Source organism: Mauremys mutica, chromosome 7 (genome assembly GCF_020497125.1).
Source record: "Mauremys mutica isolate MM-2020 ecotype Southern chromosome 7, ASM2049712v1, whole genome shotgun sequence".
NCBI lineage: Eukaryota > Metazoa > Chordata > Testudines > Geoemydidae > Mauremys > Mauremys mutica.
In genome coordinates this window covers 85,761,828-85,833,916 of record NC_059078.1, presented here as the reverse complement: position 1 = coordinate 85,833,916, position 72,089 = coordinate 85,761,828, and the positions used below count along the sequence as shown (strand labels likewise).

General features: G+C 43.0%; 1 protein-coding gene across 1 annotated transcript; it reads right to left on the bottom strand.

Moving 5' to 3' along the window:
- Nucleotides 1–40,509: 40,509 nt before the first annotated feature.
- Nucleotides 40,510–61,780, bottom strand: LOC123374553 (kinesin family binding protein). The gene is made up of 7 exons (XM_045024623.1): nt 61,346–61,780; nt 58,196–58,294; nt 49,470–49,549; nt 49,191–49,374; nt 47,887–47,971; nt 44,025–44,134; nt 40,510–41,968 (listed from the first exon to the last, which is right to left on the bottom strand). Exons 1-7 carry the CDS (start codon nt 61,712–61,714, stop codon nt 41,090–41,092), a joined length of 1,806 nt encoding a protein of 601 aa, XP_044880558.1. The 5' UTR covers nt 61,715–61,780; the 3' UTR covers nt 40,510–41,089.
- Between the last annotated feature and the right edge of the window lie 10,309 nt (nt 61,781–72,089).

Here is a 72,089-nt window from a genome sequence, read left to right as displayed (position 1 = left end):
CAAATATTGTAGGGTGTGAAACTCTACAGGCACATTGTTCCGTACTATATCTTACACTAGCTCAGTGCCTTTCCCACCTTTGTGCTGAAAACTCCTCAAACGCCAAGCACCACCAAGATTCAGGAGAGTTGTTGTCTGAAACCACATAGTCACCCACAAAATGAATTCACTGCTCCTCCTCCTCTCATTCTCTTTAGACTTGTTTTGGTTTTCTGAGTAAGCCATGGGGAGAAGGGAATACGAACTAAATCATTTAGTGGTGGGGTGGAACCCCTGAAAAAATAATTCTAGAGAGGGATCAGCTAGGTGGAGATTAATAAGGATCCAGTCACCCATTCATTCCAGCAGCACAAATTAGCTGTATAGCTAGTCGTTCTGGCCACTTGGGAACATTTGAATGTTTTGCTTTTTTTCCCTATGTCAGCTGAGAACGAGAGGAACTGAGCATATGTGTTTAACAACTATTAACATAAAAGGGAATCACTTGCATTACATTTCCCACACCGTGGGCCAATTCGCCATTGTCTTGCACCTCCTGTAGTAATTTATGCCTGCATAAAGTAGGCCAGACTCTCTGGTGAGGTGTGGCATCCCTGCATCATGACAATCTACAACTGTGTTTTCTGCCTCTTGTAGCTAGAGAACCCCTCACCTAGCTCTCAGCACATGAGGAATCGCTTTTCACAGAGCTGCAGCAAAGTATGGGGACTGGAAAGCTGAATTTTAAGCCACTCTTGCACCATCCCTCTCCAACTTGTGCTCGGTGGAGTTGCACTGCACCCCAGGATCTAGCCTAGTAAATGCCAAGAGTAAAAAACTACCATTCTGATATGGTGGCAATTTACATTCACTTTGCCCAGGTGTAAATGATGAGACAGGGTATAAGGCAAATGTCCAGTGATGGCATAATAGCCCCTAACAGCCTTGTCTCTACCAGAGAAATTTGGCAAGCTAGTCACCATGTGGTCCTCTAAACATAGCTGTAACACACCTCACATCCACACACAAAATGCTCCCAACAGGCATGATAATCAGTGTTTGGATTAGACCCCCTCTGAGCATGGCTCACCACTATGATCTCCTCCACCTACACCAGTGGTGGCAGAGATTGCGGGCACAATAGCTAATAGTACAAATAGACCTCCAGGACCATCCCACCTCCACCAATCATTTCTTATTAGGTCACCTGTCCAGTCTACTTTCTGCACTCCACACACATGGGTCCAGTTGGCTGGAGGAAGGATTCCTGTGCAAACAGTGATTATTATATACAGTGAAGCTGAATTGCATACTATTTTCACAGCAATCAACTTCTTCTTTGACTTGTTCAACTTATTCTGACTCTGTCACTGGCTTGTCTCACAGGAGACCTTCATATGAAAGTGCTGCCAACTGGTCTGAAGCCAATGTGCCAGTGCTGGTAGCCATCAGGGGAGAAGAAGGGATCTAGGGCCAAATGAACTCTGTCATTCATGACAGAGATTCTATGACCAGGTGGTTGAGTGACTGGTCAAGATGGGGTGTAACTCAAAGCAGAACATAGTGCCCTGGAAAGATAATGGAAATGAAGGTCCTATATAATAAGACAAGGGACAGCAATAGTAGGTCTGGGTCTTGGTAAAAAATATGCCCCTTTTACAGTGAGCTGGACTGAATGCTTCCATTCAGGGATACTTCTGAACAGAACCATAGGACTGTGCAGTGCAGTGGTTAGGGTCAACTCTGTGAACCATGCAGACCATCAGAATGAGGAAGGAGACCAGGAATTGCTGGAGATATTGCCAGGATTTCAGGATCTGTTTAGGAAGACCAAAAATCCAGGGATGAGAGCAGAGATGGTTGAGGAGAAGGAAGCATCAGTTGACAAGGGGCAGAGTACAGCAGGTATACAGGTTTTTATTGTCAAATGTACCAAAAAAGCCTGATTTTGCAAGCAAAGGGCTGGGCAGTTTTCAAGGTTCCTACAAAGATTTTTGTTAAATGAAATGATATAAGATACCAATGACAGAGTTCTCACTAACCTTGAGATCTCTCTCATTTCAAACTTTCAGATAAAAAAAGTCTTATGTCAGATAAGAAAAAACAAAAACCCATGTGATTAAAATATTAAAACTGCTAATCAGCAAAAAGAAAGCCTGTTTCCTGTTTATGATATGAGCCATCACACAAAACCTACATGTAGGACATTTCAAACTCAACGCTATCTAATGAGGAAAGGTCCCATGCTACTGTGGGGGCATTTATTCCATCCTCTAAGCAAGGTATGGAAGCCCCATTGCTTGTAATTTTTTAAAACTACAGCGGCCAAAATATTGGAAAATGTGTTATAGGAAACAAAAAGTGTTATAGGAAACACTCGTGCATTTTCAGGAAGATAGAAACTGGGAGATGTAAAAGACCTATTAGATGTAAAAGACCTATTAGAATGGATGGTCTTTGTCTATGTTATAGTAATGACAGGAGTTGTACAACAGGTGGAAACCACTAGTTAAAAGAAACTAAACCATTTTATTATAATAAAATATCATCGCTTATTTAGAGCAAAGACTTAGAGTCAACTCCAGATGCACCAGTGACATCAGCAATGCATGACACAAGGGTTTGACAACTCTATGATTGCCCTGATATCATTTGTGAGAGAAAAATACTTGGGGGATGGGGGGAAGAGGGGAAGGGAGCCTTTCCTAATTACTAAATAATAAAAATCATTATCCACAAAATAAAAGATCTCAAAATCACTGAAGAAAATTAAACAAGCACAGCTAGTTTTGAAAACACACAGAGGACCTTGCTGTGGGTGGTTAGGTTACACATGATAGACATTTACTTAAGTTATCTTAAGAACAGAGAGTGGAATTTCTAAAAGTGCTCTGCGTTGGTCTAATGATCCCCATTGAACTCAGTGGTAAAACTCCCATTGACTTCAATGACCAGAGTTAAGAATGAGTGCTTTTGAAAGTCCCACTCAAAGTGTTTACACTTATTATAGTTCTGATATTACTCTTAGAACAGAAATAACATTTTCATAGTCTTTGTTATTTAACACATTACCTGAGCACAGGGACAGAAGAAATCTTAAAAGCTGAATGGAGTGTTGTTGCCATGTTGCTCCCAGGATATTAGAGAGACAAGATGAGTAACATCATTTATTGGGCCAACTTCTGCTAGTGAAAAGGACAAGTTTTCGAGCTACACAGAGCTCTTCCTCAGGTCCTGGGACTAACTCAGCTAGAACAATGCTGCATACGGGTATTTCGGGTGTTCTTTTCATATGTGGCTTTTTATATGTTGGAAACATCAAATCCTGCAACCTAAAAGATCTGAGGGAGGAAAAAATGCGGATCAGGAGTCGGTTATTTGAGAAAACAACCCTTTCAGGGCACTTTCAATGAGATAAACTTCAGAGAGGGCATTTCAAACCTTTTATCAAAGCTTTTAAAAAATCACCCTTTATTAATGTGTTGGATATTCTTTTGCAAAAGTATGTTTTTCCCACTAATTCATCATACTTCCCCATTACTACTTCTTACTGCTGCTGGACCCAAGAACTAACATTATTTTCAAATCGCATGTAAAGCAGATTAAGAGCTTTGCATTTTTCTGTGGCATTAGTTTAGACTGGGGGTGGGGGGTTGCTTTTCTTGTATATTTCTGACCCTTCAAGCAGATACATGAGGCTCATTTTTGCATGTCTGGGGTTATTACTGAAAATCCAGAAATAACTATTAAGTAGTGAATAAACATTTTGAATACTAAAATGATTAACTATGAAACACCAACCTGGTCCTAATACTCAAGTCTTTTTATCTCCCAATTCATTAAGAGACCATATAAATAATTTAGTATTATTCACACTGATCAGATTGTAAAAATGACTAATATAAATCTAGAGAGACAAGGTGGGTGAGGTAATATAGTTTATTGGTGAGAGAGATAAGCTTTTGAGCTTGCACAGAGCTCTTCTTCAGATCTGGGAAACATACTCAGCCCTGGTCTATACTACAAACTTTTGTCAGTTAACTGCATCACTCAGGGGTATGGAAAATCCACACCCCTGAGCAATGCAGTTATACTGACCTCAGAGGCGGTGCTGGCTCATTGGAGGTCCTAAGCAGGAATATTTTGGGGAGGGGGGGCCCACATACAACACATTCTAAAAAAATGAATAGGGTGGCCCCTTGAGATGCTTGGGACCCTAATTGTTTAGTCTGCTTATGCCTAGTGCCGGCTCTGACTGACCTATTTCCAGGTCTAGACAGCACTATGTCAATGGCAGACTTTCTCCTGTTGACATAGCTACCACCTCTCAGGGAAGTGGAATACCTACGCTGATGGCTCTCCTGTCGGAGTACGTACTGTCTTCACTACAGCCATGTCTACCCTAGCACTTATGTCAGCAAAACTTTTGTCACTCAGGGGTGTGGAAAAAAAACTCCCCCCGAGTGACCTAAGCTTTGCTGGCATAAGCACTTGTGTGCACAGTGCTATATCAGCAGGAGACACTTGATGATTACTTGTTCATTCCCTCTGGAGCACCTGGCATTGGCCACTATCAGAGGGCAGGATACTGGGCTAGATGGACCTTAGGTCTGTCCCAGTAGGGCTGTTCTTATGTTCTTCTGACTTTAAAGTTGATGAGTCTGTGTGTCTACTTTTGGGTGCAAATTACATTGGCAAATTTTGGCCCGCCTTCCAATATATATTGAGATGTTTAAACAGTTTCAGAAAATAGCTTCTGAAGTTATTCTGTGTATGTCACTGGTTGCACCAAACCCAAACCCCCTGTGGAGTTAAATTGTATTCCTGTTGAGTTTGGTATATCCCTTTTGCACACAACAGAACTGGTGTTTTTATTCTCTTTTCTCTTCCATCCCTACCTGTGTAAACACACAAATAGCTGAAGAAAATTCTTTTACAAGTGTGCACACACTTCTCAAATGACTATGTCGTTAGGATTTAGTTCCAAGGGGAGGATATTTGCCTACAAGTTGTTAGGTGCTTGCTTGCTGGTGGCCTGAAGGTCTTGTGCTATAAAACTGGCAGACATGCAGGACTTTGCTCCAGGTGTCATGCAACAATAGTAACTAAGGGTAGGTCTATACTTACCTGCCGGGTCGACACGTAGCGTTTGACTTCTCGGAGTTCGAACTATCGCGTCTAATCTAGACGCGATAGTTCGAACTCCGAACGCGCTCCCGTCGACTCCAGAACTCCACCACCGCGAACGGCGGTGGCGGAGTCGACGGGGGAGCCGCGGACTTCGATCCCGCGGCATCTGGACGGGTGAGTACTTCGAACTAAGGTAGTTCGACTTCAGCTACGCGAATACTTTAGTTCGACCCCCCACCCTAGTGTAGACCAGGCCTAAGTGGCAACCAGGATATTGAAGGGAGTAGGGACTAGAGAAGGGGAGAAGAGAGAGAGAATATGGAACAGGGATTGTTGGAAAAGGGAGAGAGCCTAAGAAGTTATTAGGAGTCTGGGAAAACCTGGGGTAGCCTCTACTTTTCTGGCCCTGTCTCCATTAGCATTGCCAATTCTGCCCACTTCCAGTTCTTAGCCTCCATTCTCTCTCCTTCTGTCCCTAGTCGGTGTCCTCTGTCCTTCCGCACCACCTATTCAATTCTCTTTGCCCCCATCCCTTTGCTCCCTACACTTCCCTACCAACAGTAACTGCCACCACCAGTGCTACCTCTTCCCTGCAAAGTCCATGCTGGTTTGGCATCAACAGGAGGAACAGAGACAAGAGTAATCAGAGGCCACCTGAAGCTGGGTGTCACAATAGCCCCCACTCCGACCACAAGCACGAATAGATAGCAGATGCTTAACTGCAGCTGAGCCAGATGTGTGACATAGCTGCTAGGGTGCAGGATGCGATATGTTTGAGTGCCACACATGATGCATGACATTTAGCAACCCCAATAAATGTACATGATCAGGAATATAGAGAAAATACCCTTTATCCATAGACCCAGGAGCTCTAGAAGTTTATGATAAAAGAGAATCTTCTCATTAGTAACCGTTAAGAAATAAGATAAACACTATTACTTCAGTACAGATATGTTATCAGAAGTCAGCATTTCCCTTTCATGAAGTGATGGCAGTTGGTCCTTTGCAATTGCAGTAAGTGACCTGGTTTCTGCTTCTCATTCTATTTGATTATCAGCAAAATTTTGCTTCCATCTAGGAAAATGTTCATACTAACACTTCTGAACTGATAGCTTGTTGAAATGTAATTTGTGTTTGTAGTTTAAGTAACATGGTTATTAAATTGTTAATGTATGTCCTGCTGTTAGTTTCATGGGAAGTTAATTATAATGTTGAGATTTTACACACACACACACACACACACACACACACACACACACACATTTTTTTGAAAGTGAAATCTGGGAAACCCTCAGTAATGTTACCAGCTTTTACACAGAACTGTAGTAATTATAATTTATTTTATAGATATACACCAAACGTCAGGTCAAAATTCTGATAATTGCAAAAGAGCTGTTGAAGATTCTTTAACATTGTATTTTGCCTACAGTGGAAAAAGTACAACTGAGTTTGTGGGTAAAACATATCTGAAGATACTTTATCTAAACATTTTAGAAAATATTACTAATGTTGTCATTCTACAGCCTAAACTCTGATATTATCTATGTTGGGATAATGGCAGCTCCTTTTATATTGGTGACTTATAAAACAGCAGTTGGACTTATCTTGTAACAGTGATTTAACCATCCTCTAGATTGCCAGACCAGAGGATTGTCTGTAGTATTTATACACCTGCATAATAATCCAAAAGCACTGTAATAGAAGAAAGCTGCTGATGTAACATAACACTAGATCTTCAGATAATGATACATTCATTGCCTGTGCCAGATTCATATAATAGTAGTAAATGCTCCATTTCCTATGAGCATGCTTCACTGAAATCCTGCATGATTTGGATTTATATTTAATAACAGCCTGCATACATTTCCTCTAGAAAAAATAATCTTGCTATAATAATTGGTTTAGTTTTGTTGTTCTGAGCTACCGCTGTAAATTGTAAGTGGTAATAATTGTTTCAATTGATGTATCTAGGTACTGGGAATGCAGGGGGGGTTGTTTGTTTACTTGTTCGTTTAAAGAAAGGGTAAAACTTTACATGTAAATGAAAAACATCTAAACATGGTTGCCCCTAAGTGAACCTGAAAGTTAGTATTTAATATACTACTACTACTAACTGAGTCTATTAGTACGCAGAGGCCCCCCATGAGCTAGGTGCGGTACAGACATAAAATATAAGATGACTCCTGCCCCAATGAGTTTACAATCTCCTTTTTACAAACTTAGGGCTTGGCTACACTTGCGAGTTAGAGAGCATTAAAGCAGCCCCGAGCGCCCTAGCTCACTCCCCATCCACACTGGCAAGGCATGTAGAGCACTCTGACTCCAGGGCTAGAGCACTGCTGGTACTCCACCTCGGCAAGAAGATTAACGCTTGTTGCGCCTTGGCTGAAACGCCCAGGCATCAGTGTGAATGAGGTGTTGCATTACTGCGCTCTAATCAGCCTCCAGAAACGTCCCATAATCCCCTTAAGTCAAGTGGCCACTCTTGTCATTGTTTTGGAATCACTGCAGGCATGCCGATATGCCCTTTGAAAGCTCCATTTCTGACAGCCGGCATGCTTATCTGCTCCGAGACAAAGCAACCATTACTGTGGAATGCTGTGTGTGAGAGAGAGAGGCGGGGGGGAGGGAGGGGTCTGCTACTGTCTGAATTTACAAGACAGCATGCTGACATGCTCTCAGCCCCCCAAAAACTCACTCTCTCTCCCCCCACATACACACAATACACTCCCTGTCACACTCCACCCCACCCCCATTTGAAAAGCACGTTGCAGCCACTTGCATGCTGGGATAGCTACCACAAAGCACTGCTCTCTGTGGCCGATGCAAGAGCTGCTAATGTGGCCATGCCAGTGTGTTTGCAGCTGTCAGTGTGGACAGACTGCAGTGCTTTCCCTACTGTGCTCTATGAAGGCTGATTTAACTCAAAGCGCTCTACATCTTCAAGTGTAGTCATGCTCTTACATGTGTCTCCAGCTCCAAGAACACACTGGTCTAATGTAGCATTAATGCTGACATAAATAACTGAATTACAGCTTCTCCCAAGCCTGTTCCATGAAGTTTCAAAGCAAACATTCTGATAAGAGCCTCCCCAAGGCTGATTTCCTAGACAGAGAAGGAATGGGAATATCTGTTTATCTAGGTATTTGTATTGCGTCCATCACTGTGAATGCAAAAAGCCATCGGAGCAAAGTTATTTGCAGCCATCTTAGGGTTTGCAGGATTGCAAAGTGACATGAAGTATGGCTGAAGAGCACGATTTTCAAATCCTGTTAATCAATCAGTAAAAAGCATCAGCTGTCACAGCAATGCTGTATTTTAATTGTAGTAATGTGTTTTCCAGCTAAAGAATCAGAGAGCTCAGGAAAGGGAAATGAAAGAGTGATAGGCAGTTCTAAAGCACAGAGAGAGCAGCAGGAAAGCAACTGATTTTAAATTATTCAAAGAAGCAGGGGGATTAGATAGACAACTGTAAATACATACAACTACACCTACCATCATCTGCAGAGCCAGCCTATGAGACTCATGAAGTCCAGTTACAGGTACTCCCACTTTCAGAACTCCATAAAGATTCAAGGTAATCTCAGCTTTCATATAAAAAATAAGTTTCTAGATGAATAGCAGAATGGATCTAGTAGAGGGTTAAACATTTGAGAGAGGCAGCAGCGCCTTTGTTCTAATTCCCAGCTCTGAGCACCAGTGAGCAAAGGGAAAGAGACAACATAGCACTGCAAAGAACGATGTGAATATGAAAGATTGTGAGCACAGGGGATGTTCCTTTTCAATAAAAACTGGGGAAAGAAAGAAAGAAAAGAGAGAAAGAATGAACATGCACAAAAAGACAATAAAAAGACAGAAATTAAAAAAGAACAGTATTGCATGCAGGTATATAGACTGGGGTGAACATGAAAGAAGAGGAAAGGGGAATAAAAAATTGGACAAAGAAATTAAGAAAGAAAAAAAATCACTATTTTTCAGTTAGTTGCATTTGTTTATGTCCCTATATTTCATTGCATTTGGCTGACAGAAGCCCCCTATCTCTAATGTGGGGACCAAGAGAGGGTGGTTGTTTTGAACAGTTATCTTATATTAATATTGTTGACTACTCTGGACTCCATAGATATATACATGGAGAGAAAAGGAAAAAAAATCTAAAATTCACAATAAAATCATCTGGCTGGTAGGAGCCTCATGGCTCTCTGGATCCTCCTTCTTTGGAAAATTTTCTATTGAAATTTCTTACAAAAGTCACCAAATACATAGAGATCCCAGCATAAGGAGCTAGGTACCATTTCTCCAACAGGAGAGAAGGCCAGTGGTGATCTGAAGACCCACTCCCATTTATATAACATGAATCAGTTAGGTTGAGGTGAGTCCAAAAGTCTCATATTGCTAACCTCTCCTATAAACCTGTAGCTGGCCCTTTGTATAGCAGAGAGATAATAATAGACAGGGCATTTTCATTTTCTTGGGAGCAAGGAGTCCAGCAATAGTTTCACCAGCCTACCACAACATTTTAAGATGGCCTTACTTTTCTGGTTACATTTTGCTTTGGGAAGATGTAGCAGACTTCTTTCTCTGGCAGGCAACTAGTGTCCCAGCCCTGGGACGCAAAGGGGGCACCAGCTAAAGGGGTCACATGGCCAGCCCTCCCCACATGATCCCTCCATGTGACTCGGTCCCACCCGCCATGTGACCCCCTCACGTGACTCCTCCCCACCTGCTCCCCACATGACCCCCCCACGGGACTCATCCCCACCCCACCCCCAGCCTGGTGGCCCCACGTTCTCCCATCTCCTCCCCATCCACATTACCTGGCAGGGGGGGCCTCTGCTTCAGTCCCCCTGGCATGTGGAGCCACTAATGCATGTCCCAAGCAGCCTCCAGCCACACTGCTTGCCTGGGATGCTGCCTATGGTGTGGTATGCAGCGGGGTGGCTGCACTCTCCCAGCAGTGGCACTGTGGCCATGCTGCTTGCCCATCCCCCAGGGCCGGCTCTAGGTTTTTTGCCGCCCCAAGCAAAAAAAATTTTGGCCGCCCCCCACCCCAGCCCTGGGCTCTCCTCCGCACTCCCCTGCTGCCCCAGCCCTGGGCTCCCCCCCTCACCCGCACCCCCTGCCACCCCAGCACTGGGCTCCCTCCTTTCCCCCCCACCAGTATCCTCCCCCCACCCGCACTCCCCTGCTGCCCCAGCCCTGGGCTGTCCCCGCAACCTGCACCCTCCTGCTGTTCCAGCCCTGGGTCACTGGTAACTCGTGCCCAAGGTGAGTCATTCAGCAGGAATTTTGGATGTGCACAGAACACAGACAGGATTGGTTCCCATATAGTTACAGAACTACAGTAAAGTGGAACAATTTTCAGCTTGTGTGATCGGAGGATATCTGGATGCATGTTATAAGACTGTCCTACATAAATGAGGAAAGGTTGAGATGCCTTTATTATTCTTTTGTTCCACCCTTTGTTTCTATGGGGAATTTGCCACTGCAATATCACTGTCTCCCTTTTAAACAAATAAAACTTTTTTTAAAAAAGGGGGGGGGCAATAGCTGTTGAAAAAAGCAAATCCAGTCCTAAAAACCACTGGGAAGCATTTCTTGCTTCTTCATTTCTTATCCTACTTTTTCTACAGCAAGTTACAGTGGATCAGTATATTTGATTTGGGAGAAATGAAGTAACAGCTGCCGAAATTGAGCTTGAGCACTCCTGAATTTTGAGGGTGTTCAACTCTGGAAGGCAGGTGCTAGATTCCCTTTCTGAATATTAGCTAAATCTGGAAAGGAAAAGTCAATTTCTGCTTCCATGGCTCAGAAGTGGAAATCCTCCTACGTGCCTGGTACTGTATCTAAAGCTGCCGAAGTCCCCTAGCAGAGCCTCCCCTCCCTTACTTTTCATTTTAAATTCTAGCACCATACCTCCCTTGCTAGGCTTCAGATAGAGAGGTGCACTGTCCATTTAGTCCACCCAATTCCTTCTTTGTGGGCTGCAAAATGAGGTCACACCGGTATCCCTAATGCAGTCTGGGGAAGTCTTCTGAAGGGGACATCTGGGGCAAAGCCTTCTACTCCTTCGGCACACTTGTTCCCCATTCACAGTGCCACCCCTTTCAACTCGCAGCATGGCTCAGCTACCTCACTCCCTACACCTCCCTTTCCTGTTGATAGCTGCCAAGGGATTGCTGGGAAATGTAGTTCTTTCCCTGCTCCAGGGCTGGCTCTATAGGCCCTGGAGGAAAAGTTGCTAGGGAGCTAGGCAAGGAACGACAGCTCCCAGGGTCCTGTGGGTTCTCAGCTCCCATGCTGGATCCCCAGCTGCTCTGTGGCTCCGCTTCTGCAGGGTTGTGAGAGGGGAGGAAGTGAGTTAAAAAAAAAAAGGATGGCCAAAATGATGCCCCCTGAAATGTGCCGCCCCAAGCACCTGCTTGTTTTGCTGGTGCCTAGAGCCACCCCTGCCATCCCCAGGGAAGTAGAGTGGCCAGAAGCTGCCTGAGAGAGTGCAGCTGCTGTGTGCTGCACCAGGCAGTGTGGCCGGAAGAGGAGGCGGAAGAAGAGGCCGGAAGAGGAGAGGATCTTGCCCCGCCTCTTCCCTTCCGGTTCTGGCCCTGCCCCTTTATCTCCCCGGATGCCGACCTTGCCCGCCACCCAGCATTTTGGGGAGGGTCATGTGACGCTTTCTCCCTCCCCCGCATGGGTATCCAAACATAGCACTATCTTAGCTCTAGCTCTTAGATCTTTACCAGATGTTCAAGGGTACACCACAATGACGACCATGCCGCGGTTTGTCATCAATTTAAAATTAACCAGACACCTTAGACTAGTGCTGTGAGTCAAACATTTTTCAGTATCAGATAGATAGCCGTGTTAGTCTTATCCACAAAAACAACGAGGAGTCCGGTGGCACCTTAAAGACTAACAAATTTATTTAGGCATAAGCTTTTGTGGGTAAAAAACCCACTTCTTCTGATGCATGGCATGAAAATTACAGATGCAGGCATTATTATACTGATACATGAAGAGAAGAGAGTTACCTTACAATTGGAGAACCAGTGCTGACAGGGCCGATTCAATCAGGTTGGATGTGGTCCACTCCCAATAATTGATGAGGAGGTGTCAATACCAAGAAAGGGAAAGTTGCTTTTGTTGTGAGCCAGCCATTCCCAGTCCTTATTCAAGCCCAAATTAATGATGTTAAATTTGCAAATGAATTTTAATTCTGCAATTTCTCTTTGAAGTCTGTTTTTGAAGTTTTTTTGTTAAATATGGCTACTTTTAAGTTTGTTATAGAATGTCCAGGGAGATTGAAGTGTTCTCCTACTGGGTTTTGTATGTTACCGTTCCTGATCTCTGATTTGTGTCCACTTATTCTTTTGCATAGAGACTGTCTGGTTTGGCCAATGTACATGGCAGAGGGGCATTGCTGGCACATGATGGCATATATCATATTAATAGATGTGCAGGTGAATGACTACCATCATATGGACCCATGGAAAGGAGGCCCTTGAAAAATTCCACCTGTATTTCAACAATTTCCACCCCACCATCAACCTCAGCCTGGGCCAGTCCACACAAGAGATCCACTTCCTGCAGAACTAAAATTCATTTGCAGTATAATAATGTGAAATTCACATCATGAGTTTTTTACCCACGAAAGCTTATGCCCAAATAAATTTGTTAGTCTTTAAGGTGCCACCGGGACTCCTCATTGTTTTTGTAAACATTTTCAGCTTGACCCTGCTAATAGTAACATGCCTTTAAAGCAGTACATCAGGAAAAAACTCCCTTGGAGCACAGTGCTGTCAAAATGGAGGATATTTTACTCTGTTTACAAAGCCAAAGTACAGGAGAGGAACCATGAACATAAATAGATTATTCAGAAATTACATTCCTACAAAACCAACAGGTAGGCTGGCAATGCCAGTAGGAATATTGCTTTAGAAAGGAAATATAAGGATATTGTGACGATTTGGAAAATCTGTCTATGTAACTGATGAATTCTGGTGAATCATGTTATGAAATTGCTGTATCATGGAATGCCTCAATGTGTAGTGGATCAGTCAGCCATAAATTGGCAGGGGCTGTGTCACATACCTGCCACACCTGGGACAATGGTGGATTGTTAAACCTTAATGGTTAACTATTCACATGGAAATACCTAGGCACAATGGTTTGGCCAAAGGGAGGAAAACTAGTTCCTCCAACTTCTCTGCAGGGAGGAGGACATGGAGAATGGAAAATCCCCAGATAGGACAAAGGGATTGACAGATATTGCAACCCCATGCAGTATTTTGGGGGGGCCACTGTATTAAATTTATGAATGTTTTATGTATGGTTGTGTTCTACTCAGTGAGGGAGTGGGGGAGGAGTTTACCACAGCTCCTCCAGGAACTAACAGTGGGCGGTGAGTAAGGCAAATCACTGAGATTAAACAACTCCAAAGAAGTACCATCCCCGGGAGTGGTTGGCATATACTGGTTCACACTGGGTTTTCCAGAGACTAAAAAAACGGCTCTTGGTATAAAAGGACGAGCTTGAACTGTCACCAGGCCTTTTTTTCTGATCCAATAAATGGACAAGACCTTCTGTCCCAGGGCACAACCCCTTGAGGGAGGGTTAGAAAGACTTTGGCCTCGTAGGGCCCCCTAAGACTGATGGGTGATGTTGTGATAATTGGTCTATATAACTATTGCCTATGTGGAAATTAACCATGAAAAATAGTTATTTTCAATAATGAACGCGATAAACAGGTGCAAGAAAAACACAGAGAGAGACTAAATTAGTCTAAACAAAAAGGCCTACTGATATAACTCAAGGACTGTGTTAAAATCATGCTTGGCCAAAACAGAACCAAAATTAATGAACCCATATTGGATATTAGGCCTAATTTGTGGACAAAATAATGAGGGGCTGGGCTATTCCACCCAGCACTCCCCTTTTGAGGCCTTAAAGAAAGAAATTTTGCAGGGGGAAATAGGGAAGAATAAATAGGGGCAGCAGCTCACTCTAGCCTCCATCGCCTCCTGGGACCCCAGGCCTTTATCATCCTGATCCAGAGAGATGCCCTGACCAGACTGGGCCAGAGAGAGGGACCCAGATGACTTTGCCACCCCAATCAGCTCCCAGCTGAATTCCAAAGACCATCTGAGGGGAAATGGGATCAGAATAACAGTAACTGCAGCAGCTTCAATTCATCTTAACTAACTTCTCTTTTACCCAAATGGCAGTTATCATCATCTTCGATACCATCCAAGAGACTATCAAAGAAGAGGGGTTTTTTCCTTCTAAAAACTCTCGCCAGCTAAAGGGAAAGGGGAGGAATGTTCTTAAAATAAAAGCATTACTTAATACTTCACATTTCAAATGCATTAACTGTTTTTCCTTCTTTTCTGTATCTTTAATAAAACATTAAAAGGATTTTAATGGTGTGTTTGCCACAATATGATGGAGGCTGAGGTCTCTGTATGCCAAGCCCCAAGCCTTGTTTAACGTTGGACAGTGACTGCATAAATCAAAGTCAAAGGAAATTGGCTGGAGGAGGGAGGGAAGGAGAGGCTCCATGTTTTGAGGCAGAAAGCAAGGCTGTACAAAAGCCTGATCAGGTAGGCAAGGTCCCGCCACTCTATCTCAACACAGACAGGCCCCTCAAGGACTCCCACATAAAGGATGAGCTAGAAGGGAATGGGTGAACAGCTGTTTTATTTTGTCTGGATCTGTGCTAGCTAAAGAAAGCCTAGGTGTATCTGTGTGCTTTAACTAGTATATGCCCTTGAAGAACTAATCTATAAACCCAGTGTGCCCACAAGGTGGAACTCTGGGAAAGGGTGTGCTTAAGCTATTGAGGAGCCTGAGGGATCAGCACTGAGCCTGGGGGGGAGGGGAGGGCTACAGCAGGTGGGCCGCGGGGTGCCATTTCCATGAAGGTTAATAGACAGAGCACCTTGTGACATACCAAGGTGCAATCCAGACCAGGGCGGGGCTGTATCACTATTGCCCTGCAACCTGCGGTGCCTTGCAATGCCTCACTGTTGTTGCGCCCAACCTGGACCACTCACAAGTACCTTGCAGGTCACACCCACATATGTTTGTCTAACTCAGTGGTTCTCAAACTGTGGGTCAGGACCCCAAAGTGTCACTCCCAGGGCTGACTTAGATTTGCTGGGACCTGGGACTGAAGCCTGAGCCCCCCTGCCCAGGGCCAAAGCCAAAGCCTGAGGACTTCAGCCCTGGGTGGCAGGGCTTAGGTTGAAGGCCCCCTGCCTGGGGCTGAAGCCCTTGGGCTTCAGCTTTGGCCCCCTGCCCAGAGCAGTGGGGTCTCAGGCTTTGCTCCCCCCCCACACACACACACTCTGGGCAGTGGGGCTTGGGTGAGCTCAGGCTTCAGTCCCCCCTCTGGAGGTCGTGAGCAATTTTTGTTGTCAGAAGGGGGTTGCAGTGCAATAAAGTTTGAGAACCCCCGAAATGCACTTGCCATCACACCCTGGCTTTAACATCCCTGAGGGGGGAGGGGGACACCACCAAATATTTAATTTCAGGAAGGAGAACTACACAAAAATGAGGAAGTTAGTTAAACAGAAATTAAAAGGTACAGCACCAAAAGTGAAATCCCTGCATGCTGGATGAAAACTTTTTTAAAGACACCACAATAAAGGCTCAATTTAAATGTATCCCTCAAATTAAAAAACATACTCAGAGGACCAAAAAACTGTCAGCTTGGCTAAACAACAAAGTAAAAGAAGCAGTTAGAGGCAAAAGGCATCCTTTCAAAAGTGGAAATTAATTCCTGTTGAGGAAAATAGAGAGGAGCATAAACTCTGGCAAGTAAAGTGTAAAAATGTAATTAGGAAGGCCAAAAAAGAATTTGAATAACAGCTAGCCAAAGACACAAAAAGTAACAGCAAAAAATGTAAGTACATCAGAAGCAGGAAACCTGCTAAACAACCGGTGGGGGCCATTGGATGATCGAGATGATAAAGAAGCACTTCAGGATGATAAGGCCATTGTGGAGAAACTTAATGAATTATTTGCCTTGGTCTTCACAGCTGAGGATGTGAGGCAGATTCCCAAACCTGAGCCATTCTTTGTAGGTGAGAAATCTGAGGAACTGTCTCAGATTGAGGTGTCATTAGAAAAGGTTTTGGAACAAATTGATAAATTAAACAGTAATAAGTCATCAGGACCAGCTGGTATTCACCCAGGAGTTCTGAAGGAACTCAAATGTGAAATTGCAAAACTACTAATTGTGTGATGTAACCTATCATTTAAATCAGCTTCTGCACCAGATGACTGGAGGATAGCTAATATGACACCAATTTTTAAAAAGGCTTCAGAGGCAAAAGTGGCTATTACAGGCTGGTAAGCCTAACTTCAGTTCCAGGCAAATTGGTTGAAACTACAGTAACGAACAGAACTATCAGACACATAGATGAACATAGATGTTGGGGAATAGTCAACATGGTTTCTGTAAAGGGAAATTGTGCCTCACCAATCTACTAGAATTCTTTGAGGTGTTCAATAAGCATGTGGACAAGGGTGATCCAGTGAATATAGTGTAATTAGATTTTCAGAATGCCTTTGACAAGATACCTCACCAAAGGCTCTTAAGCAAAGTAAACTGTCTTCAGCTTAGAAAATAGATGACTTGGGGGGGATATGATATAGAGGTTGATAAAATTATGACTGGTGTGGAGAAAGTAAATAAGGAAGTGTTATTTCCTCCTTCTCATAACACAAGAACTAGGGGTCACCAAATGAAATGAATAGGCAGCAGGTTTAAAACAAACAAAAGGAAGTATTTCTTCACACAACACACAGTCAACCTGTGGAACTCTTTGCCAGAGGATGTTGTGAAGGCCAAGATTATAACAAGATTCAAAAAATAACTAGATAAGTTCATGGAAAATAGATACATCAATGGCTATTAGCAGGATGGGCAGGGATGGTATTCCTAGCCTCTGTTTCCCAGAAGCTGGGAATGGGTGACAGGGAATGGACCACTTGATGATTCCCTGTTATGTTCATTCCCTCTGAAGCACTTGGCATTGGCTACTGTTGGAAGACAGGATACTGGGCTAGATGGACCTTTGCTCTGACCCAATATGTCTGTTTTTATATTCTTACGACTCACAGCCTTGTTTATATTGCAGGGTGACCCCCTACACTCCCAGTCCCAGATTTTCCCTCAGAAATATATGTCTTGTACTACTCAGCCCTCTCCTGGACAGTACAAATATATTAAGTCTGTGATTGCTTTAAGGGAGTAATATACACACAACTTGCCACCCTAAATCAGGGGTGGCCAATCTGTGGCTCCAGACCTACATGTGGCTCTTCAGAAGTTAATATGTGGCTCCTTGTATAAGCACCAACTCTGGGCCTGGAGCTACAGGCACCAACTTTCCAGTGTGCCGGGGGGAGCTCACTGCTCAACCCCTGGCCCTGCCACAAGCCCTGCCCACCCTCCACACTTTCCCCTCCCCTGAGCCTGCTGTGCCCTCGCTCCTCCTCCTCCCCTCCAGAGGCTCCTGCATGCCACGAAACAGATGATTGGGAGGTGCGGGGAAGGAGCAGGAGTTGCTGATCGGCAGGGCTGCCAGTGGGAGGGAGGCACTGGGAGCGGGGGAGGAAGCTGATGGGGGGCTGCTGATGGATTACTGTGGCTCTTTGGCAATGTCCATTGGTAAATTCTGGCTCCTTTCCGGCTCAGGTTGGCCACCGCTGCCCTAAATGGAGTTACCCAGACACCTCACCTTAAATACCGGATTAGATAGACTAAACACAAGTTTATTAACTACAAAGAGATAAATTTTAAGTGAGTACAAGAAATGAGGCACAAGTCAGAAGTGATTAGAAGAAGATAAAGATAAGGTAGGCATTAGAAAGCATTTTTAACAAACTATATTAGATTTAAAGCGAAGTTTCTCACCATATGGTTTCAACACCATTACTGACCAAACTTTGAGGTCAGAACCCCGCCCCTAGAGTCCAACAGCTGTTTATTTTGTCTTCCCAGGTGAAGAGAATGAGATGAGTAAGGGGGGGGGAATGTCTGTTCCTCCTTTTTATAGTTTCAGGTCCTCTTTTAAAAGCATTTCCAGCTGAGAAGGGGTCTGGTGAAGGAAGGAGACCTCATGCTCTTTCTTTACTAAGATGCAGATCTCTTTGTCCCCATTCCCCTTTCTTGTCAAAGAGGGCCAGATGATAGATGATGGCTGTCACAGCCAGGTCATGGGCAGTCAGACCTAATGGTCAGAGCCAGAGTCCACAGCCACAGGATGGGAGTCAATAGTCAGCTGGGTCAGGATACCAGGAGATCAGAAGCACAAGACAAACTTGAGAGCAGAACCATGGCCCAGTAACCAGAGTCAGGCCAGGTTGGGATACCATGAGGTCAAAGGCCAGGAGATCAGAACCACAAGTCAGGAAGCAGAAGCAGGGTAGGTAACAGTTGTATAGACAGGCAACATGTGGGTTGGGGGGGGGGTGTAGCGGGCTGGCTACCCGCTCCTGCCCTTTGGGGCTTTAAAACAGCCCTGGGAAGGGGCTTTTGGCTGGGCTGATTGGGGAAATGGCGGCAGCTGGAGGCCACGCCCCAAACTGAGCCCAGGGCCTTATAAAAGGCCAGAGCAGCCAGGAAGCCAGAGAGTCTCTCTCTGTGGTTAGAGAGAGAGGGGCCTGGCTGCTTAGACGTTAAGATAAGTACCTAGGGTGAAGCAGAATGGGGAAAAGGCTGAGGGGCTGGGGAAGCTCCAGCCTAGGAAAGCCCCAGGCCTGCGGCCTAGTACGGGGCTAAGAGGTACTGGGGTTTGCACGGGGCAGCCTAAGGATAGGCGGGGCAGCCTAAGGATAGGCAAAGCAGCAGGTCCGAACCCCGTTGCCAGTGATGAGAAGGCTGACACTGCAGTCTGTCCCAGGATATGGGGCTTGATAGTGACTGAGCAGTAGCCATTCTGAGGCAAGTGGGGATAGTGGGGGGGGGGTTCCCCTGAGAGGGGGAGACCCAATTACAGTAAAAGGGGCACCGGGTCCAGGGAGGGACATGGGGCTGAGAGTAAAGCAGGTGGATCACCAGCCTGCAGAGGGCGCTCCAGACTGGAAAAAGAGCTAAGTTGCGGAGTAACCAGTAGGAGGCGCCGCAGGGGTGAGTCCCGACCCATTTACAGGGGGTAATGTACCTGCTCCCTCCCCCGATTTCTGCAAGTGTCCAGCTGCCCTTGCAGGGCTTGCTCTGTTCAACCTGCCAGAAGGGGAGAAATGGTGCTGCAGCCTGATAAGACCCAGGGAAGCTTAAAAGCACATAGGGCCTAGTGTGGCTGGCCCAAACACAGCAGCTGAGTGAGTGGCTAGCCCAGGGGAGTTGTCCCAGAGCAGTGTGTGTGACAGATATACTTAAATAAAGCTTCCATAATCCTTCCCTTTGGGAATTCATGGATCTGGGAGGAAACAGGAGAATCTAGATGAAAAACACATTATTTTCCTTTGTTTGGATCTACACAACCTTTCTCCTACATTACATCTCCTCTCTGGAAAGCTCCAACCAAATTAGGTGGTCCCTTTGTTGGATTCTACCATATGGTTACTTTAAAGTCACCTGAACTCATTTAAGAGTGAGTTCCTCCCTATGTACGTTTTGTGCAGCTTAGTTAGATTCAAAGACAGTTTCTACAACCTGCGGTAATCAACCAACCTTTTGTTTGTGGACTGCAAACTTATCAGTAAAAATGGCTCCAATCCTGGGATAAAAAAAACAGCCTTTTCACAACTCACTAGAGTTACAGTCATTCTATTTCATTAATAAACACAGTCTTGGACTAAGGCAAATGCTTGACCTTCATTATCCTGTTTTCAATTAATGTCATATTCTGATGCCTTTGTTCACTTTGAATAGCATGTGTAATCTCATTGATTTCAATGCAGCAACTTGAGGTATAAAGAGTATTCAGTGTAAGGAAAGTTATCAATACCTTACCATGGATATTTTCAGTCACATAAGAAATAATTAAAATTAATAACATTAAACAGAAAATTTTAAATCCAGTCTCACCTCCATCACAGAAAATAAACCCAAACAATAATGAGCAGTGAGCACATACTGAGAGATGTGAGCTTGAAAACCACAAATGCGTTTTAAACAGTGATAGTGAATGACAGGAAGTTCATAAGATCAACGTCAAACAGCTTTTCAAAAACTGCGATCAAATCTCAATAAAAAATGTTAACCAGATGAGTCTGTCAGACAGAAAGAAGCAAGTTGTTTTCCTTTTGTGTCTTGAAGTACGATCTTTTAAAACCTTTAACTCCAAAGCATTCCAACTAACTTTCTACCTCAAACTTCTTAGTTCCAACTAACTTTCTACCCAAATTGAAGTGTAAAGTATAAACTCTGGCAAGTCAAGTGTAAAAGTATAATTAGGCAGGCCAAAAAATAATATGAAGAGGAACTAGGCAAGGACTCAAAACTAACAACAAAAAACATGTTAAGTACATCAGAAGCAGGAAGCGTGCCAAACAATCAGTAGGGCCATGGACAATCCAGGTGCTAAAGGAGCACTCAAGGAAGACAAGGCTATTGTGGAGAAGTTAAATGAATTTTTTGCATCAGTCCTCACTGCAGAGGATGTGAGAGAGCCTTTAACATCTGAGCCATTCTTTTTAGGTGACAAATCTGAGGAAGTATCAGAGGGGTAGCCGTGTTAGTCTGGTTCTGTAGAAGCAGCAAAGAATCCTGTGGCACCTTATAGACTAACAGACGTTTTGCAGCATGAGCTTTTGTGGGTGAATACCCACTTCTTCGGATGCAAGGAATCTGAGGAACTGTCCCAAATTGAGGTATCAATAGAGGAAGTTTTGGAACTTGATAAATTAAACAGTAAGAAGTCACCAGGACCAGATGATATTCATCCAAGAGTTCCAAAGGAACTCAAATATGAAATTGCAGAACTACTAAGTGTGGTATGTAACAAACTATTTGAATCAGCTTTTGCACTAGATGACTGGAGGATAGCTAATGTGTTGCCAAAGGCTCCAGAGGCGATCCTGGCAATTACAGGCTAGTAAGCCTAACTTCAGTTCCAGGCAAATTGGTTCAAATTATAGTAAAGAACAGAATTATCAGTCATACAGATGAACACGATTTGTTGGAGAAGAGTAATATGGCGTTTGTAAATAGAAATCATGCCTCACCAAACTATTGGAATTCTTCGTGGAGGTTAACAGTCACGTGGACAGGAGTAATCCTGTGGATACAGTGTACTTGACTTTCAGAAAGCCTTTGATGAGGTCCATCACAAAAGGCTCTTAAGCAAAGTAAGCAGTCATGGGATAAGCAAGAAGGTCCTTTCATGGATCAATAGCTGGTTAAAAGACTAGGAAACAAAGTTTCAGTTTTCAGAATGGAGAGAGGTAAACAATGGTGTCCCCAGGGATCTGTACTGGGACCAATGCTGTTCAACATACAGTAAAACCTCAGAGTTACAAACATCTTGGGAATGGAGGGTGTTCATAATTCTGTAATGTTTGTAAGGCTGAACAAAACATCAAAAGTTTACAACTGAACATAGACTTAATACAGCTTTGAAATTTTACTATGCAGAAGAAAAATGCTATCTTTAACCGTCTTAATTTAAATGAAACAAACACAGAAACAGTTTCCTTATCTTGTCAAATCTTTTTTTTAAACTTTCAGGTTTTTTTTAGTAGTTTACATTTAACACAGTACTGTATTCCCCCGCCTTTTTTTTTTGGTCTGCTTCTGCTGCCTGATTACATACTTCCAGTCCCAAATCAGGTGTGTGGTTGACTGGTCAATATGTAATGCTGCTGTTTGTAACCCCTCGGCCCCGGTCTGGCCTGGCACCCTTAACACGCTGCTCAGAGCAGCGTGTCAGAGCTTTACCACCTTGTATGCGAACCCGCCTTATATCAGGTCACATTATATTGGGGTAGAGGTGTATATGGAATTCAATTTGTCTAATTTAGAAGTCAGAAAGGCTGGTTTCTGGAAAGGGAGGTGTTTTAAAGGCAAAGATTAGATCAGCAAGCCACTCCTCCAGTACTTCCTGGGAGGTATCTTTAAATGACAGACTAATTACTGTGTATATTATACACATACATAGAAGACTGGCATTCGGTAACCTAATTGCTGGAAGCAACTATGGAGCCAAAGAGAAATTAGTACACTTTTCACTTTTAACCAATACAAGTTCTGGCCATCAAGCTTGTAAACAGATCTTTTTGAAGGATAATTCAGCTACTGAGAAAGTTACTGTATTTCAGTCAAGATGATGAAGTCTTTTTACCTGCTATCCATAATAGGGTTTTAAATTACACTTGCTCCTAGTTAGAGCCATTGTCTTGAGGGTAGTATATGTAAAGGTATTATAAACAAGGTCTTCAGCATGCCATCAATTTATGCTGCACAAACGTAAGACCAAAGATGAGAAATGAAAAACAAGCTTCTTTCCCTCTCCAAAACTAAGAAAAAAGTGTTGACTTAAAATAAGATTTCAATTAAAGAGCCTCAAGAAAAAAACAACTGACCAGACTATGACTAAACAGATGGCCCAAGAGCATAGTCATAAATTAAAGAAAGCCAGCTTGAACTAGTTGATGTACTAGACAGCTGGAATTTTACCTGCTGGGAGCTGCATCTCCCTGCCTATTTTTAAATACTAGTCTTCTCTTTGGCAAAACAGCATATTTAAACTGGGCTGCCCAGCTTTTGGTAACAATTTTGGTGAACCTGGCCCTTCACTAATGTATTTACATTGGAAAACTGCACTTTTCTCAGCCCCCTTTAAAAATACAAATACACACTGATCTGTGTTAAAAACAACCCTTTTATCATTGTTTACATATAGCTTTTGGTTTGTTAGGTGAGGTTGGTATCCGATTAACTACTTAAATTCTAGAGCTACAAGTTCTAAAAGACATATAAAAATTTCACCGTGTGACATATTGTTATCTGATGGAAACGAGCACAAATAGTTGGGTGGAAGGGAGAAAGGAAATAGAAATATACAAGCCTGAATCAAGGTCTTTTAATTAACATATTCCAGTTGTTTTCACACCCTGAGTAAAATTGGGCGGTACTGAATTTTAGATCAGATACTGCTCAGTTGTTTAATCCTTTACCTATGATACTTTATTTTGTCATGTCTATTGTGTGTTTCTGGTTAAAATTACCTGTGAAATTATATGATTTAACAGGAGTTCTTCAGGTACCTATTACCTGTTTAAAGAGATGAATTTTCACTAGCCAGTTTTTGAGTGAAATATCCTTTAATTTTGAAAAAAATTACACGTGAAGGAGAAAGAAACATCAGAAAGCATGTACAAGAAGCAGGACTACAACCAAATTTCCTATTACAATGAACTTGCACATCTGTGTTTGGAAGACTGTTTTAGAAAGACCTGTTACAATAGCCATTGGGACCAAGTCATGTTTCAACACATCTGGGCCTGACTCATGATTGTTCTATGACCCCTTTACACCAGCTCTGCTCCTGGTGCAGGGGAAATCATGTCTCAAGATGACAGTGTCCTTCTAACAAACACAAAAACTAGTGTTCACAGAAGGTGTTTCACATACATTACAAGTGTCCCTACTTTGGAAGGAGAGTCTTTATATTTTCTATCATTTTTCAGCTTGGTCCCTCAAAGAAGAAAACAAAACAAAACAAAAAAACCCAACAAATTCAAATGTATTTCAATGGAATTGGAAGGCATAGGCCAGATTTTTTTGTCTCCCTATTATCACTGACATTACTTATATCTTTCACATGCAGGCAGGTACTGGTAGCGAGCGTGGTGTTTCACTGTCTATACAGTAGGTCAGTTGGGTGTAATATTATGGTTTGTGATCTTCCACTCCCTGTGTGGATTAGTGAGTACATGCATGAATTCTGTAGTTATTTCCTGTCACAGTAAGATTGCTTCATACCCTATCTATATTAACAAGAAAATGTAATAAACATGAAAAAGAGTTCAAGTATAAAGCATTATTTTCAAAATAGGTACATTACTGTCCATGTGCTTAAAGTGCTCATATGACTCATCAGAGATACAGTAGACTCGAGTTAATTAGCAGCCCACTAAAAAGGGACTTCCTCTTAACTTAGATGGTTTCCAGGCATTAGATTCAGTACAATGAAAAAAATGGATAAAAGATTAAAATAAAGATAAAGAAGGATTTCTATGGCTAAAATGGTGTCAGACCCATTCTGTGGAGAGGGCTGAATTAAATTTTTAATTAGGTTTTGTGATCTGTGGCAACAAAATGAGGACTGTGAACTACCCTCAAGTCAGATTTAAATTCCTATTGATGTCAAGGAGAGTTTTGCACAACGCAAAATAAAAGAATATGGACCCTGGAAATCCCATCCCCAGCTTACTTGTATTGCCAAACTTCTTTGTCCAGTAACCCAGGCAGGGTAACTTGTTTCTTTGTGCCCCTCTTGTATAGTTTAGTTTACCAATCTGTAAAATGGTGTCTTTTAGGATTCCCAAACCTTCTTTTGCAGATTCTACTGGGTGGATTCTACTATTCTCATCACATTTTACTAGATTTCTTAATTCCCCCTATTTGCCTTCTTGAAACCTAATACCTTTGTACTACTTGTATCTTGTACATTAAAATTTATAAAAGGAAGTGTTTCTTTACACAATAGAAAACTAGCATATGTAACTCACTGCCATAACACATGATTAAAGCAAAGACCATAATGAGATTCAAAAAAGAACTGGATATTTATTTACATAGATAATATTCTGAGTTACACTAGCTAGGATAGCAATGCATAAGTAATATAACACTTTACGACATAACCATATAGCTGGGGTTAGGAAGAAACTTCCTCTGTTGAAAGGTTATTTCCTAATTTTCTTGCACATTCCTCAGAAATGCAATCACTAGTAGAGTGAGCACACCAGACTGGATGAAACATTGGTCTGATCTAGTGTGGCAATTCCTATGATCCAGTCATTATTACCAAAAATGCAAGTAGCTTGCAATTGCTGGTACCAAATGTTTCCATGATTTTCAATCAGTTCCCATCTGTTGGTAAGAAGTTGATCCAGACTTCTTTGGTTGGACTCTCGAGTTTCTGGATGATAAGGCTAACTTCTGTGCAATATAGGTACCTCTTTGATGTTTGCTTAACTGAATTTTTGGTCAGAATACAGCTTTTACAGCTACTATAACTACAGCCCTAGGACTCTGGCATTCTGTGGTTTCCATAAGTAGTTAGAGAACTGGTCTGGGAATTGTTCAGTCTTGCTGTCCTCCAACCCCAGTGGCCTGTAGGAGATGCCCACACTTTCCCCCTTTGTTTTTAATACTATAGTCCTTTTACATAAAGTATTTAACCACCAAAATCCTTATTGTAGCTCAATATTGTAAATACTTAAGATCTATGAAGCCAACATTCCGCCTTATCTTGCCTTTCTAGCTCTCCTTATAGCGTGTATCCATTTGCTGACATTCCAGTTAGCAATATTTCAAAAAGTAATCAGGGGAACATTTTAGAGTCAGAGTTTAAGGCCAGAAGGGATCACCAGATCAAGGCTGACCTCCTGAATATCAGAGGCCATTAACATCACCCTGCACCCACACACTGAACCCAACAACTGATGTATTTCTCCTCACAACAACCCTGAGAAATAGGGAAGTGCTATTATTTCCATTTTACAGATGGAAAATTGTGGCCCAGCAAGACTAAGACAGGATGTTTGTGGCAAAGCAGGGATTTGAATGTCCCTTGACATGCCATTAAAGATCAGACCAGGGATCCATCTAGTCCCATATCCAGTCACTGACAGTGGCTGGCACCAGATGCTTCAGATAAAGCTTCAAGAAAAGCTGCAATAGGCAGTTATGGGATAACGGGCCCCTATGAAGACTCTCCTAATCCCCAGTAGTTGGAGGTTGGCTTATACCCTGAAGCATGAGGATTTATATTCTTCCAAACCTCTCGCTCATTTTTAGTGTTTACTAGTCTAGCTGGATATTCTGGTTGTCCACCAGCATCCTGCTAAGTTCTAGACCTCAATGATACCATGAGGCAGAGTCTTTTCAGCTTCACTTTGCAGCTTCTTGGGAAAGGGACAAGCTGTAGCAGCAGTGAGGATAGAGGAGCTGCCTGCCTGCACTTGATTCTGATCAATAGGGAAGGAGTGGTTGTGAATCTGAACATGGAAAGCAATTTGGGTTAAAGTGATTATGAAATTATATATTTCATGGTTCTGTGGAAAGGAAGTAATGAGAGTAGCAGTGTTATACCAATAAAAACCAGCAGGATCTTATTAAGAGGGATAAGGCAAAGATGCCACATTTATTGTAAATACCATAACAAAACAAAAGACAACAGTAAACAACGTTGTTTTACTACTTATTTCTATTACTACTTATTCCTTATACACACACACACACATATTCATTTACACAATCATTCATTCAGGTTCTGTATAGATGTTATAGTTACCAGCCTAGATGTTGCTCATGCCAAGTTACTGGCCAGGTATCTTGGTCATGAGGATGGAGCCGAGTCTGTGTCAGATGCATCTGATGCTCCTGGAGGCTGGCAGCAGAACCATAAGTCCTTATTCTTTAGAGTCCAGTTTTATAGGGATTTTTCCCTATGTTAGTTCATAGGAGTTGCTTCATTCTGCTGTTGCTAAATCAATCAGCAGATGGCTGGCTCCATGTTATTAGATGTTTTGTTTTTCCTTCCTTTGAGGTGTGGTTGGTGGATTCCAGTTTGCCCTCCGGGGGGGGGGGGGTCATCTGATTGATCCCACTTGACACCTTCTTCAGCCGACACTGAATTCTTTAGGCTGGTGACTCCCTAACCATTCATTCACATACATTCTCTATCTTAATCACATCTATTTCACTGTCTCTTTACTTTTTGGGGTGTTACCAATTTATGTGAGACTCCCTGTCTTTTAACAATCAAAGATAAAGTGAGATGAAAACTTACAGAGGGTGGGGGTCTCTATTTATACACTATAACAGCTACTGTTTTGGCTTACTTAGAGTTAATTAATGTTTAACAAGTTTTATACAAAGTATTTCTTTGAGCAGGCTTCACACAGACACAGCTAGTGGCTTGCAGGTTAGAATCACAAATTTACTTTTAACATAAACCTTTAGTTATAAGGCATCAATTAACAATAAGTCATTTTTCATATAAACCATGTCTAATATAAACCTTCTTTAATATCCCTACAGCAGAACAAGAACAATGGACTTAAAAAAAGCAGACTGTAAAACTCAGAGAACTGGCAGGTAGGATCCCATGGGAAGCAAATCTAAAGGAAAAAGGTGTTTGAGAGAGCTGGCAGTTTCTCAAGGAGACAATATTAAAAGCACAACTGCAAATTATCCCAGTGGGAAGGAATGATAGGAAGGATAGCATGAGGCCAATATGGCTTCATCAAGAGCTCTTTAATGACCTGAAAAATCAAAAAAGAATCCTTCAAAAAGTGGAACATGGACAAATTGCTAAGGAGGAGTACAAAAGGGTAACACAAGCATGTAGATACAAAATCAGAAAGGCTATGGCACAAAATTAGTTTTACCTAGCAAGAGACATAAAAGGTAATAAGAAGAAATCCTTTAAATACATTAGGAGCAGGAGAAAAATCAAGGAAAGACTAAAAGTCCTCTACTTAGCAGGGACAAAAGGTGTTTAATACCTATTTTGTTTCATTCTTTCTTATTAAGGTTAATGGTGACCAGATAGTCAATTCACTTAATATTAACAACAAGGGGGAAGGAACGCAAGCCAAATAGGGAAAGAACAGGATAAAGAATATTTAGGTAAATTAGATGTAAAGAACAAATCATGTCAAAGCAATCCAATAGCTTCCTTTGACAGGGTAACAGGCCTTGTGGGTGCATAACTGGTTGGAAAACTGTTCCCAGAGCATAGTTATCAGTGGTTCACAGTCATGCTGGAAGGACATAACAAGTGGGGTCCCGCAGGGATCAGTTCTGGGTCTGGTTCTGTTCAATATCTTCATCAGTGATTTAGATAATGGCATAGAGAGTACATTTATAAAGTTTGTGGACAATACCAAGCTGGGAGGGGTTGCAAGTGCTTTGGAGGATAGGATTATAATTCAAAATGATCTGAAGTAAATAGGATGAAATTCAATAAGGACAAATGCAAAGAACTCCACTTAGGAAGGAACAATCAATTGCACACATACAAAATGGGAAATGACTGCCAAGGAAGGAGTACTGCGGAAAGGGATATGGGGGTCATAGTGGACCACGAGCTAAATATGAGCCAACAGTGTAGCACTGTTGCAAAAAGAGCAAACATCATTTTGGGATGTATTAGCAGGAGTATTGCAATCAAGACACAACAAGTAATTCTTCTGCTCTATTCTACACTGATTAAGCCTCAACTGGAGTATTGTGTCCAGTTTTGGGTGCCACATTTCAGGAAAGATGTGGACAAATTGGAGACGGTGCAGAGAAGAGCAACAAAAATGATTAAAGGTCTAGAAAACATGACCTATGAGGGAAGATGGAAAAAAATGGGTTTGTTTAGTTTGGAAAAGACAAGAGAAGACTGAGAGGGGACATAACAGTTTTCAAGTATGTAAAAGGTTGCTACAAGGAGGAGAGAGAAAAATTGTTCTTCTTAACCTCTGAGGATTGGACAAGAAATAATGGGCTTAAATTGCAGCAAGAAAGGTTTAGGTTGGACATTAGGAAAAACTTCCTAACTATCAGGGTGGTTAAGCGCTGGAATAAATTGCCTAGGGAGATTGTGGAAATGCCATCATTGAGATTTTTAAGAGCAGGTTAGACAAATACCTGTCAGGGATGGTCTAGGTCAGCGGTGGGCACTCTATGGCCCAAGGGCCGCATCCAGCCCTCCAGACGTTTTAATCTGGCCCTCGAGCTCCAGCTGGGGAGCTGGGTCCAGGGCTTGCCTCACTCCGCGCAGCTCCCAGAAGCAGTAGCATGTCCCCTCTCCGGCTCCTATGCACAGGGGCAGCCAGGGGGCTTCACGCACTGCCCCCGCCAGAAGCGCTGCCCCCGCAGCTCCCATTGGCCGGGAACCATGGCCAATGGGAGTTGCAAGGGCGACACCTGAGGACAGGGCAGCACGCAGAGCCACCTGGCCGCGCCTCCGCTGCTTGAGGTAAGCACCACCCGGAGCCTGCACCCCTGACTCCCTCCCGCGCCCCAACCCCCTGCCACAGCCCTGATCCCCCTCCCACGCTCCAAACCCCTCAGTTTCAGCCTGGAGCACCCTTCTGCACCCTGAACTCCTCATTTCTGGCCCCACCCCAGAGCCCACACCCCCAGCTGAAGCCCTCACCCCCTCCCACACCCAAACTCCCAATTTTGTGAGCATTCCTGGCCCACCATACAATTTCCATATCCAGATATGGCCCTTGGGCCAAAAAGTTTGTCCACCCGGTCTAGATAATACTTAATCCTGCCATGAGTGCAGGGGACCGGGCTAGATGACCTCTCAAGGTCCCTTCCAGACCTATGATTCTATGTATTCAAGTCAGCATGGCCTGATGAAATTCATCCTAGGATACTTAAGGAATTAGCTGAAGCAATGTCAGAACAGTTAAAAATTACCTTTGAGAACTCATGGAGGACAGGTGAGATCACAGAGACTGGAAAAGGGCAAACAGAGTACCTATCTTTAAAAAGAGGAGCAAAGGACACAAGGGAATTATAGACCAGTCAGCCTAACTTCGATACCTGGAAAGATATTGGAACAACTTATTAAACAATCAATTTGTATGCAGTTAGAAGATAATAGGGTTATGAGGAATAGCCAGGATGGATTTGTCAAGAACAAATAATGCCCAGCCAACCTAAGTTTCTTCTTTGACAGGGTTACTGGCCTTGTGGATGCGGGGGAACAGCTTGATTTTAGTAAGGCTTCTGACACAGTCCCACATGCCATTCTCATAAGCAAACTAGGGAAATGTAGTCTTGATGAAATTACTATAAGGTAGGTGCACAACTGGTTGAAAGTCCTTATTCAAAGGGTAGTTATCAATGGTTAGTTGCAAAATTGGGAGGGCATAGCTAGTGGGGTCCCACAGCAGTGAGTCCTGGTACAAGTCAATATTTTTATTAATGACTTGGATGATGGAGTAGGGAGTATACTTATAAAATCTGCAGGTGACACCAAGCTGGGAGAGATTGCATGCACTTTGGTGGGCAGGACTAGAATTCAAAATGACCTTGACTAATTAGAGAACTGGTCTGAAATCAACAAGATGAAATTCAATAAAAACAAGTGCTAAGTACTTCACTTGGGAAGGAAAAATCAAAGACACAACTACAAAACGGAATAATTGGCGAAGTGGCAGTACTGCTGAAAAGGATCTGGGGGGGTTACAGTGGATCACATATTGAATCTGAGTCAACAAGGTGATGCAGTTACAAAAAAGACTATTATCCTGGGGTGTATTAACAGGAGTATCATATGTAGGGTAGAATGTTTCTTTTAAGTCTGTAATTACGATTTATTTTAGTTTTCTTTTATTTTGAGAAATAAATAAAAGCTCTAGATTTTGTCGTTAGAAACATTTCCGAGTTTCTTTAGTATATGTGTGATTTTATTTGTTTTTGACTTTGTAAAATAAACGTGAATTTAAAAAATAGTCGATCTTGTTGATAGTTTGCTCTCAGACATGTTGTTTTGCTGTTTACGCCTTTTGTTGTTGTTGTTTACTCCATTTGTTTTGCTCTTTACTCCACCCCAAGTTGGGAGAGGTTGCAAGTGCTTTGGAGGATAGGATTAAAAATCAAAATGATCTGGACAAACTGGAGAAATGGTCTGAAGTAAATAAGATGAAATTCAATAAGGACAAATGCAAAATACTCCACTTAGGAAGGAACAATCAACTGCACATATACAAAATGGGAAATGACTGCCTAGGAAGGATTACTGAAGAAAGGGATCTGGGGGTTACAGTGGATCACAAACTAAATATGAGTCAGCAGTGTAACTGTTGCAAATAAAGCAAACATTCTGGGATGTATTAGCAGAAATGTTGTAAGAAAGACACGAGAAATAATTCTTCACCTCTAGGCCACGCTGATAAGGTCTCACCTGGACTACTGTGTCCAGTTCTGGGCGCCACATTTCAGGAAAGATGTGGACAAAGTCTAGAAGAGAGCAACAAAAATGAGTAAAGGTCATTAAAACATGACCTATGAGGAAAGATTTAAAAAACTGGGTTTATTTAGTCTGGAAAAGTCTGAGGAGGGGACATGATAACGTAAAAAGTTGCTATGAAGAGGGTGAAGAATTGTTCTTGTTAACCTCTGAGGATAAGATAAGAAGGAACAGGCTTAAATCACAGCAAGCAAGGCTTAGCTTGGACATTAGGAAAAACTTCCTAACCGTCAGAGTAGGTAAGCACTGGAACAAATTGCCTACAGAGGTTGTGGAATCTCCTTCACTGAAGTTTTTAAGAACAGGCTAGACAAACATCTGTCGGAATGGTCTAGTTATTATGTAGTCCTGCCTTGAATGCAGGGGACTGAACTAGATGATTTACTGAGGTCCCTTCCAGTCCTGCAAGTCTATAATTCTATGTAAGACATGAAAGGTAGTTGTCCTGCTCTACTAAGCACTGCTCAGGCCTCAGCTGGAGTACTGCATCCAATGCTGGGTGCCACACTTTAGGAAAGATGGCTAAATCAGAGAGAGTCCAGAGAGCAACAAAAATGATAGAAGCTTTAGAAAACATGATCTATGAGGAAAGGTTAAAAAAAAAAAAAAAAAAGAAAAGAAAAGAGCATGGCTAGTCTTGAGAAAGAAGACTGAGAGGGGACTTGATAACAGTCTCCAACTATGTTAAGAACTGTTTTAAAGAGGATGGTGACCAATTGTTCTCCATGTCCATGGAGGTAGGACAAGAAGAAATGGGCTTAATCTGCAGCAAGGGAGATTTAGGTTTGATATTAGGGAAAAGTTTCTAGTTATAAGATTAGTTGAGTTCTGGAATAAGCTTCCAAGGGAGGTCACAGAATCCCCATCACTGAAGGTTTTTAGGAACAGATTGGACAAACACCAGTATAGGGATGGTCTATGTTTACTTGGTTCTGCCTCAGTGCAGTCTTCTCAAGTCCCTTTCAGCCCTACATTTTTATGATTCTATGAATATCAACTCACCAGTTTCAGATATGCCCATCACAGTTTCTTTCACTTAGTAACACATCTAGTTGTTCTTGCTTATTTCCCATATTAATTGCATTTGTGTAGACTGTTTAGCCCATTAGTATTTCTTTTATTCAGCTTCAGTTTCCAAACATCTCCACTTTGGTGTTATTTTACAAATTACTAGTACTTGCCAGACTATTTGAATTTAGTGCAGATTCTCCCTCTCTAGCTGCTAACTACTTTAATATCCACATAATAAACCATGATCATCCAACCCCACTTCTGAATCTTACCACCAGCTATGCTGAAAAAAACCTGGTGTAGACAGATGAGTGCTTTAGTTGACATAGCTCATTGAAAAGAGCTCTCTCTATGTAAATCAGTGCACTGCTGCTCTAAACCCTGTAGAAAACAGTTTAGCTAAACAGAAGCAGCAGAAGTGTGAATTATACCCAGCCTTGCCCTTTGTGAGGTGAGAACCACTGAACTGCTACCGAGCAAGTGTCTTAAGAAACACAAACATACAGCTCCTTAAGACACTTTTTGAAACCCTGGGCCAGAGCTTGGCTCATGATGCATCTCTTTTGTATCATGGCAGTAGTGCAAATGGTTCATAAAACTGCCCTACCTTAGCAGCGTGGGGGAATCCACCCATATTTCCCCAACATAGAAGAGGGATGTGACTAGAACACCTGTGTGGTCTAGCAATTCTGGAGCAACTAGCCCCTGCAGGCCATACAGATGGCATAAATCAGAGCACCCCCAGGCCTGCTCTAACTTGCATCGGGGTGACTCAGATCCTGTTGGCCAGACCCAAGGATCAGGGCCAGTGAATTTGGGCCCTCTTCTGCTTATTTCCTTAATATGTGGCATTTTGCTTTGTTTAAGTATGGACAGAGTTCAATTTTTCAAACAAACGAGGAGAACGAAGGACTGGGGAAGGAGAGAATTTTTACAATTTATTCACCAAAGTTCTTTTGGTATTTTCATTTATATCTGAGGAATAGATAAAATGGTTAGCAATGTAGAACATTGATATCACAATTTTTTTAACCAGTAATTCTGATATGCAGGCTTCACTCTAGGGACCAAAATCTTCACATGGGGTACATACTGGAGTTGGTGGGAATGAAACTTGAGGGCAGAATTTGGCCCCTGGTAAGTACACATTTGTCACAGCCTATGGTAGAACATTATTTATAGAAATGAAAATGGACTGTGTAAAAGTATATACAGTATTCACATGGTGGATTTGGATCTCTGTTACATCACTGTAAACCCAAAGTAATTCCACCAACTTCAGGTTTACATCAGTGTAACTGAGCTCTGAATCTGGCCCATAGTATGGACACTTGTCTCTTCTATAACGGGGTGTGAGTGATTTTTGTAAGTGAATGTAATAGACATCAGACTGGGAGTGGTAGGGCACTTCATCTTGAGAACAAGTCTAACCCAGACAGTGTCAGTGTGTGCTTCCCCATGCTTACTCAACTCTGAAGTAGAGCAATCATCTCTAAAGGAGGAGAGGATAGTTAGTTTCTGGTGCCTATTCTGCCTTTGTCCTGTGCTGAGTATGCCAACATGCAAGCCAATTTTGATGGCAGGCTCTTTGATATAGCCATCTCTTCTCTAGGAATTCAACTGAGACCACCAAAGTCATTTCATTTTCATGTAGGTCACAAAACAGCCATTGGATAGGTAATAATTTATTGGATTCCTCAATATGGACAGGATTCAAACTTGTAACCTAAACGTGAAAGGCAGAGATGTATTTCCACAAGTTACAAGTGACATTTAGCCAGAGTTACCAAACCACAGTAGCTGAGACACTATATTGCCTATCAAGGGAATATGGCAACATCTCAGGATGCCATCATCTGGTAACAATTGGTAAATTATCACTTTGTAAAGCATCTGTTGTGCTTTGTCTGTACTGTACCCTGAAAAATTAAGGAGAGTTACATCTTTAAATCTGTATCTATCTAGATATAGATATAATAGTAGAATGACTAATGTTCTGACATGTACCACTTTACATTGTATTTACTGCTTTGGTGATCAGAACCTAGTTTCCTGAAACAAGCCTTCAGTACTGCTGTGAGAATTTTCAGTTTGAGAGGAAATTGCATGGTTGCATCATGCAGTGGTTTAGTATTTACTCAATTCACTAAGCATATGAACCATCTTCCTAATACATTAGCCTATATTTGGCTTAAAAGAAGCATTTGCATTGACTTCATCAAGTGACAGAGTCAGGCAAATTATTCCATTTAGAAAATCCCCAATTTCAGTTTTGACTGGTTGTTGCAATGAAGATTTCAAATGCATCAGCTGAATTATTTTAAAAACTAAGAAATGCAAAAGGTCGTTGAAAACAATCTGACTTGAAAAACATTAGGAAATGCATAAATTAATCACTCAAGCTAAGTCCAATATCTGCATTACTTGTGTCAAGCTCAAAGTGGCCTATGTTGCAAATGAAGAGGAAAGAAAGTTGCTCAATGCTTCTAACCACAAGTTTACACACTTGATTTTAACATAACAGTTTTGGTCTCTGAAATGTCAAGAATATAGCAAGGTTAGTTGAATGGTCTGCCACACTAAGTCAATCTTGCTTTGCATGTTTTTCACAGAATAATATATAAAGCAAAAAAATTATTAGCTCCACAACAATATGCTGAAGTAACATTAATGGTCCCGTTTAGTCCCTCAAAAAGCAAAGTGACCAACTAAGGCTGACACTCTTCTTCATGATGCTGAATGAAGAGCAAACACTACTCAAAACCAAAACATCTAACTTCCAGGGTCAAGATGACGTATCAGTCTTGCTTCTCATCATATTGGGTGGGGTTTAAACCAGACTCTTCCAATATTTCCTGTTGTTGAATTATAAAAGCAATAACATTTAACACACGTACAAAGCACTGAATAATGCATTAATCCTCACATCCTCAGAGGTAGGCATGATTATCCTCATTTTGCAGCTACTGTGGTAGGTTAGGTCACTTGTCAAGGACACAAAAGTCTGTGCCAGAGCATGCCCTAATGCCTTCCAAACCTGAAAAAGGAAAACAGACTCCAACCCCATGGTTCCTGGGTATCAAGGAAATCAAGCGCCTTTACTCATCTTCGTCACCCTCTGTACCTCTTGGCCTGCTGAGGGGCAATCCACCAGGCCACCTTCTGAACACTTGAACTCTACCTTTCCAGATGTGAAGGAGATGTTAGGGCTGCTACCACCGCTACTGACTTCTGTTTTCCTGGCAGTATTTCTGCTAGGTGAATAATTCCATGAAGAATGGTAGTTCTCCACTTCCACTCTCCTCCAATCCAATACATACATCCCAGCCCATATGGCATTCAAATGAGAGGTTTCCAGGGACAGATGAAGCACAGAGAGTGGGCTCTATTCTCCCCTTCCATGAATTCATGGGCCTTCCTGTCCCTTTGTAATGTTTTATTTCTGGCCACGCTGCAAAGCAAGGCAGATATTTGGCCCTTTGTGTGGATGTCTCATCAGTTTAATCAGCCCACAGCTTTCATTCAAGCCACTTTACAAAATTTAACATGCAACTGCCTGCTATGAGAACTGGACATTTCACTTAAAGGAGTGCATTTATAATCAGATAAAATGATGTCCCTACTGTATATGTTGCTTTTCATCCAGGATATCAAAGACCTTTGTGGAAACATGAATTGTAATTCATGAAATCTTATGTTTTGAACTATTAAAAAACTGAAGAGCCTTTGAGTTTAGATGGCCTTTATTATCACACATGACATGAATTCTGCACCAATCAGTGACCTTCTTATAAAATAAATAATACCCATTAACCCTGTTTTATCTTGGGAAGAAAAAACAGAATCATAGTACCAGCAGAAAGGAGTGTGAGAGTTTAATTGGTACAATTTTTTGAGGCGCAAAAAGGAACAAAAACCCAGGAGGTTAAATTGAGTTCACAGAAACCTAATCTTTAATTAATCTTTGAAATAAACACCTGACCTCACACAGTCTTTGTAGTTAAAACTCAACATTCCTGAAGGGAGCTTTGCCACCTAATCTAGTAACAGTTTAGAGCAGGGGTCTCAAACTCCCAGCCTGCGGGCCATCTGCGGCCCACTAGCCTCTCCAATGTGGCCCGTGGGGCACCAGCAGTTTTGGGGCCTGCTCACTCTAGTGGCTACTGGCCCCTCCCTGTGGCCCAGGGGCAGGGTGGGGCTGTACCTCCACACGCTGCCCCCGCCCCAAGCACCCCTGCAGCCAATGGGACACTGGGGGGGCGGGGGGTAGAAGGACACGGAGGCCCCCCGGCCCACCCTGCCTTGAAGCCCCAGGTAAGCACCACACCCCCTTCCCTTTTTCCTCCTCCCCCAAACTTTCTCCCAGAGCTTGCACCCTGTCCCCACATCCCTCCCAGCCCCCAATCTCCCTCCCAGAGCCTGCACCCCAGACACTCTCCTCCACCCAAACTCCCTCCCAGAGCCCAACCTCTCATCCCTTCTATACCCAAACTCTCTCCCAGAGCCTGCACCCCAATCCCCTACCCCAGACCTCCTTCCCCACCCAAACTCCATCCCAGAGCCTTAGGCAGGTGGGGGTATTTTTTTTGCGGGGACAGAGGGTTTTTTTTCGGGGGGGGGGGGGGAAGGTTCTGGGCAGCATGAGTCACATTGGCCCGCTGGGAGCATTTGAGGACTGGCACTGGCCCTAAGGTAAATTGAGTTTGAGATCCCTAGTTTAGAGATTAAATATTAGATTTATCTAAATTCATGCTAATGAGTGATTGTCCACATGGAAAGTATCAGAAGGGCTGCCAATAAAATTTGTTTTTTAAAGTATTGCAACACCGAGTGTTGCTGGACATCTGGTATGATAGTGTCTTGTAGCAGAATACACTTTGCTAGTCATAATTTTGAATGTTCTTTAGAAGAGATGAAGAATTGGCATCACTGGTTTGTCTAATTTTCTGGAGATTATCTCCTTTCAAATTCAACTTCAAAGAACCTTCACCAGGATTTAAGAAACTAACAAGAATGGGGTTATTTTACACTTCTTGACAAGGAACATCTGCTTGGTCTTTGAGCTAAAGGGCTTCAAGCTTTTGATCAACAGCCAGCAAAAGGTAAAAGCCTCTTTTTACTTACATTGCCCTGCACCCTTTTAAAGGAAAATTACAAAGCAAAACCAGAGTTAAACCCAGCATCCTGGCAAGGCTGGGGGGAGGAGAGCCCATTCAGCACTTAAAGGAATTTTAACTCACTATCTGAAAATTCTGTGACACCTTCTTGGGTGTTACACAATTCACTGGCAATAGCCATGAATGCATTTGTACTTTTTTGGAAGACAATGTCTCATGCTACCCCAGCAATCCAGGGTATTTTGTACTGTCACTGACACATGCATTTGGGGATCTCTTCAAAGACCTAAGAAGCAAAAAGAGAATTTCAGAGGGTAAGAGTCAATTTTTGCCCTCAGTGCAAGCCACAGTCCTGTTAGAAGGGACATTCAGCACATACACTTCCCATTATCTTAATTTTGATTACTTTGCAGTTCACTTTAACACTGGCCAACTAGGGCAAACATTTGAAGGGTGATATTAAGTGTATTCTGTTTGAAACAGTTGGAAAACATTAATTATGGACTGATTGGTATACTAGTTTAGCACACAAACACGGATTTGACTTCAAATCCTTTGTTGGGCTGTAAGTAAAATGAGTTTAACGGTTCCTTCTGTGACCTATATAATAAAAGCAGTTTTGTACAACTGCTAGTATTTGTTTAAAGGAGCCCCCCCCTTTTTTTTTTTGGAAAAACAAAAACAAGGAAAACCCAAGCAGTGAAGAACACTTACCATATGTAAATCCAAAGCTGTATATTTAAAAATAGAGCAAGAGGAATTCTTGAGAATATAAAGCTGTCAAATTCCCAGTCAAGCCCCTTTTGTTCATTCACTAGACTACTGTGAAGGAACCCAGCCACTGAGACCCATAGGTGGTTTAAGCCTCCATCATCTGAACAGAGCCCAGCTACTGCCCCACTCTTGGGGGCCCAGGGCACATTCTTGGGGTGCAGCAGACTTTGTGAATGGCACCCCATCGTGACAGCTGGAACTTACTGTCCAGCTGCCTAGCCTTGGCTCCAGCACTCACTTGTTCAAACTCCCCCATATCTTAAATACACCTTCTCCCAGAATCCCACCGTAAGAGAGAGAGTACAGATCAGTTAAGAAAATAATTCCTAACTGCAATGCTCCTCATAGTTCACCCTTCTCTTGGGAGTCCTTGGGGGAACCATCTGTATTCAGGAAGGTAGGGAGGTGATCCTGCCTCATGCAGGCCCCTTGAAAATGGAGTTTTCAGCTTGATAAAGATATATACAGAGCTCATAATTTCGCATAGAATTACTTTTACAGAGATTCCCCAAATAAATTACACACACACACACACACACTAGCTTTAAACAAGCCCTGAAATATAAATAATCATAGCACAGTTCAGTGATGACTATCATTCAGAAATAGTAGGTGGTCTACATTAGTGTCACAGGAAAGACTGAATAATCAAGGTAGGACAGTAGAGGAGGAAGATCTTGAAGGCTGAGTAAGTCCATCTACATAGCAGACTGTCTTCCACACACTTGTGTATATGCTCAAGGTTAAGTTCTGCCATCTGTAATTTCCAGGGTGTCTGATTAGCACTAACCAGACAGAAATAGGTCAGTCCTCTGTGCTTTTACCAGAATTTTTGCACACAATTAGGAGACTTCAACACTTACAAAAAGCCTGTGAAGGCATCTCTCTCTCTACACTTGATTAGTTATTGGCCAATCCTGTGAAGCCATACACTCAACTTGTTGACACTAGTCCATCTGTCTGTAACAACTAACTATTAAACACCACATCTGATCAATTCCAAAATTTCAGGGAATGTTCTAGGCATTAGTGGCCAGAACCCTACTGATTTTGGGAAAATCAGAAAGCCAAAAGGGAGACAAGGCAGGGGCTCAATGCATCCCCATTACATCTATTTCACATAGCCACAGCTTAAACACCTCTGCAATTGTCTACAGATCAAACTGGTTGCCAGCAACCATTAAAAAAACAAACAAACAAACAAAAAAAACTTTCAGCATGACAGTACATTATCTCATCTCTGCTCATCCGCCCCAAAGAGTTTAATATACTGACACCCTCAATGACTTATTCCCAGATAAATAATAATGGTGTGGGGAGGGGGGGAAAATGGGGGCATGCACACAGCCCTTGGGATAGGGGGCGGAGGGAGGGAAGAGAACGATGGCCCCCCAATGTGACAAAGGCACACAGAACTTTTAATTGGGTGAAAAATCGGGGCCCTGGCACAGAAGGGCAGACAGAGCTGCTGGCATGCGGGAAGTGGGAACAGGGTACATGCAGGAGCCCTGGCCCAGAGAATGGGGCACATCCAGAGCCCCAGGCATGGTGGAGGTGCTGCAGGGAGTCCCTAAAACAGAAGGGGATGTAAGGGCCACACAGAGCTCATGGGGGCAATGGAGGAATGAAAGGAGGCCCTGGTGTATGCAGTGAGCTCAGCCTAGACAAGCTATGAAATGTGTGAGCCCTTCCGTAGCTAAAGACATGAAAATTCCTCTGCTGTGTGCATTTTGTGCATCTACATAACTGTTGGCACAACTAGCTACTTCTCATCTAGGGATGAATGGTTTTCAGGATGATACACTATCTACCGGTTGTCTTTACTTGAGGCACTAGTTGATATCTGCTGGCTATATTCATTTTACACATACTGGGCCAGAACTTCCAATCCAGGAAAAAACTCTTCTCAGTGCAACACTGGAATAGGTGAGGCAAAGGCAGTTTTAAGACACCTTTATACTCTTTCAATCCTGGGCCAGCTCAGACCCAGGCAAGCCCTTTCATGAAAATTAGAACAGCTATTGCAATGCTGTAACTTATGCCTAGTTAGTCAAAATGCTGTTCTGGTAGTTGGAGATCACTGAAATAGAGGGATGCCCAGTGACCTGTGAATCTCCTGAGGTGGCATAGAACCAGCACACCTTTCATGGTGTATTTGAGCATTTATTTCTTATTTTCCTGTTCTGGATATGTTGGTGCAACCGTTAAAAGTCATATCGGATTATAGAGTTTTACAGCTAGTTAAAACTTGAGCTAGTTTCCTGCAAAAAGTGAGACAGGATTCTACTGTTAATCAGGTCTTAAAAAAAGAAAAATTAAATCAGGACTCGGTGAAAAAGTTTAGTAAAGCAAGTCCATTTATTGAGCCTCTAATAGGTCTGTTTAATTGCAACAAAAGTCACTTCGCAACACACAAAATAAATACAGGACACAATTATGATAAGGCTCCTTTCTATATGGATACTCTTGGGAGCATGGGTTAGAAAGACTAAAATCCCATGTAGTAGACAGACTGCATGCCTAAAGTCTGATTCCTAGAAAAGGTTTCTAGGACCGTCAAGCTACCCAAAAGGTTCCCTTAAAAGAAACATCTTAAGTACAACACTACATTTAGAAATTGAATGATCTATTGGAGGAAGAAGTAAGGCAGGAAGGTTTTGTATTTACACAAAGAGCATGCAATACAAGTCATCAAATGGACATTCACTTTACATTTAGAGTTTATACCATTAGCATGGGTGAGGAACTAAACTAGACAGTTCTCAATTTTAAAAAGGTTCTATGGTGCCTACCATAACTGGATCTTATAGCTGCAGACATCTGAAGGCTAAGGGCAACAACGAGGTATGGAAACTGTCCCAAAGTATGTTTGACAGATCATTTTAATATTGCACATTTCCATTCATTGAAGACAAGGGTTTAACTGAACGGAGACAGTTTGGCTTTTAGCCTCTCCATTCTTGTTGGAAGCAGACCGACCATTTCTTTACTGAGTTCTAGTTCCGTTTCTATGGCCTGGACAGCTTCTGGATGCTTCTCACAATAGTCTACTAGAAATGTGTAATATTCCAATGAGGTCTGCATATTCTCCAACTGTTTCTTGCCATCAGAAGTAATAAGCTTGCCATATAATCGTGCAATGTGAAATTTGGCCACCATTGCAGGGCGAAGAACATCATCCTCGAGTTTTTCAGGAAATATCTTATCTGGATTCCTCAAAGAATCTAAGAAGAGTTCATAGTACTTGACTGCTAACTGAGCCAGAGAATTAATTTTTTTTATGGTATGTGAGTCAAGTTCCTCTAGCCTGTTACCAATAGCTACCTTTAAATCCATCATCTCATAATAGGTGTCCGCTAATTCAAACTGAAGCTGCCTACTGATCAGCAGGTAATACTGTGGATTCAAATCCACGTACATGGGCTCCAGCATATCTATTCTACGCTTGTGCATCTTGCAGCGTCTCTCATAATCTTCTTCAAAGAAAGCAAGCACCTTAAACAAGGCACTGTGGTCCTGAACAATTTCAATATGGTCAGTAACATAGCCATCAAACTGAAAGAACTCTTTTGCTTCGTGAACATAATTCTGACCCACTAGGAAGACTTCTCTGGCTTCCTGAAAATCTAAAGGACATACACAGCTCACTTTCTCTTCTGTGGCTAATATAGAGTCACACAGATCACTAGTTCCAAAGAGAACAGCTTTCTTTCTGCCCTTCTCTTTTTCGTCTTCCTCTTTTTTCCTTTGGGCTTTAAGCTCTGATTGCCTGTCTGGATCCAACTCTCCGATGTTATCCTAAAAATGACAGAGCATGTTAGTTTAAAATGCATGTGGCTACAGAGAATAATATGCATTGAAGCTGCTTTTAATTACAGTCCTCAATGCAAACAGAAGTTTGCAGCAGCAAGACAAGAGAATGGGCATGCTAGCATATTAAAACTTATGCTCACTAAACAAAAATTATGATCTTACCTCTGTAGTGCATGAGATTTATTTACCATAGATATTTTAGAAGTATATCTCCACCCCACGGGGTTTTTGTATCCAGACAGACATTGGAGCTGGAGCCCTTTAAGGCCTCAATTCAAAGTACTTTCAGCACCTTCTTAATAGGCACTGTATATTGAATGCTTAAGTGCTGAATAAGGATCACATTGCCCACATGCTTACATTTCATCCTTGTCTGCAATACTATGGCCTGGTCTACACTGGGGAGGGGGAAGGGGGGGGAAATTGAGCTAAAATACGCAATTTCAGCTACAAGAGCAGCGTAGCTGAAGTCGACGTATCTTAGATTGAATTAAAAATACTTTGCGTCCTCGCGGCGCTGGATCGACGGCTGCGGCTCCCCATCGACTTTACTTCTGCCTCTCGCGCTGCTGGAGTTCAGCAGTCGATGTGATAAATCGATCCCCGATCATTCTCCCATCTACACTACACGCAATAAATCGATCCCCAATAGATCGATCGCTACCTGCCAATCCAGCAGGTAGTGCAGACATACAAAAAGTTGTGTCGCAAAAGTTATGTTGCTTTAATTAAAGCACTTTAAATAAAACCACTGTTGCATGTCCACACTAGCTTATGTCGGCAGAGCGCATTCACACTAACAGCTCTTGCATCGACAGAGAGCAGAGCACAGTGGGTAGCTATCCCACAGTACAATTGGCTGCACGGTGCTTTGGGAAGGGTCTGCAATGACTCATCGGGCAGGTACAGCATCACACAATACATGTTTCTCAATCCCATTGTTCCAGGGGCATCCTAGTAGATTGTCAGACACTTTTTCAACTGAAGTGTGTGGGGGGAGGGAGAGGAGAGTGGTGTGTCTGGGGCGGGAGAGACTGCAGGCTGACCGACCTATCTTGAGGCAGGTGGGGAGGAAGGGAGAAACACCTCTTCCACGTCAGCCCCCGGCTATGCTCGGCACAGTAGTCTCTCCTGAAGCAGCCCACTCTGCCTGCCTTGCGGTTCTGTGATTCCCTCTGAGTTCTCCCACAGCCTCCGCAGCTGCTGGGAGCAGCATCCTGAGCAGCTCTGTGAGCTCTACATGCTGAAGGAATGTCAAAGCAGCACAGCTGTCCCTTTCCCCCCATCCTTGCTCCCCAGCAGCAGTCTGCATGACAGGGTGTTCCTAGTGCAGGGCAGACAGAAGCATTCCACGTTAATGATTTGCTCTTTGTTCCCCAAAGGGAGCAGCACATGACTGCAGGCAGCAGAGATCAAAACACTGAGCAGAGCAGTCAGGGCAGGCATTGTGATATACTGGTGGAAGCCAGTTATGTGGACAAAACGAACAGCAGCGTCTACACTGTCTCTAACTCTGCCGCAAAAAGCTTTAGTCCTCTTGTTGAGGTGGTTTTGTTTTGTCGACAAAACACCAGAGTTTCGCCACCAAAAATAGCTTTTTAGTGTGTATGACCTCCCATTTTGTTGGCAAAAGGCAGCTTTTGCAAAAAAAAAAAAAAAAAAAAAAACCACACCCACCACCCACCTTTGTAGTGTAGACAAGGCCTCAAACAAATACTTGAGTGCTCTGCTGAATTAAAGCCTAAGAATGAGACTTGGTGGGCGAAGATCAGGGAGACTTGTAAAGTTGCTATGTTCCATTAATCAACCGGCAGGGCTAAGCAAAGAGCTTGTTTCTGATCCTGTCTCCATACTTATTAGTAACATAACAGCTTTATTCAAGAGTTAGCAGTTTTTAGAACACGTACAGCCTAGAGTTCAAATATTTGTCTTGATTACTGGTTGTGCAACTGTGTATCCTTAATGATTGGTAGTGAAGTTATTCATAAACAAAGTTTTTGTTGATTCTGTTCACAATTGTTTAAAAGTAATTGTTGATTACCTCAAGTGATTTCCGAGCACTCTGCAAAAGAGTCAAGCAGTACTTAATCCAACATCTTGCAATTTCAGCTTTTCTCTGTCGAAGATCCTGTTGGTCTTGTTCTGTTTCATCTGATAAATACACAAATAAAAGCAGTGAAGTATTCCAGGTCAAATGTTTTACATTAAAGAAAGAATGATCATTTATGTTGATCGGGATATTTTTCTGTCTTTCCCTTTAGTTTTAAGAGTGCAAAGGTTGTAATCCCTAACCCTAGCAGAGTCAGAAGATGGATTGCTATGGATCTATCAAGTATTGCCTTTAAAAATAGTTTAGATATGTAACGGGAAGACCACCTGGTCTTGGAGTTTTTCCAGAGCAAAATAAACAGATTTGTTTTCTGTTCTAAAGTGAGAGCCCATCTGCCCTTCGAAAACAAACAACTATAACAGCAAAGCTGCTCTCTAGCATGATTAACACACGGTTTGCTCTTGCAACAGCCCTAAGAATTATAGTGAAATAGAGTGTGTCAAATTGAGGAAGCAGAGTCCGTGGCCAATCCAAAGTATAGGAACAGGAAGACTTGCTAGCGCACAAACTTACGCTCTCCTCCTCTCCAAGTTCCCCACCACAATTTGCAACACTGTTGACGTCTGAATGGCGTCAAAGATTGAATGGACGTTAAAACTGAACTCTCCAATCACCTCTAGGGGAAGGAGACAAATTAGTGGGCCAGTGTGGGGAAGCTTCAACTGCTGACACGGCCATTCTTGTTCTCTGGATACAAAGGATGCTTCAGTCTCCACTGCCGTTAAGTTGGTACCTTTCACAGGCACTACATTCACACTTTGGTGGGGGGTGGGGGGCGGGAAAGAGTTGGAGAAGGAGAATTCTCAATAGCCTCAAAGTGACCTCCATTTATTCGTTAGTTTAAGAATCCCTGCACTGTACACAGTGGATGGTTTTGGCTTTGTTTTACTAAAACCAGAATTTAGATATGTTCCATTCACATGCTTGCTGGGGTCTGTTCTTTAAGCAGATGTTCTTATTAGCAAGTACTAAGGTGAAAAGAACAGGAGTACTTGTGGCACCTTAAAGACTAACAAATTTATTTTAGCATGAGCTTTCGGATGCATCCGAAGAAGTGTGCTGCAGCTCACGAAAGCTCATGCTAAAATAAATTTGTTAGTCTTTAAGGTGCCACAAGTACTCCTGTTCTTTTTGCGGATACAGACTAACACGGCTGCTACTCTGAAACCTGTTACTAAGGTGAACTAACTCTAGACCCTTACTGACCAATCCAACCTTTTCTCCTTTAAAAGAGATTTGATGAATTGCAGCCATTTCATATGCAGAAGTGTGACATATTACCGATTGATAAAGCTCCTAGCTTGAAAATCTGAGTGAGTGGAACTTATTCCCATGTTTTAGATCCCAGAATTTTCCATATGATGATTTTCATAGTACAGTGGCTCAGGATATATATATATAAAAAAAAAAAAAACTTAAAAAGGAAGGGAGGAGAAAGAATAAACATGAGGAATTTCCAGCATGCTGTAATAAATATAACTTTGCACTTCTATAGTATCTTCCATCCAATGATCTCAAGTCATCAGCCTCCTCATCTATGTGACAGAAGTATCATTATTCCTATTTAACAGATGAGAAACTGAGGCACTGGGCGGTTAAGCAACTTGCCCAGTCACGCAGGAAGATTTTGGCAGAGTTGGAAAGAGGACCCTTGTCTCTAAACTCTCAGTCCTGTACTGGAAGTAGAGACCATCACTGCCCATATACTTCTCTGTTATTACGTAATCGTGTTTATTATAGTGACTAAGGGACAGCCAAGAAAAGGGCCCCCACTGTGCTCGATACTGTACAAACACAGAGTAGACAACGGCCCCTGCCCTGAAGAGCATACAATCTAAATAAACCAGACAGACATAGGGTGGACTCCTTGTTGGGTTTTTTAGGGTGGAGGAAAGGGTCTGACACACAAGCAGAGTGAACAGCAGCAAACATGTTATAATAGTGGAACTATTTCTTTGAGGGGGAAGGTTTAGTTTGGAGGAGATAAGCAAGAAGGTAAGATGTCAAGTGTGGAATGAAGCTCAGGTGAAGAGACTGAGGGTGGGAGTCAATCAGCACAGAGCAGAGGAAGTCCAGTCACAACTGTAGAGTTCTCAATGTCCAAAGATCCCTTCTTTGGTTCCTACCAGATGGAGTTTCCTCTCTGCAACCCACAGGACAGTAGGAGAGATGCAGGCCCCAGAGTGTGAACGTGTGGCCTCCCCTGCACAATTCTAGGTACTGCAAGGTTCTGGGAAGGAAAGGTGGCTCTGGCTGGGTCCCATTTTACCCCTCCCCACCACAGTGCAGCAGTTCCAGCTTTGGCTGCTTCTACTACTGGCTAGAGTCTCTGGGTGGCTTCCCTGGTGAAAGCATACCACATTTCTGACCCCAATGTCACCCTAGTCATCCAGACAGTAATCACAATCAACACAATCAAGTGACCATGGCAATCTAGATGTGTGAATTCACAGATGTCAAATATTTCATATTTATTCTAAGATGTCTTGACAGACTTCTACGATTAGCACAACCCAGTTATTTCATCAAGTCTTGGGTTTCCTTATCTAAAATGGCTCTTGCACAGCCTGCCTCCTAAAAATGTAGTTAAATTGGCTAGATGAGATATAATAGGTGACTCTATATAGGTTTTTGTCCATTTTCAAGTTTCCAAAAAATGTCATAAGTGATGACATTTATACATTGTGCAACTCAGCTGACTGAACTCTGGTTAAAGAAAGCTTGGCTATGTTCCCTTCAGCTGTATTTTACCCCTGAACAATAATGCCAATTGGATTTAGGGGACTACATTCCAATTAGCTAGTTTTAAAGGATTCATGCTAACATTCATGCAGCAACAGCAGGTTAGGAGAATCCAAAAATGCAGCCCTTTTGAATGCTAGCACAATCTGCCATGAGTCTAAAGCTCCATTTATCTGAAGCTTTCAGTTGTCCAAGACTTTCAAACACCCAGGGCTGTGCTGCAGATGTGCAAACGAAAACTTACCGTTTTACAGGAAGTAATGGAGAGGTAGGATGTTTCAAGTAGCACAGCTATAGTCATGTGACCCTGACCCTCAGAAGTATGGCTGTCTCTTTAGGAGGGTACATTCTTTTCCACTTGATTTAAAAGTTGTTTATTTCATTACACCAATACAAAACTTCATAAGTACCATCTAATGAGATTGTATCATGTCAAGTGACAAATTGTGGGGTGTTTTACATGGAACTGCTTTTCTGCTGAAGTCTTCATTTTAAGCTTATTCTTAGGAAATGTCTTCTCACATCAGATTCATTTTAAGAGTTTTCATTTAGGGATTGCTCTAAACAGATTATACACTATTGTAAATGTGAGAGCCATAATTTAAAAAAAATAAATGAAAAAAATTTAAGGGTGAGAAATTTCCCTCCATACTCCTGAAAATATCTGGGTGGAGATGTTCACATTTTAGACCTGCCCCAGTGTTTTTTCCCCATCCTCCTGGCAATTTCTAACATCCATCAATTTTACAAAACACAGCCCACTAAAGTATCACCTGACTCTGGTGAAATTCCTGAATAAGCAGAAATAAGTATCTGACCTTTTCTCAAGGCGTTTATATGTACCAAATCTTAAGAACTGTTGTGCGTGCAACTTAAAATCTTGGTTTAATAGTAGTACTGGTATAAGGAAAGAATTAATTCTCTTAAAAGGAACTGGAACTACTATTACAGCTCTCAACTGATGAGCATAAGAGCATTTAACATCCATACTAACAATGCTTATTCAAAGCTACTTGATTGAAGCTAACTACCATTAAAACAAAAACCTTACTGTCCTCTGAAGAAGGAACCTGTCCAGCTTGGCTAAAGATGACATTGGCAGCTGCTAGACAGTGTCGAGACTCCATAAAGCATTGCTGTGGGGGAGAGAAAGAGCAGTGTTCCATCATAGGTACAAAACAGCCAATGAGCTGCTACTTTAGACTTAAACTAAGTCCCTCAATTTGCATAGTTAGGGCATGTGAAGATGGCAAAATTGCAGAATTGAGAGGTCCAGGGGCATTTTCCTTTGGACACTAGAAAAACATAGGTGTAATACTGTACAATTTAAAAGGAAAGATGATTTTACACATCTACTATGGAATATAGCACCTTCCCACCAAGTATCCCATCTCAACCAACAACCCCCACAGAGGTAGTCACTGCCTTTTATAGCAGGACTGAAGCACGAATATTATAAATTCTTTCCATGCTGCTCTGACCTATGCTACTGTCACTTCCTGAGGTCTGTGGTAAACACCGTGTTGTAAAGCATAACACAGCCCTGAGCTGAACATAAACTGAGTATACATTATGAGTCAGATTCTGATTCCCTTACTCACATTGAGTAATACTTTACTTGATGGTTAATTCCTTCAATTTATCTCCTCAAAAGGTACAGGAGTGACAAGTTACTACTGAAACTCTATCCTTAACTGAGTGGTATTGCAGAAGTCGCCAAAGCACCAAACTGTTTTACAGAACACATGAGAATTTGAGTTGTCGGGAGTATGAAAGGTCTCAAAAACAGAAGTACTTCACAAAGCAGTGAGTTGTTTAGTGACAGTGCAGAGACTTTAGAGGCAAACACAGCATCCATTATATGATTAGTTCTAGTGCTCTCTCAACCTTCAACAAATTTTGTGCACATGCTAAAATATCCAAGAACAATTAAGACTCAAACCTGAATTTTTTTGCTTTGGTTAGATAAAAACTAAGTACTAGTAGTAGGTAATTTAAAAATAATTATTTCCCCTTATGTGTTTCACCTTTAAAAAACCTCAAGCACCACATCACAAACCACCGTCATTATTATTAATAATTTGCACTACTGTGCCACCTTGTACTTTAGTTCTTAAGTTTACCCCCTGCTCACTTTCGGCAACATGCTACCATGGGAAATGGAACCACTGCACTCCCTTAAGACAGATGTTTGACATCTGAGGACTATTTGTGTGTTTAAAGGAGGGCATTTTAAAATCCAACAGGCGCCATATCACGATGAGCTTCTGAAACGGCAACTCAAACTTTGTAGTTACTTTTTATGATTGCAGATTAATAAGTCAGAACCATAGCAGAGAACATTTAAATGGTTACCTTAGTGAGATAATATTGTGACAAGGTAGCAGCATTCAGAGCCCATTCTACTGGATAGTAGCCGCTGTACTCAAGCTGTCGTTTAAGGGTGGTATGGCAATACTGGGCAGCCTTTTCAATCATTTCCAGGTGTTGGTAGACTTGGGCCAAATAATATAATGTATGGGTATAGGCCTTTTCAAATCTGGGAAGACAATTTGGGTCTTACTTTAGATTTATTTGTTTTTAAAAACAGCCATCACACACTCATTTCAAATGTATGCTCTAGTCAGCACCCACCTTTTTGATCTCTCTTGATCGGTAAGTTTTTCTTCTTCAGCCATGAAGTGTTCGTTGGAATCAAGGGGAGGGTTCCCATTCTGAAAAAGAATGAGCAGTATATCCAACACACAACCTATACCTTATTTGGTGATATTGTGCTCCCTCTGCTGGCTGCAGTGTGAAACACATTGCAAGACCATAAAGACCGGTGAGCATTTATTTGCAGTTTTTCAATCCCAAATTCAACATGAGACTGTTGATTTTCCACAGAACTTCTGAATGTTACATTTAATGTGATTTCCTGAAGTCCATGAGATGTTTTTAGAAAAAAGGCAAACAGTATGCCTCACTTTTTCTACTGTGTTATAAAACTGCTTTTCTCATATACAACTACTATGTATATTTTTTAGAATATTACATTGCGACAAACTAATTTACTCTGGATTCATACTGATCTCATGAAGTTATTAAATATGTCTACAAATATCAAATAAAGAATTCATTTATCAAGATACACTACCAGCACACATACACAAGTATCCTTCACAATATTTCCTGCAGTATAGGCATAGAAAATGCCTAGCAGGCCTTATCATGGAGGGCTGATCCTGCTAGCATTTACGCATGTGAGTAGCAGTCACACAGAAGTCAATGAACTACTTTGCGAGAGCAATGTCACTCATGTGTGAAAGCATAACATTGTCCCTGGAGGGATTACAGGTTCACTCCCCATGAACAATCTCTTGATCTAAGGCCAGCCCGCACACTGTTTTTGAAATGGTAAAACTATTTTGGCTAGGAATTTTTTTTTTTTTTAATCAAAATAGTTATACTGGTACAAGTCATTGTATGGAAGCACTTATACTGGAATAAGGCACCCTTATACCAATATATCTTGTTCCCCTTCCCATATGGGAAAAGCTACACTGGTCTAAAGCACCTTTATGCTGATAGTGTGTCCAAACTAGAGGAGGTTTATCACTTTATATTATAGCAGTATACTTAAAGCAGTACAGCACTTGTGTTTAGAGAAGCCTTATGGCTACACTTACAAATCTGCAGCGCTGGTCGTCCAGCTGTGCAGGACCAGTGCTGGTGTGTGGCCACACTCACAGCTACCAGCACTGGTGTGTGGCCACATTTGCAGTATTTGCAGCGCTGTTGGGAGTGATGCATTACGGGCAGCTATCCCAGCATTCAAGTGGCAGCAATGGTGCTTTTCAAAAGAGGGGGGTGGGGTGGGGCGTAGTGTGACAGGGAGCGGGGGGAGAGAGAGAGAGAGTGGATTTTTGGAGCCAACACTGTGTTAGCTTCTTGACTTGAAAAATCAGAACATGTTCCTGATCCCTTACCCTTAACTCTTAACTGCAAACAGCCTGCAGCCAACACAACTCCCTTTCTCCCCTCTGCCCCCGCTGTTTCTGTCAAGCAAACACTCACTCCCTGCCTGCCTCATTATCTCATTTGATTGTTCACAGATTGATCACAGCAAACAGGAGCTGTGTTTGTAGATAAACAGCTCCGGGATCAACGGAGTTCACAACAAAACAAAGAGAGGCTGCATAACAAAACAAAGAGAGTAATTTATAAAAGCATTCTGGGACACATCCTTATACCCTGGAGGCCAATCACAGCGCTGGTGTGTGGCCACACTTGATGACCAGCGCTGCAGCACCAGCGCTGGAATCCTTATTCCCCATGCTGAGTGAGGTGTACGGCCAGCGCTGCAGCCAGGGAGTTGCAGCGCTGGAAGTGCCCTGCAGGTGTGGCCACTTACTAATTGCAGCGCTGGTGGAAGCTTTCCAGCGCTGCAACTCGCCAGTGTAGCCATAGAAGCATGAGTCTCTACTGCTTAAGCTATAGCACATCAGCCTGTTAACATGGAGGCAACAGACTCAAAAATCTCTGTATGTGGTCTAGCCACTAGAAGGGAATAAAAGAACACACTGTTAGTTGGGTTACACGCTCCCTGGGGCCCAGGAAAGCTTGAGGTCCACAGCATATCAAATCCCCATATAGCATGCCATTTCTAACAAGTATCAGAGAGGTAGCCGTGTTAGTCTGGTTCTGTAAAAGCAGCAAAGAATCCTGTGGCACCTTATAGACTAACAGACGTTTTGCAGCATGAGCTTTCGTGGGTGAATGCCCACTTCGTCGGATGCAAGAGTGGAAATTTCCAGGGGCAAGTAAATATAAGCAAGCAAGAAGCAAGCTAGAGATAACGAGGTTAGATCAATCAGGGAGGATGAGGCCCTGTTCTAGCAGTTGAGGTGTGAAAACCAAGGGAGGAGAAACTGGTTCTGTAGTTGGCAAGCCATTCACAGTCTTTGTTTAATCCTAAACTGATGGTGTCAAATTTGCAAATGAACTGAAGCTCAGCAGTTTCTCTTCGAAGTCTGGTCCTAAAGTTTTTTTGCTGGAGGACGGCCACCTTAAGATCTGCTATTGTGTGGCCAGGGAGGTTGAAGTGTTCTCCTACAGGTTTTTGTATATTTTCTAACAAGGTGCAGTTCACAGCATTTGCTATTTCAGGTCCCTACTGTCATCTATACAAGGACAAGGAAGAGGCAAAGAGTGAAAGGATACCACACAAATCTAGCTGCATGACCACAGATAAAATGCAATTCATTTTAAAGAAAAACTCCATTGATGTATCAATTTCAGTTTATTAGGTTCAGAGAACAACAAAACATTCATTCCAAAGAGACACCATGCTTCCTGAAGAGACTGAACCAAAGAGGAAATCATCTCTCTTCCACCGGTTTTCAAAGGGGGAAGTCATAGCTTTGAGTACTGATTTAGATGGATTTAAACACATATTTAGTATGTGTGGGAAGTAAATGTAGTTCTGTTCTACATTAACTAGTTTTTGTTCACTCTCTTTATGGAGATGATTTCTGGGGTTTATGGTCCTGTATACAGCATCTTGCCATTGTGTCCGTTCCACCTTGCTGTAAGACAGCTGTCAGACACAGTTATAGCTAGCACAATTAGGCCAGACCCGTGCCAACACAGTTTATGGCACAACGTTGTCCGTCTGCATCTAACTTGCTTCATGGCTATGTATGTTCCTGCTTTTTATGAAAATTCTGTACACCTATCCAATAGTGCCTCAATTGCTGGTGGCATGGGCTGAGGACTGTGGATATTTTTCCAAGATGGCTTCCTCATGTCACTTACCATTCTGGAAGTTTTTGAGCATGCCAATATATTAGGCAGTCACGTGTTACATGACATTATGAGCATTTTCAACACTGGGGTCAGTTTAGTAGTGCAACTTGCTGTACTAGTGTACTTAGTAGTTTACAAGCTTATTGCTTGATCACTTCAAAAATGAACAGCAGATAAATGTTCCTATAATAACAGTACTTAGCTCTACATGGATTTTTCATCTCTCTCTCTCAAGGGAGGATAAATATCACTACCTTCCTGTTACAGGTGCGGAAACTGAAACACAGAGGCAAAAAGACTTACCCAAGGTCTCCACAGCTCAGTGGAAGAGCTGGAACTAGAACCCAAATCTCCAGATGCAAAGCTCAGTACCTTATTTGTTGGACCACATGGTCTCTGCCAAGCTAGGAGAATAATGTCAAAAGGCAGGAACTTCTGTAACAAGCTTTGTCTGTCTACATTCTCAAGACATGAGGCAGAGGGAATCTGGATCAAGCTCATGAGATTAACATAAAACAGGATTGACACATTCAAGTCATTCTGTTCTTTACACTTAGAATAAAACTGAAGATGTGGCCAGAATGGAACTCTCTCTGTGGCAATCCACCTCCCTTTGCCTTCTGGAGAGACTCTGCAGAGAAAGATGGATCAGCTCAGAGAAACACTCTTCATGAGAAGTGGGGTAGAGGCTGGGAGAGGGAGTAATATAGCTACCTTTTCCCCCCCACAAATGGGGGGGGGCGCACACAGCGCAACAGGCTTGTGCCTTTACCTGCTTCTTTATTAAAAGAACTCTGATATAGATTTATTTATTTATTTTCTGCTGGTCTTTAATTCAGGTTCTGTCTAGCCTGGAAAAGGATAATGATTGAAGAACTAATGAAGTGATATCACCACAAGAGTGCTAAAGCTAAATAACCCAGGAAAGGATTTTTAGAGTCAAATTTGTTTTTAATGCTTTTTTTTTGGTTACATTTGTTTAGTATCAATAACTAATTAACTTTTTTAAAATAAAAAGTATTTATTGAAGATTCCCACCAGTTCAGCTGAGGTGCAAGAGCTCATAATACGTTCCCTCAGAGACTCCCAAATTCTTCAGCAAACTCCAGGAGATGGTGATATTTCTGAAGTTTAAAAAATTACAGGACTACCTGCACTGGCTCTTTTCCCTTTCCGGTCTCCGAGTGCACCCTTCACACCACAGGCCTCGTACCTTTACCTATACTGGATGGAGTCCGATGACTCTCCCGCTCTTAGACCAGGCCCCAGGCTACAGTACCCTTTGAATCAACCGTGATAAGCGAGCAGGTCCAACTGGTCTCAGCACCTGTGGTTCTTCTCTTTGGGAGTCTGATCAGTGATGTAAATAGCAACCAAAGCATTGTTTATTTTGCTGTAGGAACAAAGCATTTTAAGACAGATGTGTGTAGAGTGTTATCTTACTTAAAAAGCCCTACCATCCTGTGACAGTGACCTAGGCAGGCCTAGCTTCTTCAGACATCCCAGCAGGGTTCTCATGTCTCTGTCTCACTCCTCTGAATAATTATTTCTCCTTGTGAGAGAGGGATCCCTTTTAATCCTGCCAGGTCTCCTTTGCTCTTGGGAGTTCCTGGGCTTTTTCCCTTATTGGCTAAAACTAGTTAAGCTGTCTGAAGCCAGGATACAGAATCTTAAAACTCCAATTCTGTCACAAGAAACTTGAAAGCTTTCAAACCATTTTTACACCTCATAAAGCAGCAAAAAGTGAATAAACTTTATTTAAAAAGTTCTTTGTATGTTATATTTACTATTTAAATCTCAGACCCTACCAATCAGGCAGTAAATCCACAACTGCACAAATCTTCTCAAATTTTAAATGCATGTTAAAACTAACCCCACAAAACAATCTTCCCAAACTATTATTCCATCTCAATTCAGTCTTTTCAGAGAAACATTGGAAGCGCTCCATGGAGTTAAATAAAAAGAAAAGAAAGACAGCAATCCAGTTTCTAACATTAGGGACAGAACCAACATATGCTTCAGGATCATGCTTATGGTCAAAAGCTTGAATTACTCCTGGGGTAATTCTGCCCTACTGCACATGGGGTCCTGACCTTCCATACCCAGATACTCCTGCCAAGCCTCACCCCATACACCCAGAACCCCTCCATCACTCCATACCTGAACCCCACCCCACTAAACCTTAACCCCTTCATCTGGAGGCCCTCGAACCCAGACTCCCTGCCTCCAGACCCCCATCCCTGCACCCTAGACCATCCCCCACTGAGCTCACTACATCTCTGCACCTGAAACCCCACCCCCAAGCCTGTGCATGCAGATCCCCCCACACCTAGACCCCCCACTGAACTGCCTGCACCCAGATTGTCCCACACAGAACCCTCTCACCACACATCTGGATGCCCCCACACTGAGCCCCTTCACACTTGAATCCTGCCTGGCTGAGCCTGCTGCCCCACACCTGGTGGGCCTAGCACAGAGGAGCAGGACCTCAGGGTGTTTCTGGGAGAGGTCCAGACCTTGTGCTGTGTCAGGATCGGGTACAGCCTCACCGCTGAGTTCGTATCCCGGGGGTGGGGAGGCTACAGAGTGATCTCCCAGCTTTGTGCAGCGAATGGTCTGTGCTCCCCACTGCCCTGCTGGAGCCTCCACATTTATTGACAAATAAAACTTGCAGAATTTTAATTATTTTGGCGCAGAATACCCTCAGGAGTATTGAATACAGGTAGTAATGCACACAGCATCAATGCCAGAAATGAGTGTCAGGTATTAACTAGGAGACATTTGAAAAAAAGTTCAGCCCTCACAAAGACAGAGGCCAAAAATTTATAAATGCTAAACTGTAATTGGAGGGATTTCCCCACCTCCCAATGCACTGAATTGCAGTGTACAACGGCAGCGCTTTAACATTGCTAGTGAAGACATGCCCTTAGATTGGTCATTAACAAGACTGCCTGAGACACACAAGAACCTTTCTGAAAGCTAAAATGCATGCAGCACTATAAACTGTCAGAGCAAATAGATGCAGACAGTTCAGAAGTATTTAAGATTAACACTTTTCCTTGTTAACTAAAAGGAATTATTTGAAGTCTCTCATGGCTTTGCAGTACTATCAGTATGAAGTTTAGTGGAAGCTAGATTCCACTTACTATCTGGTTTTAATTCTGGCTAAAAAAACTTCCAACATTGTATATTTTACTTATTTTAGTATTTAAGCAGAGTTCATTTGCTGATTATTAAACCAGCATTGAAACGATCATGAATCACAGATCTCAGTTCCTCATAGTGCTAGCAACACAACAGGTCTGACTACCAAAAGGAGGCCGCCAGACAACTCTCCAACACCAAATTCTACAGGCCACTTCCCTCAGATCCCACTGAGGAATACACTAAGAAACTGCACCATCTACTCAGGACACTCCCTACACCGGAACAAATCAACATACCCTTAGAGCCCCGACCAGGGCTATTCTATCTACTGCCCAAAATCCACAAACCTGGAAATCCTGGACGCCCCATCATCTCGGGCATTGGAACTCTCACTGAAGGACTGTCTGGATATGTGGACTCTCTACTCAGACCCTATGCCACCAGCACTCCCAGCTATCTCCGTGACACCACTGATTTCCTGAGGAAACTACAATGCATTGGTGACCTTCCAGAAAACACCATCCTGGCCACCATGGATGTAGAGGCTCTCTACACAAACATCCCACACGCTGATGGAATACAAGCTGTCAGGAACAGTATCCCTGATGATGCCACAGCACAACTGGTTGCTGAGCTCTGTGCCTTTATCCTCACACACAACTATTTCAAATTTGATGACAATATACATCTCCAGATCAGTGGCACCGCTATGGGCACCCGCATGGCCCCACAATATGCCAATATTTTTATGGCTGACCTGGAACAACGCTTCCTCAGCTCCCGTCCACTCACGCCCCTTCTCTACCTACGCTACATTGATGATATCTTCATCATCTGGACCCATGGGAAGGAGACTCTGGAAAAATTCCACCACGATTTCAACAGCTTCCACCCCACCATCAACCTCAGCCTGGACCAATCTACACGGGAGGTCCACTTCCTAGACACTACGGTGCAAATAATTGATGGTCACATTAACACCACCCTATACCGAAAACCTACCAACTGCTATGCCTACCTTCATGCCTCCAGCTTCCATCCCGGGCACACCACAAGATCCATTGTCTACAGCCAAGCACTGAGGTACAACCGCATCTGCTCTAACCCCACAGACAGAGACCAACACCTACAAAATCTCCACCAAGCATTCTCAAAACTACAGTACCCGCACGAGGAAATGAGGAAACAGATCAAGAGCCAGACGTGTACCCAGAAGCCTCCTACTGCAAGACAAACCCAAGAAAGAAACCAACAGGACTCCACTGGCCAGCACATACAGTCCCCAGCTAAAACCCCTCCAGCGCATCATCAGGGAACTACAACCCATCCTGGACAATGATCCCACACTTTCACAGGCCTTGGGTGGCAGGCCAGTCCTCACCCACAGACAACCTGCCAACCTGAAGCATATTCTCACCAGTAACTGCACACCGCACCATAGTAACTCTAACTCAGGAACCAATCCATGCAACAAACCTCGATGCCAACTCTGCCCACATATCTACACCAGCGACACCATCACAGGACTAACCAGATCAGCCACACCATCACCGGTTCATTCACCTGCACGTCCACCAATGTAATATATGCCATCATATGCCAGCAATGCCCCTCTGCTATGTACATCGGCCAAACTGGACAGTCTCTAAGGAAAAGGATAAATGGACACAAATCAGATATTAGGAATGGCAATATACAAAAACCTGTAGGAGAACACTTCAACCTCCCTGGCCACACAATAGCAGATCTTAAGGTGGCCATCCTGCAGCAAAAAAACTTCAGGACCAGACTTCAAAGAGAAACTGCTGAGCTCCAGTTCATCTGCAAATTTGACACCATCAGCTCAGGATTAAACAAAGACTGTGAATGGCTTGCCAACTACAGAACCAGTTTCTCCTCCCTTGGTTTTCACTCAACTGCTAGAACAGGGCCTCATCCTCCCTGATTGAACTAACCTCGTTATCTCTAGCTTGCTTCTTGCTTGCATATATAAACCTGCCCCTGGAAATTTCCACTACTTGCATCCGAAGAAGTGGGTATTCACCCACGAAAGCTCATGCTGCAAAAACGTCTGTTAGTCTATAAAGTGCCACAGGATTCTTTGCTGCTGCAACACACATTATGTCACTTTTCAGAAGCACAGTAGCTGCCAGCGGGAAGCTCAGAAATTCATGCCTCACGAAGATGTTTTTCAGAAAAAAATATTCATATGTATACAATATGTATACTTAATAAGAAATGCCTCTGCATGTGAAGGCTTAAAAATGATGTTCTTCTGCCAGATGCAGTCTTCACAACAAGGACCATCTTTTGCCATCTACAGCACTCAGCATAATCCCCAGTGCTGACTGGCATCTCTAGGTGCTGCCATAATACAAATAAATAATAGTGCAGTGCATGTATAAAATAAGCTCTGTTAACAGTACCTCTTTCATGTACTGATTATACAACGCTTCTGCAGATTCCAAGTAAGTCTGTGCTGTTTTAATTTCACCTCTTTCAGACCACAGGATACCCAAATTGTTCTATAAATGTAAAAGGAAGAAAGAAAGAAAAGTTATTTTCCAGTAGTACTCATTCCCAACAACAAAGTTCTCTAACCACAACCAAACTCCACCCCAACACACACAACCTATTTGAGTCAATGGGAGTTACATGCCTTTTTCGCCAAAGGCAGTATCTGGCCCATAGTTTTTACCTTGAATTGTTTAAAGATGCCTTATAACACTATAGCAAACATGAAAATAAAGACCCAAACATACATAAACATGTAATTTTCTGTATTTCTTCTTATTTCAGGTGTGTGTTTAAACAGATGCACGCTCTCTCTCATAGTTCTATTTCTGATTCACCCTGCAATTAAGTCATAGCATCAGTGTTGTCATAAAAATGACCAGGAAGTTAGAAATTCAGTATTATGACTTCAAAGCTGGATAAAATAGGATGAGAAGTTGAGCTAGGAAAGAGTAGATGATGTTTAAATAAGTATCTTCACTAATATACAAAGGTGGCAAGAAAAATTAAGAAGTGGAAGTTAAGGGATGGGTATTTTAGACCTAAAACATGATAATTCGCATGGCAACATTTCTTACAGTGCTTCTGGAGGCTCTCCAATTTCAAAGAGTTTCTCCAAGTGTATCATTAAGGATTAGCATTCACAAACATTCCAAGTTGGACACATACTAATTTAGTTTCTATATTTGCTCATTTGAAAAGGCAAGTCTTAATATATAACTAAAGAGGGGTAAAAGTGGAATTCTATCAAGTTGCCTCTGCAGCAGGCCCACTCAAGTAAGCCTTTGTTTTCTTTAGGAGCACCAGACTTGTGTGGTGCTCATGAAGAGAAACGCTGTGTCCATGGGACTTGATGTACAGCGTAACAGGCAAAATCAGACATCAATCATCTCCTCTGGCACTATACAGAAGAGCACAAATCAGAGACAGGGCCACAGGAATTGACCTGATAAAAGGAACTCTGTACCAGTGCTTACACAATAGAGGTCAGTACAAAGAAAGCATATAAAGCACTTCACAGAACTGGCCTTTTTTTTTGATTATTGCTTGTACTGCAGTATTTATGTTGCCTTCCTTTAAATGTTCAAGGTTTGTTACAGCCTGTGAGACTGAAGCCTAGGCGCAAAATCCCAGTTAGACACCATGATTTCTAGTTGTGTTATTTTGCATACATTGTCCAATGCTAGGAACAAGAGCATCATCTGGCAACAGAACTTCTAATAGCATTGGAAACAGCTCTGGATACAGCAAGAGAGAGGTCTGAAACAGCAGGAAAATGACAGTGTATCCAGAAGATAGCATTTGTCTGTTACAAACAAGCACCATTTACAAAAGTCAATTCAGAGGCAGAGCTGAATCCTTGGCCTAAGGCAACAAAAATTAAACTTTGGCATGATGTAAACTTGTATAGTTGCAACCCTTTTAATTACTGGTAGGACACTAACCCATTTTGAATGGTTTCTGAATAAGCCTGTAACTTTTAACTGACAGGTTTATAGTGTTGAGTATGAGCCCTACCCAAGTTGTCACACTGGAAGGCAGTGATCACACACAAATGCAACGTTGAAAATTTCAGGTAACCCACTTGACTATAAGTAGTCATTTTTTCTGACTGGTATGTAGAGTCTCTCCACTGTTCCCTATTATGGGGTGGCCAACCTGTGGCTCTGGAGCTGCACACAGCTCTTCAGAGGTTAATATGCGGCTCCTTACCTAGGCACCGATTCCAGGGCTGAAGCTATAGATGCTAACTTTCCAATGTGCTGGGGGTACTCACTGCTCAACCCCCTGCTCTGCCCCCACTCTACAAGACGTTTTTAAGGTCAGGCTTGACAAAGCCCTGACTGGGATGATTTAGTTGCAGCTTGGTCCTGCTTTGAGCAGGGGCTTGGACTAGATGACCTCCTGAGGTCCCTTCCAAACCTGAAAGTCTAATGATTCTATGATCTGTTCCCCAAACCCCTGTCCCTTCCCCAGAGCCTGCCATGCCCTCGGTCCTCCCCCCTCCCCCACATAGCCTCCTGCTCACGGGGAAACAGCTGATTGGAGGAGGTGGGGAGGCACTGGGGAGCGGATGAGGGGTTGATGATATATTACTGTGGCTCTTTGGCAACTGTACATTGGTAAATTCAGCTCCTTCTCAGACTCAGGTTGGCCACCCCCACCCTATTATAATAATTTTGCAAGGTTTCACAAGGAGACAGTTATTATTAGGTTGCCTGTTATGGTTAGATCAGCCAGCTGTCCTAAGGACATCTGAATAGTCGTTATGTTTAAGACTAAGTATGTTACTGCTTCTTTTAGGAGATGTAAAAATTGAGTGAAGACTGGAACATCTCCAAGAACATACATGTATTTGGTAACTATTCTGAAGGGAATATACAGAGGAGAATGAAATCATTGTAAGGAAATTAACAATATTTGCAAAACTCTACTCACTCGGAAAGGGTAATAGACCTACAGTATTATATTACCATAACGTTAAAGAGCAGGCAAACAGATTAATTGCAACCATAAATTCTCATCACAATTTTGCAATGCAACTTTACATTTTCAAAGCACTGTTTAAATATTAACTAGCATACCCCTAAGACTGCAGCATTTCAATAGCTCATATCGCCACTTACACTGCTTATGTCATCCTAAGCATCACAAATAAAACAGGCCCAGATCTGGCAAGGTTTATGGTGCTACGCTGCTTAAGGTCAGGAACACCTCAACTCTGCAAATGGGGTATCTGCCCAAACCTACCTCAAGTCCCAAATAGCACGATGCGCCATATCGATTGGAGACCCCCCCCTCCAGAATCACACTCCCACCACCCAGAGTCTAGAGCGAGTCCGCCCCCCGTTACCCAGAGGTGCTGGCCGCCGTCCACGGCGAGACAAGTCACCACAGTGGGACCCAGAGGGCAACTCAGTCAAACCCTCGCCCGCCAGCAGAGTCAAGCCAGGGCGCTGCCATCCGCCCACGGGCGCCCGCCCGCCCGCCCGCCCTGCGCCGCGGCAGAAGCCCCTCGGCTCGGCTCGTCCCGGGCGCCCAGGGCGGCGGCCGCTCCCTACCTGGGCCTGGATGTAGAGGGAGACGCAGTCGCGGGAGAGGCGGTGGCGCTCCAGCAGCCGGGTGCACTTCAGCAGGTGCTCCTCGCCGGCAGAGAGCTCCTCGGTCTCGGTGTGATTCACCCCCAGCTCGTACTCCACCACCGCCAGCCGCACGGCCCGCAGCGCCGCCGCCTCCCCCGCGGGGGCGCCCTCGGCCTCGGCCGCCTCCTCCGAGCCCAGCAGCTGCCGGATCTCCTCCAGCAGCTCCCGGGCGCCGTACTTGGAGCGGTAGGGCTCGTTCTCCGGGTCCTTCTTGGACTCCACGTTGGAGAGACTCAGCGAGCTGCGGAACTTCTCGCAGAGCGAGGCCCAGCCGGCGGGCGCTGCCATCTTCCTCGCCGGGCCCAGCGCCACCCGCAACTGCGACCCACCTCCAGCTCGGCTCGGCGTTTTAGAGCGGACACGTGACACCCAGCGACCAATCAGCACGCCAGGGGTGTCTGCCCTCTACTGTCATTGCGCGGTACCCCAACGCCCGGCTCGTACCACGCCCCCTCGCCTCGTTCTCAGAGCCGCCGGGGCTCGGTGCCCAACCTCTGCGCGCCTCGGGGGCAGCCTAGCAAAGTGCCACGTGCCAGGGACAGGTGACTAAATAGGTGCCAAAGAGGCCTGGATCGTCCCATTTCCACAACCCAGTTCTGCGCAAAACACGCCCATGAAGTGCTCTGGGGCACTGGCTCTTAACCTTGCCAGACTTCTCTAGGCGTCTGAGTCTCTCGTGTACTGAAGTTTTACTTCACTTAAAAAACTACTTGCTTACAAGCGCACACAAAAATAAAAGCGTGTCACACATACCCTTTTTGGGGGGGAAATGTGCTTACTGTCTCCTTTTTACCATATCATTTTAAAATCAATCAATTGGCATATATAGTTACAATTACATTTCAGTGTACAGTATAGCACAGTACAAACAACTAGTATGAAATGTTTAGTTTGTTTTGCCTTTGCTAGTGCTGTGCTGTTATGTAACCTGTTGTAAAACTAGACAAATATCTAGATGAGTTGATTTACTCCCAAACGATCTCTCCATACCCCTTGTTGAGAACCACCACTCTGGGGAAAGGCAGCTGCAGCACTTGCAGGAACACAGGATGTCTGTCAGGTGCCATTGTCCCAGGAATGAATTGCTAAGGAGTTCCCAGTACTGAGCATCTTCCTTTGCTAGTTGTAAGTTTCACAGAACTAGAAGAGAAGAAGTGCCCATTAACACTGCCTCCCTATTGTTTCTCTCTTAAACCCCAAAGGGCCCATAGGGAAATGCAAGAGCGCAGTCCATTTAAATAATTTTGTTCTGAGGTTCTTAGATGTGGTAATGACAGCCTACAGTTCAACAAGGCAAATATTTTTCTTTTTAATGCATTTTTTCTTTATTCTTTGACCTCAAAAAACAATCAGAAAAATGTCAGAGTAGGCCCAAGCAGCTCTCATTGCAAATTGCACACTTGAACAATATAAAATGAGAAATCTGGAAAATTTAGATTTTATTTTTAATGAGCAAGAGAAATAAGAACATAAAAATGGCGGAACCGGGTCACACTTCGGTCCTGTCTACAGCAAGCAGAGCTGAACTGTGTTTAAACCACTAATTAGCACATTACACCCTGTAACTGGATCTGGCAACATAGTAGTTTTGTTAGCATGGATAGGATATTATTGATAAGGCTGAATTTACCAACTGATATCAAAGTCCTTGTTTCCATGATTTTAAATGTTTATGATTAATTTTTGATTGTTTCTTTATGAAAATCAATGAGAAGTACAAAAGGTAAGTCCAGCTGGTATATGTTTCCAAATACTCATACTTCACAGGATCTCCAAAAGAATTATGGAATTATACAATTTTACAACTTGTCAAAGCTGTAAGACTGGACAATACTACATACACATAACGTTATGGCAGGGGTAACAGTAATAAAATGAGAAGACATATGTGACCAGGGAGGGGAAGAAAGGACTGGTGGGGGTACAGAGAGGAAGAGTTATGTAGAATGGAGCCTGGCATTCTTTGAGCCATCTCAACATTTTTATCCAAATGTATCTAGAACCAAGGTCCACCTTTCTTTAAATTCACATAATTGCTCTTTATGGTGAAAAGCTATTCTTCCTTTGGATTCTCAGATAGGTCCAAATACCACAGCTCTTATTTTGGGCATAAGCCTACACTTCCATTTTTGTAAAATCACACACTTGGTGATCTCTGCAGCCCTCAAGAACCAAAGTCTTTGTGGCAGAATTAAACCCAGCCTAGTAGGTAAACAACCTAGGATATAATTTTCAGCTGACATTCACCTGCTGAAGCTGAGCAGTTTAAACTCTTGCATCCACCTCTTTCCACAGCTGTCTGACTCCAGACAGTCCCATAGTACATGCATCAGAGTACCTTTTTCTTTGTTACAAGACTAACAAACGTCAGAGGATAAGACCTTGCTCTTCTTCAACCGCTGTGGCATCCAATGCATTTTGAATAAAAATCTTTTCTTGTATCCAGCAGAGCCTGAGATCCACAGAAGCATTTTTAACATTACATAATATGCTCTGCCACTGGCATTCTTTTAAGAGCTGTAATAAATCCCCTTCCCAGACTTTCACAAAACTTCAGACAGGGGTGGGCAAACTTTTTGGCCCAAGGGCCACATCTGGATATGGAAATTGTATGGCAGGCCATGAATAGTCACAAAATTGGGGTGGGGGAGTGGGTTGGGGTGAGTGCGCTAGCTGAAGGTGCTGGCTAAACAGGTTCTGGCCAGGCCCCTATTAGCCCAGCTCGAATTAAGGAGTATTATAATTAGTACTGGCTGGGTGTGGCTTGCCAAAAGGCTTAAGGGAAAACACCTGCAGGCCTTGTTAGCCAGGAGGCTATATAAAGCTGGCAGGAACCAAGCAGAGGGGGAACAGGAAAGGGAGAAGTTAGTGCCTGTAGGCCCTAGCTGGCTGAAGAAGTAGTAGCCGTCTGTGGGTCCGTGGGCGTTGCCATCCCGGACGAGCCCCCAAATTGTCGAAGAAAACTTAGTTCTCGCTTTTTGTTTGGGTGCAGCAAAATTAAATACTTTATTATTTCTCCAGTAATTACCATGGAGGGAGAGAGTGCCATAGGACACAGGGTCCTGGACAGGTCTCTCAACTGGTAAACAATTACATCAAGCCTTTATACCTTTGTTACAGACAAGCTTAGACAATCATGGAGACAGTAAAAAGCAACAAATACATTTTGTTTATACATAAGCTTTTCTGCTATCTTACTAGAAAAAGCAAGACTGCACATTGCAAGGTCGTAATACTTTCACACAGTTCACTCTGTCTTACATTATCTTGCTTCTACAAATCTCACGTCATAAGGGTCACAGTATGGCCTGACTCTTGCTAACTGACTAACATGCATTAAAATCCCCTTCAAATCCTTATTAATTCTTTCCTTGCTTCCACAGAAGCTAGTTGTTCCCCAGGGAGCTGGCTGGAATGGACTGTATATAAACAGTGGTGGGAACTGACACAAAGAATAGAAGAGTACTGGTGCTTGCGTATTAAGTGGTCTCCAACTGATTTTTGGAATGGAGCAGTGAAGGGCTCTGTTACAGGTGGGGTTGGGGATGAGGTATTTGGGGTGTAGGAGGGTGATCTGGGCTGGACCAAGGGGTTCAGAGGGTGGGAGGGGGATCAGGACTGATCTCCCAAAAGCAGCAGCATGTTATCCCCTCACCCCACCCCCTGGCTCCTACATGGAGCTGTGGCCAGGTGGCTCTGCTGCACACTGCCCCATCTGCAGGTGCTGCCTCTGCAGCTTCCATTGTCCATGGTTCCCGGCCAATGAGAGCTGTGGGGGCAGTGCATGGAGGGGAGCCCCCTGGCCACGCATCTGCATAGGAGCCCAAGCGGGGGACATGCCACTGCTTCTGGGAGCTGTGTGGAGCAACCCCACTCCCCAACAGGAGCTCAAGGGCCGGATTAAAATGGCTCATGGGCCAGATGCGACCCGCAGCCATAGTTTGTCCACCTCAGACTAAGAGTTCCTCTTCATTAACAAAGTATACATAAAGGACAGACTCTTGGAGTTTAAGTATCTTTTTTTTTGTATTTGAAGTTGAGTATTAGCTCTATACCTAGATTTCAAATGTTTGCTCCTGGGGTAACTCCCACAAAGTATTTAGCTTGCACATCTTGAAGGGACTATTCAAATTAAGTGGCTCATCAAGGAACATTTAATTCACAATGGACCATGGGGAACTCCCATCTACACTTAAGGGACTTTCCTGCTCTGACTAGTCGAAGTCATGCATGGACGTGAAACTTGCCCATGTGATTCCAAACTCCATCTCTTACCAGTAATTTTCCACTAGCTGTGCTGAGGGCTTTGTTTGAAACAATCGATTTTCCTCCACATGGCAGAAGCTATACAAGGTGCTTGAAACATCTCTATTTTGCCTCTTTCCTGCTCAAATCTCTTGACTATGGATTTATACTAATAGGAGCATTCTAACACAGGGACTGAGGACCTTCCAATGATTTGGAAGCAACAGAGACTTGACTTAAGCCAGCAGTTTATTCCATCACTGCTACAAGCCTGAACCAAAAACTTTGCAATTATTGTATGTATTTGATTTCTTGAATCAATTTTAACTCTCACCTTTCTTTCAATAAATAAACCTTTAGATTTTAGATACTAAAAGATTGACAACCGCATTATTATTGGGTAAGATCTGAGTTATATATTGACCTGGGTGTGTGGCTGGTCCTTTGAGATCAGAACCACCTTTTATTTGATTAAATTGTTTTTAAAGAACCACTCATCTTTAAGTCTAGTGTTTTTGGTGATGATACAAGGACTGGAATGCCTAAGGAAACTGCTTTTCTGACTTCTTGTTAGCCAGTGTGGTGAAACTGAAGTCTGGTATAGCTTATGGGAGAACAAACACCAGTTTTGGGGTGTCTACCCTATTTCTCAGCAATTATTCCTGAATTTGGTATTCTCAGCTGTGACCCACAAACGCATGGTTACACCTGGTTACACCTTCATGCAGCCACCATTGTAGGCACCTTATTTTTCTTCACTGGACAAAAACAGGCACCAAGGAGACCTGTAGGGAGAATTGGCTGTATTAATACATGTTCTGTTTTCACCTGTATGGACATAATGGTGTTAGGATGCTGTAACCAGTATGATATCTGTGACACAATAAAAGCATAATAATTATGTGGGTCTAGGAAACCTCCAACTTTCCCATAGGGAGTTGAAATTTATTAAATGATAGTTATAGGCACTGATCAAGGCTCCATAAAAATAACTCTAGTAAGGTTACTAAATTTTCAAAAATAAGGTGGAGGGATAGATACAGGTAGGCCACTGAGAATATAGAGGTCCCTAAGCAGAATATTCATTTTTATTGCATTAACCCTCCCACACAGGCGCAGGGAGGGAGGATGCCACCTGTTTGTATCACTATGTAAGAGATCACAGGATATACATTTATCTTCACTAGTTTGTTAATCTTTTTGGTACTTTTATAGCTAGACACTTAATAGCATCAATTTGCCTATGGAAATTCCATTGAGAGAAAGCTACGCTACACGATAACTGGCCAATTTCCAATAGCTCTGATTTTTCCCCAATTAATTTTGTAACCAGATATTGATCTGAATTTTTGACTTAGTGATAAAAGGGCTGGAATTGTGGTTTCTGTCTTGGATGTAAATAAAAGGGCATCATCAGCCAATATCAATTTATGCTCCCTGGAAATGAATTGTATGTTTCCAATAGCTTGAGCCCATACAGCTACTGCCTACAGCTCGAGAGCCAAATTAAAATGTAATGGAAACAGTGGGCATCTGTGCCTAGTACCCCTGAAGAGGTCACATTGTGGGTAGTGATGCAAGAGGTTGAATGAGAGTATCATAGTTGGATCCTGGAACGATACAAGGGTCCAAATCTATATTTTTGTAGCATATAAAACACATACCTCCAGCCCACCCTATCAAAAGGCTTTTCTGCATCTAAGGCTCAAATGGCTTGTGGTTTGGGGTCATTATATTTCACTTGCTGTGATACCAATAAACTGTCAAAGGTTATCAGAGCCACAACAGCTTCAGACAAGCCCAACTTCATTTGGGTATATGAGAGAGCTCCAACCCTTCTCCCGCCTCACTACCAGAACTTTTGACAATATTCTGACATTACTGTTAATAAGTAAAACTGGCCTATAATTAGAACATAGCATGGCATCACTTCCTGGTTTAGGACTAACTGAAACTAGGATTTCCCTGAGGGAGAAGGGTGCCCTCTGAAAATGACTCATTAAACATTGCAGTTATCTTGTCAGACAGGAGTTCAAGGAAGTGTCTACAGAATTCAGCACGGAAGCCAGCTGGTCTGGAGCTTTCCTCACTTTTATATTTTTAATCATCTTAATTAACTCATCCTCCGTTAGGGGAGCATCAAGATTTCCATGTTGGGCTATGATGATTTGTGGTAATGTTTCTAAAAAATGATCCAAAGTATCGATGCAGGAGTTTGCATCCAGTTTGTACAGATATTAGAGAAACTAAAGAAATATTAATAATCTTTAGATCATGTACATAATTTACCATGTTTATACAGATAGTTGGCATTCCACATGCTGAGACCCTTTGTCTAACGTGGTATGCCAGCAACTTGACAGCTTTTCCACCTTATTCCCAGAAATCCTGAGTCAAAATAGGGCAAACTCAGCCTGTGCCAAGTGAAGTTTGTTGAGTTAATATCTATAAGCAGGGGTGGCTCCAGGCACCAGCACGCCAAGCATGTGCCTGGGGTGGCAAGCCACGGGGGGCGCCCTGCCGGTCGCTGTGAGGGGGGCAGGAAGGCTGCCTTCGGTGGCTTGCCTACAGCAGGTCCACCAGTCCTTCGGCGGCAATTCAGCGGTGGGTATGCCAAAGCCGCGGAACTGGAGAACCTCCCACAGGCATGCCCCCGAAGGCAGCCTGCCTGCAGTGCTTGGGGTGGCAAAATACCTAGAGCCGCTCCTGTCTATAAGTCATCAGGGATCACAACAAATCTGAAGCTGGGGCTGTGGCATAAGACAAATCAAGCTATTTTACTTTTTTCTCAAGAGCCATCATATTTTCTCCATGTTCCCTCTTCTTGGAAAAAGTGAAACTAATAATTCTACCCTCACAGAGGGCTTGGATGTCTATCACAATAGTGTGCTAGAAGATGTTGAAAGTCCGTTTGTCTCCAATAACAGGCAATTTTTTTTCCAATAAAAATGTTGAAATAGGGATCTAATAAACATGAAGAATTAAATTTCCATATACATGGCTGTTACTTACTTGGATCTGTTGCTATTCAGAGTTACAGAGGTATGATCAAAGACAGTAACTTTATCCAGGCAGGAATTAACTACAGAATTAACCAAGTCCCTGGAGAGGGGAATGGGATGCATATACTGGGGAAAAGTATGAATAATCCCAACTCTTTGGATGTATGAGCTGCCAGGTATAACATAGTCCCAGGTCTTTAATGTGCAATTCCAGAGCCATTCTTGTTTTAGTTGGTTTATGACACTGAGGGCCAGATTCTTCCACAGAAGGATCAAGCCCTTAATTAAAAACCGCTGCAATCACAACAGGGATATGGGGTTCTCTGTCAATTTAGTAAAATAACCTATGAAAGGTTTCAGGATCATCAAGGTCAGGCTCATTCATATTAGCAATGATTAGTTCAGATCCATTTATGGTGACTTTAAGTGTTAAGAATCTGCTCTGATCATCTGAAATTGACTCAGATCAGTGCTTTGTATGTATACATACAGTGGATACATATACAAGAGTATGACTATCCCTCTAGATCTGGATGGGAAGCAGTCACATTCTAATTTAGCAGCCTCATTAGAGGTGTGTCCTACTAAAGCACTGTATCTGCCTTTCCTCTCTTAAATAAAAAAATACTTTCTTCTAATTGGAGTGTTAAATCCCTTTATATTCCAGGAAATAAAACCACTTCAGGACCAATTTAAGAATTATTTTTTGTCATGCATGATCTTACAAATGAGACTAATGGAATTTTGTGTCATGTGCTCTATTGCATCTCATTCTACTCCCCACAGAGGACCCCCCCCAAGAGGGGAAGTCTATGAGTGAAATGCCCCAGGACACTTATTCAGCATTATCTTGCTAGATGCTCACCACCTGCCAGACCTCCAGGGAACAAGGTAGGTGCAGGAAAATTGGGGGGCGATGTCAGTGTTAGTTACAGCTACCTGCAGAAGCTTGATGGAAATCATTGTCATGAAGGGTAGAATTTTCCCGAGTATGAAGATCAGGAGGGAAGAAGGGGAAAGAGACAGACATGAGGCAAGACACTGCGAAGGGGGCACACGAGACCCCAACAGAACATCATAAAATGAAAAAAAATATATATAGCAACATATGAACATTCAAATACTTGGCAACACATGGGATCAATGTCATCCATTATCAGGCATTGAAAGAACACTTCAAGCTAAATATAGCTAAAATGCTCTGATACGCCAGCAGGTTCAGGCATAGGCAGCTTGTCACTGCTCACCAGGGTCATCCCCAGCATCCAAACCCTTAAATGGCTTTGAAAAGTATTATAAATAACTTCACACAGGATACATCCCCAGCAAAGATCTGGAAGGTTTGATGTTTATATTCCATAACACAACAAGTGTTGTGCTGATGGTTATATCAGTCTCTGAGTTGAGTAGGATGCAATGGACTGAGCAGGGTTTTGGGTCAGGGACCCTCTCTACCAAATGATTACAAGTAATTCCTGCTGGAATTACCATCTCCTGTATTTCAAACAATAAACAATTAATCCAACTACTACCCCAACCTGAAGTGCAGGTAGGTAAGCCAGTATCCCCCAACACGTAGTTTGCACACTAAATGTGTTTGATGGTTACATTATAATCTTGCAACAATGTAAGGAGATAAGCAAAAGCGAGCATAGGAACTTCCCTTACTATCATCCCTCGGTCCATGCTGCAGCTATCCACCAGCAATAGCACGACAATCTAAATCAGAGATCTGTTCTCAGGATTCCCAACAATGTGCAGACAGCTCTGAGTCACCGCTGTTCACTGCAGTCTCTGTTTGTGTCTTCAGATTCCTCAGCTCCTCTGTGCAGCAGAAGCAGGTTTTCAATATCACTACCTTTATGAGAGGCCAGCTTTCCATGCATAAAGCAACCTAGTGGTTGCTAGGAAATGGTTCAGTTAGGATTCCTATTGCCTACCAGTGCAGGGTTTGGATGAGAGAGTTTTATGTTTCTACTCCCTCAGCATCAGGCAGCTCATTAAAGAGATCACAGGAATGATGATTTACAGTTAGCAAGGCCGTGGCATTCAGGATTCAGCAAAACCCCCATACAGAAAACACAGCATATATATGGGATCCAACTTCACCACACCAAATTCTGGGCAAAGTATGTGAGGAGTAAACATAATGGGGGCTAGTTAGATCTGCACGGCTGTCAAAGAAAAAGTACCAGCAGTTAGAATATTCAGAAATAAAATACATCAAAAGTAGTTTATAGGTTATTTATGAAGCTCTCCACCTCCTGAGGTTTTTGGAATGATTAGGTCACTCCTCCCAATACTACATGAAACAATGGAGAAAACCACCATGTAGTATGTTAGCCCTTTTTGTTCTCCCCTAGGCCTGGCAAAACTGCCCTCTATCCACAATATCCCTTGCAAAATCTTGAGAAACCATTGCCCCAGAGCTCTCTTCCCCCTGGCCTTGAATAGATTAAATTTCTCAGGTTTACAATCAATCAATGTTCAGTGCTCTGGGCTCTTAGCCCCAGGGGCAGGTTTTGGGGACAAAGACCTGTGGCCTCTTCCTCGGGCAGATCAAGAATTTCTATTAAAAGGCTGGGGATAAAATCCAGAGGTTTCCCTTGTTCTGCTCCCTCAGGAACTCCTCTGATTCTAAGGTTGTTTCTGCATGATCTGCTTTCCAGATCAGCTAATTCCCTTTAATTAATTTTTTAAATAATTTTTTTTGCGAACAGGGGCTGCTAACAGGGAGTTTTGCAAGGGAGTTCTCCAGGTGAAGGAGGAGCAAATAAAGTACCTTTGGGGTAAGTGACTGTAGTGTGTTTGTTTGTTTGGGGGTTACTTGCTGTGGGCTGAGCTTGTGTTTGTCAGTCTGTTTGTTTGGTTGTTTGAAGGACTGTGTGCTGTGGCTGGCAGTTGGAAGCTGTGAGCTTCAAAGGAAGGTCTGAAAGCTAGAAGCCTCTTGTAATTGGCTGAGCCTTAATCAGTGGGCGGGGCATTCACACAGGCCAGGGCTTTATAAAGCAGCGCACAAGCAACCAGGGAGCTTTGCGACCAGGGGCTGCTAACAGGGAGTTTTGCAAGGGAGTTTGGGAAGGGAGCGGGGGTCCCTTGCCAGTTCTATCTGTTTCCCTTTATTCCCCTTAAAACCTATAAACCAAACTACATTCAAAACTTCTTGCTTTAAACAACCCCTTCATTAACTAGGAGACAATGCAGGCAGAGGCCCAGCTGCAGAGTAGGGGCTATCCAGTTTACTGCACTGAGTGTAGTATGTATGAGTACCTGCCCTGTGGGCGGGTGGCGTATGTGTGCATTCGGTGCAAGGAGCTCCTGGCCCTCAGAGACCATCTACAGACTTTGGAGGCCAGGGTGGCGGAACTGGAGGAGCTAAGAGAGGTGGAGAGATATGTTGATGAGGCTTTCTGGGA

Coding starts and splice junctions, on each gene's coding strand:
- LOC123374553 (XM_045024623.1), bottom strand. CDS start 61,714: ATGGCAGCGCCCGCCGGCTGGGCCTCGCTCTGCGAGAAGTTCCGCAGC. Junction 49,550..58,195: donor ATAATCAGTACATGAAAGAG/GTACTGTTAACA, acceptor ATTCTTTTTCAG/AATGGGAACCCTCCCCTTGA. Junction 44,135..47,886: donor GGTTCCTTCTTCAGAGGACA/GTAAGGTTTTTG, acceptor TGTATTTATCAG/ATGAAACAGAACAAGACCAA.